This window comes from Calliphora vicina, chromosome 2 (assembly GCF_958450345.1).
Source record: "Calliphora vicina chromosome 2, idCalVici1.1, whole genome shotgun sequence".
Lineage (NCBI taxonomy): Eukaryota > Metazoa > Arthropoda > Insecta > Diptera > Calliphoridae > Calliphora > Calliphora vicina.
In genome coordinates, this window is record NC_088781.1 from 40,428,380 (window position 1) to 40,500,468 (window position 72,089).

Below are 72,089 nucleotides of genomic sequence, written 5' to 3' on the forward strand. Positions count from 1 at the left end.
GTATGTGTTTGTATATAAGCAAAACAAATACATATTTATAATTTTAAATTAGAGTGACAATCAGTTGTATGGAAAAAAAAGTTAGTTAAAATTTTGAAGACTGCCGTTTGGAATATTGTGACACTAGAACTAAAAGTTAAATTCTGAAAATTTGAGCCAAATCGGACAACGATTTCTGGACGTGAATCGAGGTCAAAGTTCAGATATATGTAAAATTTTACTATCCTCAAGTTTCATTAAAATCGGCCCAAAAATATATAACATTTCGCTATCTTTTCATTAGAAATTCCAAATATTGAAAAATTTGACATTTGACCTTCACGATTTAAAGGTTATCGTTTTCCGATTTTTGTAAAACTTTCAGACCATATTTAAAATTACAAGCACTATAATATTATGAATAGGTTTTACTTAAAATTTATAACACTAAGGAAATTGGGCTCATTCGCCAAAATATGGACAAAAAATTAGTTTTTCTTGAAAATCGCAAAATTTAAATCGCAGGTACGGAAAAACTGTAAGAGGCATTGACATAATTTTTACACATTTTTATTCCTATTTTTATCTCAATAAATCTTAATGTGATGATCAAGAAATTCTGAAATTTGTTTAACAAAATTATTAATCATTTGAAAATGGAGATTGGAAACAGCCTTTAAAAAAATTATTTTTTTTGGCCATACCTGCGAATAGGTTAACGGTATCCTACGAATACAAAAATTCATACACAAGTAAATACGGATATATTTTAAATAAAAATTATCTTTTATTTAAATTTTTCTCGAAATATCTTAATTTTTTTCCTAAATTTTTTGTTCAAGTGGCCTGAAACACGTTAATGGTCTGGCGAATTTGTAATAACTTTAACATTTTTTAACCAAATTTTGTCATTTATATCTCATTATAACGATAATTACGTACATATTTCGATTCTTTTGCATTCAATTGCAAAAGTATTTATTTAGTAGCAAAATTTTTTCAAAAACTGAAAATTTTTTTCTCTAATTTTGACAATAATAAAGTTTTTGGGTAATTTTGACCCAAAGGAGATACGGGGTTAATTTCCAAAAAAAAAATTTAATGTAATATTCATTAATATAAATAAATCTACATATTTCTGGAAAACAATACAGAAAGATAACGAGTTTCACCTATTTATTCCATATAAATAGTAAAATTTTGCATATATCTGAATTTTGATCTCGATGCGCGTCCAGAAATCGTTGCCCGATTTTGCTAAAATTTTCAGCACTTCACATTTAGGCCTAGTGTCACAATATTCCACCCGGCACTCTTTGAAATCTAAAAAAAAATCGGCTGTCACTCTAATGTATATATACAAAACTTGTCGCATTTTATGGCACCAAAGAAAAGCCTTCTGATGAAATATGTTCAACATAAATAATGTAAAAATATTAAAATATTTTGTGATTTATTTATAGTAACAGTGTCATTATGTGGGTAACATAAATTGAAACACAAACTCATACACATCCATATACAAATCGCAGCGAGGAAAAAAATGCTAGGTTTTCACTTTGTAGGCCTTCTAAAAGATGCGATTCTCATTCTAATATAACTTCTCGCTGAAGCTGTAAAGCTCTCTAAAGCTAGCTTCAGCAGACCTTTAATTAGGCTTACATTTTCTGTTCTTTTAATAGATGTTCCTATGTAGACATTCTAAAACGCATTACGTGGCATGTCTTCTTTCATGCCTTCAACGGCAAACCTTATAATATGCCTTTTTAAGTAGGCCTTCTATCAGAGCTCTATGCAAGGCCTGCGGCTCGGTGTCCTTGTTTGTAATAAGTAAGGCCTTTAGGAAGCCTCCTTACTGCATCATTTTCCCGCTGGAATATAAATTTCCTAGTTACAGACACAAACACTTATGCGTGTGCTCATGTGTGGATGTGGGCTCTCAGCCAACCTCCTCCCTCCCACCGCTATATTTAACAGATAAAGAGTAAATATTTTACAGACATATATTGTTATTGTTGTTGCTGTGCTGTTCTGTTCTGTTCTGTTGTGATGTATGCAAAAAAGGAAATTTTTATTAAAAAAATTTCAAAAATCTTTCAGACTAAAAATTATACAAATAACTTTTGCATAAATTAAAATCACAGTCAGTGTCAAAGTTAAAATTGTTGTGTTGTCTCGAGAGTAGGAAAAGCATAAATTAATCTTAATGTTGGTAACGTTTAAATTATGTGAGAGCCTGGTAGGCGGAAATGACTGAAAATAACAAAGAAAATTAAAAAAAAATATTTGTTTAGCTTTAAAAGATTAAGATAATGAAACTAACTGTATAAACAAAATTCCACCCATCGTCGACAAATTTAGCACTCACTATTGTAACTTAAAGTTTTGTGCAAATCGCAATATTATAGAAATTTTAATTTCTATTTAAATTATCATATATTTGACTGTTACTAGAGATCACATTAAAAATCTTACTGCAATCTCCCTCCCTTTCCTAATTCAATGCCATAAAAATCACTTCCAACTTTATTTGATGACAACATTATTTTCCTTTTATATTTAAGCATACTTGCTCTTGTTCGTGTATTCATTCGTCAACTTTGATTTATATTTCCTGGTAACATTTCATACAATCAATTTTAATAAAACGTCTACTAACTGACAAATATTTCGACGTTCCAGCAGAGTATTTAATTTCAAAACTAATTGATTAAACATTGAAACGAAAAATTGATTGAGCCATAAAAGTGAATCTCAAATAAAATTCTAAAATCAATACGATTTACGAGTCGGTTTGTCTATGTAAAAACAAAAGCCATTAAATACATTAATTCACATACATGCACATTAGGGTTGCTCTGAATATAAACTTTTTGAATTTTCAATGTGACGAATCTTGTAGAGCCACCATCAGTATGAAGTTTTTGCCTTCTATGGAGACTTGAATATGTTATGGTCCGAACAAAATTTGATAGAGTGATTAATTCCTTAGAACTAAATTTTTGTTAATATTATTATGTTAATATCATATTTTTCTGATATTATGTACGGAAGTTTATCTTTACTTCTTTAATTTGGAAAAAATTGCTGCTGAAGCGTATCGATTTCTCACCAAAGCTTATGGAGATGTGTTCCATCGGTTTCAACGTGCGAGATATCTGTGCGGTTCAGAAGTGGTGATTTTGACACGGAAGACATAAATCGCTCAGGCCAGCCAAAAAAGTTTGAAGACCAAGAATTGGAATGAAGAATGTTGTCAAACTCAACAAGAGCTTGCAAACTTGTTAGGAACTACTCAAGCAGAAATTTCAAAAAAGCAGCGGGATTCATCCAAAAGCAGGGAAATTGGACACCATAGGAATTGATGCCGCACAGAGAAAACAAATTCCTAATAGCAACCGAATATGTTGCCAATCGAATGATTCTGCCTTAGTGATTGAATTTTTCAGTTGTGGCTACAAAATTTTAGATAGGGTAACAAAAATGTGGTTATTTCAACCGAAATTCTTCTTTATCCACTGACTTTCTGTTGATATAACCGAAATATGCCATGTGTGCAACCGAATTATTCGATTGGCAACAAATTCGATTGCTATTATGAATCTGTTTTCTCTGTGCGAGAGACCTTGAATAACGATATTGTATGTCCGAAATGATGTTTCAACGTTATAAAAAGAAATAATTTTTGAAACGAATTATTACTGGGGATCAAAAATGGATCCATTACGTTAACTCCAAGTGAAAGTGATCGTATGTTATGCCAGGCCAACCAACTGAATGGACCCGGCCAACCAACTGTATTTGGTGGGAACAAAAGTGTCCTATCTAATATTAGCTGCTGAAATCTGGCCAGACCATTACATCGAACCTGTACCGAATGCAACTGATTCATTTGAAGTGAGCATTGGTCGATAAGAACCCAAAATATGCGGCCGGACATGAAACCGTAATATTCCATTATGACAATGGTAGGCCACATGTTGCAATACCTGTTAAAAACTATTTAGAAATAAGTGGTTATAAAGTGTAGCGCCACCCGCTTTATAGTCCAGACCTTGCCCTTTCCGACTACTATTTGTTTCAATCGATTCATAACGCTCTCTCTGGAATGGCCTTCACTTCAGAACTGAGTAATTCGCTTGATTCGTTCTTGGCCTCATAAGATGAACAGTTCTTTCGGCTCGGAATCCATATGTTACCAGAAAGATGGGAAAAGGTCATAGCTAACAATGGCCAATACTTTGAATAAATAAAAGCTAAAAATTTAAACAAATCCCGCATTTTGAAATCACATTTATATGTTTCTTTCACTCCTCGAGGGATACATAGGGCCATAACAAGGTGGTTCCAATAACCTCGTTTGTCTACTAGTTGCTTGACTTCGTTCCACTTCATTTTCAATCTCGAAAGCAGTGTTGTTAGTGGTCGCTTCCAGGAATTAGCTGGTCTCCCAACTAGTCTGCTTCCCTGCGGGTTCCAGTTTATCGATTTTTGGCAATGTCATCGTCTGATTTTCGTAAGGTGCGACCTATGAATTTCCGCTTGTTATTTCTGTTTTAATATGCTGCTGGTTTGCCTCCGCCCAAACTTGGTTTTTGGCTATTGTTACAGGCCAGAAAACCCGAAGATCTTGCGAAGGCATTTGTTGAGAAACGCTTGAAGACATTGTGTATCACGTGATGCCATGTCCAGGTCTCATATCCATACAATAGTGTAGATTTTATGTTGGAGTTAAATCGTTTGATTTTGGTTCGTTTCGAAGCATTAGATGATTTTCAAACCGGATTAAACTGTGCAAATGCACTCTGTGCTTTATTAAAGCGACTTGATATATCTGCTGCTGAGCCACCAGTTGTTTCATTTGTGCTTCCCAAGTAGCAGAAGAATTTTAAATATTCAATATCATTTTCGAAAATGAAGAAACGGCGATCTGTGTTAAGTTGATCCTGAGCGTTTTTGTTTTAGGTATATATTTTTTTTCTGCCCAACCAATTTTGCGATCTTACTGATGGTGGAACTTTTTGACTGAATCTCCGAGAATGAGTGGCTGAGTAGACATATATCATCGACATAATCTAAATCGTCCAACCGTCCTTGTAAGCCCCACATAATACCTCTCTTCTAATGGCATGTTGTCTTCTGCATTACAGCATCGAGGACACAGTTAAAAAAGAGGTGATAAAACACAGCCTTGTCTAAGTTCAAATTTTTCCTTCGATCTTGTTGCCCAGCTAATTTTCATTCACCACACGACAAGTTTCATTCTTGTACATGGATTTGAATAGCTAAGTATTCGGGGACACCTTTGCATTATGGTTGAGTTTGTCCAAATCTATGAATAAGAACAATAATCCTATGACTATTTACTTGGTCAACACAAGATTTTCCGGAGCGAAAGCTGTCTTTCTCATTTCTGAGTGATTATTTACCATGCTTAACACGGTTATACCTCACCAATTCTTTCTATTAGCCAAATCACCTTTATTGGGAAGATTTATGATGACTCCATCAGACAGATCGGCAGGCAAAGATTTATGAGCCCAAAATATTTATAATGGGTTACTGGAGTCGTACACTGGTTATTCGGTTGACTGTAAGAAGTTCTGCAGAGACATTAAAAAAACCCGGAGATTTGTTTGATTTGATAGTTCTTATCAATTCGCTAATTTCACTTATTTCAGGGAAATCAGTAGAGATTTCACCATTTGGTGTATGTGAAGCACATCGACAAATGGATTGACATTGAGCAGTATATGTTGAAGGCATAGAGGAGTAAAAGCTTTCCCATAGTGTAACTTGTTGAGATTTCGATGTTATAAGTTCTCCCGTATCGTTTTTTAAAGGCTCGATGATTTGTTGTTTATTAGCTTTTTTACAGACATATGCAGGTCCCCTACATGATGCAGCCGATGCTTGATGTTCCTTTACTATGTTGTTGAACTACATCTGCTGGATTAAGTTCCACGTAACATCACTAAACCATTATTTTCTAGTAGTAATTTTGAACTCCAGATGTTTCTCTGCTGCCTTAGTGATGATTTGCGTGACATCCGGCCATGATCGTGTTTCACTGTTACTTGAGGCGTATTCTACTAATTCGTTATTCAGTGAAAAGGTTTGCGATTTCCGGGTTTTCCAACTTTGCCACTTTGAATCTTCTCTGTGTTCTTGTTTAACCCTTTAATGTATGTTTTTTACTTTTATTTTTCTATAAAGTATCAAATATTTAGTTGATCATTTTTTTATTATATTTCCTTTAGTTTGATTTAGAATTTCTTTAAATAAAACGTATCGTACTCCATTTGATTTTGCTGAAGGAGAATCTGAATTAGTATCAAGCTTATATCCGTCTAAAATTAAGTGGAACTAGAATGTAGACAATTGGCAACAATATGTATTTAACGGTTAAGTCATACATCTAATTAATTTAATCATTTTCACGTTGAACGCAACATCCCATCTATGGAGATTTGAGAAAACAAACTGAATAAACAGATAATTCGACAGGTGTTGCTTTAACAATATGGCCGCTATCAACTGTTAAACTTTGGAAGTATCGTACTCCATTTTATTTTGCTGAAGGAGAATCTGAATTAGTACCAAGCTTATATCCGTCTAAAATTAAGTGAAACTAGAATGTAGACAATTGGCAACAATATGTATTTAACGGTTAAGTCAAACATCTAATTAATTTAATCATTTTCACGTTGAACGCAACATCCCATCTATGGAGATTTGAGAAAACAAACTGAATAAACAGATAATTCGACAGGTGTTGCTCTAACAATATGGCCGTTATCAACTGTTAAACTTTGGAAGTTTCTTTTGGAAGACCCTTTATAAGCCCACTACCGAAAATCTCTTCAACGAGTATAAATCTCTTAAAATTATTGTTATCCAAATAAAATTCAACACATTTAAGTTTTGTATCAATAAAAATCTATGATCAGTCTATGATCAGTCAAAGCTCCCATATAAGACCTACTTCGGAAAATCCGATTTGGCTCAAACTTTAGGAATCGCAAAACTTTAGTTTTTAACTCATGGAGAAAAATTCTAGAACTTAAATGCATCGAATATCTAAAATAAGCGCCACCTTAGTGCACACACTCACATACGCAAACAAAAATTTTTGATGAGGAATTTTCACTTAAAACGAAAACTGAAAAATTCTAAAGAATAAAAAAACAAAATCTCCACGTAGTGCATAGTATGTGCAACAAATCCAGCAAATCGAGTACAGCACCCTCTTTTAGTATTTAGTAGCAGTTGTAGTGTCATGAAAAGTAATAATTTTTCATTTGAAATTTACTGACATCGTCTACGTAAATAAATCTATCTAGTCTTCTTGATGTTCTGTTCTGTGCAGTTCAGTTCAGATGAGTTCGGTTCGGTTCTGTTTGATTCGTTGTAGTTTTCAGACCAAGTGATTTACAGACATAAATTGAAGCCAAAACGCCACAAAAAAAACATATCGAGAACTTTGTGTGTCTGTTTCTAGGAGTATGATGGCAATAAAATTTCAATTTTTTCGCAAAAAAGGATTTATGAGTTGTAACTAGATACACAAATATAACCACTCATTCTCAAAATACACTTATACACCCCATGTAACGGCAACGGCGGAAAAAATAATAAAAATGAACACACACAATTACACGAAATAAAAATTTTTGTTTGAAAAAGTAAAAGATGTGGCAAATATGTCACTAAATGATCAAGTGTTAGCAATTGCATGTGGTGATGCCATGAACTCATATTCATTCAACCAACCATACTTACTACAGCCATCCATCCAACCATCCATCCAAGCAACCAAACAACCATTCATACAACATGCAGCACTCTTTGCAACAGGAAATGTATCTGTGTGGATGTAGGGATATATGTATCTGCGTACGTGTAGGCATAGCAACTGTTGTGTTCAATTGTAAATATGAATGAATGAATGTATTCCACATACATTCATATGCAACAAATTGATGCAAATTTCTGAATTTACTACACAGATTTGTAATACTTTATGCAAACAGCTCCACCAAAAACAAGAATACAAAAAAAAAACAATTCGTAGCCAACTCGAAATATGGTTGGGAGAAATTGGGAACAATAAAAAAAAACGCAACTCCTCATTCACATAAAACGGAAAAGAAAAACGGCAGTGCATTTGTTTTTGAGTGCTTTGTACAATCAAAAGCACATGTTCCACGAACGAAATGTAGTTTTTTTTCAGATTTTTTGTTCTTTAATTTTTCTGAATTATAAATATACACCATTGTAATTGCATGGGCAGAGTGAGTTTTGTTTACACTCGTGATAAATTTTTAGGAAATAGTTTTGAAAAATTCCAAATCATTGGAGTACAAGGAATTGTCACTTAAACTAGTTTACAAGGTTTTTGTTCATGATTTGAAACTTATATGGGTTGGTTATTTTAGGCAGTCTAACTGCGGAAAAAGTGTGAAAAAAAGTCCAGGACGTCAAACTTTTGAAATATTTATTTAGAAAGAAAATATTAACAAGTAAGGGTGTTTTGGGCTACTATGGGGACTTAAATATATTGAATTTGATAGAGTTTCTTAAAACTTTAAATGACTTATGTCGAAATTTATGTTATATAGGGATTTTTATTTAGGACATAATAACATTGGCCCATAATCATAGTTAAACACTAAAGTCGGTTCTTTTTAAAAATAACTTTAAAATAAAAACCTGCTTTTTATTAATTTGCAACCATAGCCAAATTAAAGTATGTTTTAAATTGAACCGACTTTAACTGGGTGCCACCGCAAATGTAGAAAATGTTTTCATACAATATACAACAAAAAAACAGACAAGTGGCAACGCTGAACAGCTGACATACAAAATTAAAAAAAAAACAAAAAACGCAAACATTAAAAGTAACCGGGACATCTAAAGAAAGAAAGTTGTTTGTTGTGGAAAAATGGAAAAGATAAGATTAATATCATAATTACGACATTTTGGTACTAATTTTATTGATAACTGTTCAATAATTGCAAAATCTCTACCAATATCTTGTACCTTAAACATTTTTTTTTGTGACGAACTTTTTTACTCGGCGAAGAACAGCTGATGCTGTTGTTAAACGAGTTAAAAACAACTTCAGCTAGTTTTATATTTAGAGTCGACTTCAGCGTCAGAAGTATACTTTAACTTGTCTATTATAGACGCAAAGTCCACTCTTAAGTAAAGTCGAGTTTAATTCTCTTAAAATGTACTTTATTTTTGACTATGATTATGGGCCATAATATTTATGGCTGCTCAAACAGTAATCAGGGGGAACATTTGTATGGGGGCTAGGTGAAACCATGCATCGATATTGCCCTTTATTAAACCAAACAAACCTTGTCAACAGAGAGTATATGTGGAAAATTCTAGTCAGCTAGCTTCTTTCGTTCGGGCCCTATCGTGTTATAAACAGGCGGACAGTAGGACAAACATAGCTAGAATCTTATGAGGACCCAAAATAAAATGGTTGTATGACTTAAAAAGGGGGATTTTTTTTTAAATGTTTAGCTTTTATTTTAAAATTTATTCAAAGTATTGGCCATTATTAGCTATTAGCCTTTCTAATCTTTCTGGTAACATATGAATTCCGAGCCAAAAGAACTACTCATCTTTTGACGCCAAGAACGAATAAAGCCAATTTCGTGTACTCTATTCTGAAGTGCCAGAGAGAGTGTTCTGCATCGATTAGTAGTCAGAAGGGGCATGGTCAGTTCTTTCTAAATAGTTTTTAACAGGTATTGGTCGAGCGTTGTCATGATGGAATATTACGGTTTCATGTCTGACCGAATATTCTAGTCGTTTTTCCACCAATTCTCACTTCAAATGAATCAGTTTCGTTCGGTACAGGTTCCCTGGCTAGATTTCAGCAGATCATAATATATTACCTTAGCGGCATGAATATTTGGTTTTGGTGTCGATTCGGCTCGTTGACCAGGAGCCGAAGGAGCTTCACATACGATATCTTAAGCTTCGGGTTATCCTAGTGGATACATTTTTAGTCGCAAGTAATGATTCGGTGCAAAAATTATTTTCTTTTATAGCGTTCAAGCTGCATTTCGGATACACAATTTTCCTTCTTTTGGATAAATCTTTCTTCTCGCGAAAGTTTTGAAATTGCTGATTAAGTAACTCCCAATGATTTAACAAGCTCTTGTTGAGTTTTACAACAATATACATGGAGTAATCCCTAAATTACATATAAGTTATTAAAGACTAAAACCTCGTTCAAAAGGCACGCCATCTGTTGTGAATCCTGAATTTTGAAGTTATACAGCCAATATATTTTGGAACTCTATCAAATTTTAAGCTGATCTAACTGTTTATTCTAAGTATTTGCAGATAACATTGCCTAGAAATGCATAGACTGGAAACAGTAAGCAAGCAGAAATTAATGGTGCTTCCTCGGAAGCAAACCTGTATATTGCTACCACTTCGCATGAAAGATTACATGATTTTTATATGGGATTCGTCGCGTAGAGGCTTTGCATAAGGAATCCAAAATAAGCATATTTCACATCTTTAAAATTAACCTGATTTCATCGAATTAAATATGTGCAAACAATTTTGCGAAGCAATAAAATCGTGATTGCCTAACAAGAAGTGCTGATTTTTTCTAAGTTCTTCACCACCTATACGAATAGCTTAATGTATGCCTTCCAAAATCATTTTTGTAAGGCAATAATTTTAGGATGCCATTAATGTAGCAGTAGAAGATGCAGTAATCATATTTATTGCTTCCAAATCCGAAATATTTTTTGCTGGGTATGACCTTTTTCTATCTTTCTGGCAACATATGGATTCCGAGCCAAAAGAACTGCACATCTTTTGAGGTCATGAATGAAACAAGCCAATTTTGGATACACTGTTCTGAGTGAAGCGTATCGCAGAGAGTGCATCTCTCTGACTATAAAGCGGGTGAGGCGAAACCTTTCAACCACTTTATTCTAAATACTTTTTAACAGGTATTGCAACATGTGCAGAGCGTTTTCATGATGGATTATTACGGTTTCATATCGTAATGGATCCATTTTTTCATCGCAAGTAATGATTCGGCGCAAAAATGGTTTTCTTTTATAATGTTCAAGCAGCATTTCGGACACCGTCTTTCAAGGTCTCTCGGCTTCAAGTCGTATGCACTTCCGATCGGGATAAAATTTGATATGGTCATAGCCAAGGAGTATTCGAGTTCAACTTATTAAAATGAGCCATACAAATGATCCAGGGGCGATGCTATGGGAGCTCAAAGTAGGGTACCTTTGACATGTAAAATATTTAAACACGTGAAATTTTTTTGTTTCCTATCCGATTTCAAATATTTTTATATTTTTGGGAAGCGCTCGGCTAGGTCTTGAAAAAACATACTTGCGTGTGCTATTTGTCTCTTACAATATCCAACTTATAGGCATTTCAATATTGAAATTTTAAAATTCTGCCATACCTTGGTGCGCTTTTTTAAAAATATAGGTCGGATTTTTGGATTTTTTTCAAGATCTAGCCGAGCGCTTTCCAAAAATCTAAAAATCTTTGAAATCGGTTGGAAACAAAAAGAATGCACGTGTATAAAAATTTTACATGTTCAAGGTACCCTACTTTGAGCTCCCATAGCATCGCCCCTGGATCATTTGTATGGCTCATTTTAATAAGTTGAACTCGAATACTCCTTGGCTACGCCAATATCAAATGTTATCCCGATCGGATGAGCCATTTAGAAATTCCAGATTTATTTCCAAAATATTTTGATTCTGCCCTGGTTTTGGATGAATCATGCAGCATTTTGAAATTGCTTCTTGAGTAGCTCTCAATGATTTTGCAAGCTTTTGTTGAGTTTAACAACAATCTTTATAAAGTAATGCCTCCAATTCATGGTCGATATTTGTCAAAATTACGACTTCTAAACCTCACAAACCACCACTCTCACATTGAAATCGATGGAACACATTCACAATAAGCTTTGGTGTGCAATAGGTGTGCTTCAGGGGCACTTTTTTTAAAGAATTAAAGCAAAAGTTCCCGCATATGACGATTCGTTGGTACAAAATTTAAAATTTGCTAAGCATAAAAACTTTGTTGTTTACACTATAATGTTCAATAACTAAGTGAGAATAAATGACAGATATGTACCCTTCAAAATGATATATAAATTATTAAAAACAAAAACCGCGTTCAAAAGATACTCCATCTATTGTAAATCCCTCAGTTTTAAGTCATACATCCATTGGTTATATTGCATAATGACAACGCTCGTTCTCTTATTTCAATACTTGTTAAAAACTATTTATAATGAAGTGGTTGGGAAGTTTTGCCTCACCCGTCTTATAGTTTAGACATTGACCTGTCCGATTATTATTTGTTTCGATCGATGCAGAACGCTCTTTCTGGGTTACGCTGAAAAAATCCTGCATTTTAAATCATATACTCATACCTGTTTACCATCCTTTTCTCCCCAGTGTATAAATTTATATTGTTTTGCATACTAAATGAAAAAAAAAACATGTGTGAGTGTGGTCTTTTCAAGTAATTGTTGAAGATTAAAGTATAAAAGTTGTTTCTTTTTTATTTGTAGCGCTGGTGCTTTTATTTAACAAAATACAAAAAACACACATTTATACAATAAATTTATTTATTTTTGTATATTGAACATGTCGAGCATAAAGTTTTACACAGGCCTACTATATAGCATTATAAATTGAAAAGAATTACAAATTGAATGTATGTCATGACTTAAAAATAACAACAGAAGCAGCAGCAGCAGCAACAGCAACAACGTGTACAAGCCCACAAAATGTATTTCACAATTTTCTTCAATTAATGCTGCAGGATTTTTAAAATTGTAACACTTTTTTTTAAATAAAGATTTTCACATTTACAATCATGTTCTGTTCTGTTTGTATGCTTTGCTTTCGTTTGACGCATTAACACAGTGATACAATTTTATTGGACTCCATGGGCAAAAGGATAATTGTATTTATATGACACAGCGAATGTGAGATTTTAAAGAGATGTTGTTTTTTTATAATGTTGGACTAAAAGACATTAAGACAAGTGTGTTCTTTGCTGGTGGGATTTAAAGGGAATGGATATTATTAACAAGTTATTTAAATAAATTGCCGTAGGAAGGAAAAATATCACAACCAGAAATTAATATTGTTTCAACTGCTAAAAACAACAATTGCAATAGGTCTTGCATTACTTTCTTAACTGCTGACATCGTTAGGAAACCTTTATAACTAAATATTTATTATTTAACCATAAGTATTTCCATTTAAACCAAATTGGTCATATCTAATTGAGGTAATTTGGAATTTTCAGTATTGAATAACTGTATTTTCTATTTATAACTAATTTTCTTTGATTTCTTATTAAGAACTCATTAAATCACAATCTAAAATCTTTGCAGAAGTAATCTTATTATCATTAACTGCATATTTTAATTGATTATTGCCATCTAGTTCTTAAATGACTTTTCTAATTTCCATATAATATTGCTAAGTACACTACCAAGTACTTCTTTCAAGTACTTAGTTATTTTATGTCGTTTATCCGTACTTAATGCAAATATTTAATCTTTAGTATTAGATGCTTTTTTGTTTGTATAAATAATTTATAATGTAATGTAAATAGTACTATTTACTGTAGAAAAATATATGAATAAGAAATATAAATGGATTAAATATACAAGTAGATACTCGTATATAAAAACAAACATTAAAATTCTTACATTTACTAATTAGTTGTAACCTAGAAATGTAAATGTATATGACAATTTATATGTATGTCGGAGCTAGTATTCATATCCCAGCAGTTATAGGAGATTGTCCTCAACTAGTGATTTTATCCATCATTTAGGATGACAACTAGTTACAGAACTAGTTACGTTAGTAGTTATTTCAACGCGTGCATATTCTAAGCTTTTGGATTACAATGAGACTGTCTAATAGCTGGTCCAAAGTAGTCAATGCAGTGGTTTCACATGCCGGCTACATAGATTCAACTAGCTTACTAGCTACTACGGTATTCAAATTATTCCATTTTTCTCTTGTTCGAATAAAACGAATAATTCGAATAAGAGATTTTAACTTGTTCGAATAATACGATCACACGTTTAAAATTCTTATTTTTTTTAAAAAAGTGAAGAAAACCATTTAAGTCTTTTAATACGTTAAAGTTAACAATTCAGGTTGATAATGTTAAAACACATTTGAAAACAAAGTCCATCATTAAATTTTCATCAGAAATATTCTGATCAGATTCCCTATAAAATGAGATGTGGTGTTGGTTCTGGCGTCTTCTGTGACGAACTTGGGGTAGGCATCTCATATCGTCTTCCGAGTGAGTGTAGTGTTTTCCAGGAGGAAATTTTTGAAATCATGGTAGCTTGTAATGATCATAATACACATGATCATAATACTTGCGGCAATATAGTTATCTTTCTCGACAGTCAGGCGGCACTTCTCTCACTGAAAGCCTTCACAACTTCATCTTCACTTGTCAGGCAATGTATGAATTTTCTGTCGAGGCTAGGTCGTCTATCTGACATTACTTTTTTCATATAAATTCATATACGAATTTAAGCACCTGTGTTTTGCCATATAAATTGGAATGGATTCAACTGTGTTCTGTTTTCTATTTGCTTAAATTTTTATATGAATTTATATGAAAAGACGTACTTTTAATAACGTTTTTCTGTATAACTCCTGAACTAATCGAGTCTCCATCGAAATTTGCTTGCACGAATATAGCAGAAAGTTTAGGTGTCCTCATACCGTATTCCTTATTATACCCTACAGCACCATAGTGGGGAGGGTATTATGCGTTTGTGCAGATGTTTGTAACGCCCAAAAATATTAGTCTAACACCCACCTTAAAGTATACCGATCGACTTAGAATCACTTTCTGAGTCGATTAAGCGAAGTCCGTCCGTCCGTCCGTCTGGTCGGGTGGCTGGCTGGCTGTCCATGTAAACATTGTGCGCAGAGTACAGGTCGCAATTTTGAAGATATTTCGATCAAATTTGGTACATATTATTTTTTCGGCTCAAGGACCAAGCCTATTGAAACTGGCTGAAATCGGTAAACTATTTCACCTAGCCCCCATACAAATGTCCTCCCGAAATTGGACTTTATCGGTCATAAATGTTTAATTTATATATGTATCTCCACAAATTCCGCTCCAAATAAGATTTATATACACAAAATTCATGTCACCAAATTTTGTTACGATCGGTCCATAATTAGTCATAGCTCCCATATAGACCCGCTTCCGAAAATCACTTTAACGTGCATAAATCGCTTAAAAATGTTGGTAAACACACAAAATTCAACATAGTTAACTTTAATATAGACATAAATCACACGACCTAATTTCATGGTGATCGGTCCATAATTGGACATAGCCCCCATATAACCCCACTTCCGAAAATCACTCAAAAATATAAATTATTGAAATTTTAAAAGAAAATTTTTTTTTGCTCTTTTACTTAGTGTAGGGTATTATATGGTCGGGCTTGTCCGACCATACTTTCTTACTTGTTAATTTTTAACATCGCGATCTTTGATATTTTTTACATTGAAATATATACTCTGAAAATTTAACTATAACCTTTTGGAAGTAAACAATTTTAGTCACACCACTTTAAGGACAATATCTTTGGCTTTAAAATGGAGTCAAAAATTATACTGGTCTTTGAGTAGTTTCAATGTTATGGGTGGGCAATTATGTATATATAATTTTAGACAATTTTAACAAATTTTTCAATTTTCAAATCGTGATATTTTTGAAATGGAAATACCTTTGGAACCGTAATATGTGTGGTAAATTTCATTAAAATAGAAAAAGTCAAATCCGAAAACAGCAGTTTACTGTCCGTTTTGATATGGATCCTCCCAGCCACATGTTGGGTCTAGCAAATTCGACTTTTTGTATACATTTTACATACACTACGATGTAAACGACATTACATCTAACGAGTGGTGTGGTCTTGTCCAAATGGGGTCCCTTCGACTCTACTTGATTGTTAGCACGCAGTGAACTACCACGTTGACCAACCAACCAACCCTCCCGAACAATCTACAAAACAACTGACTAGCAAACTCTTTAGTTTCCGTTTTTGAGCTATGCTTTAAAAAACAAAATAGTTGGACATGATCCTGAATTCAAGTACAATATTTTTTTTTTGGAACTTTTTTATGTCGTTCATTACTAATTCTTTAGTAAATGAATTATTTGCTTTTTCTAAATTATTTATAACAAATTGTATTATACCCTCAAGCTCTATCAACGTTACTGAATCTTTGCTTAATCAAGTGGTCTTATGGAATTACACAAACCTGTGCAAAGTTTGATATCATTGTCAGTGAACGTGGCTAATTTGAAGTCAGACAGTGCATGTCCAATGATATTCAACATCATGTATAAGACGAACTCCATGTTTTTCTTGCAACAAAACATATGTTTACAAAATATCATTAGATTTTTAAAATATTTTGCAACAAGATCATGTCCGTCGTCTATTTCAACGTAATCATGAAAATGTCATCCTTAATATCACTTTCGACGACCGTTTCAAAATCACATTCGCCATTACTTTCAACACCACTTTAATCTAAGTTAATATTTTGATTATTAATTGCTATTGTGCTAATATTTCGCCAGCATATGTTCATGTTTTAAAATCAATTCTAAAATCATTAATTTTTTTACTAAACAAGTAAGAAAGTATGGTCGGTCAAGCCCGACCATATAATACCCTACACTAAGGAAAAGAGCAAAAACATTTTTCTTTTAAAATTTCAATAATTTATATTTTTGAGTGATTTTCGGAAGTGGGCCTTATATGGGGGCTATGACCAATAATGGACCGATTACCATGAACTTACGTCGTCTGATTTAAGTCTATATTAAACTTAACTATGTTGAATTTTGTGTGTATACCAACATTATTAAGCGATTTATGCACGTTAAAGTGATTTTCGGAAGCGGGTCTATATGGGAGCTATGACTAATTATGGACCGATCGTAACAAAATTTGGTGACATGAATTTTGTGTATATAAGACTTATTTGGAGCGGAATTTGTGGAGATACATATATAAATTAAACATTTATGACCGATAAAGTCTAATTTCGGGAGGACATTTGTATGGGGGCTAGGTTAACTAATGGACCGATTTCAGCCAGTTTCAATAGGCTTGGTCCATGAGCCGAAAAAATAATATGTACCAAATTTCATCGAAAAATCTTCAAAATTGCGACCTGTACTCTGCGCACAAAGTTTGCATGGACGGACGGACATCGTTTAATCGTTTAATGGGCGTTACAAACATCTGCAGAAACGCATTATACCCACTATGGTGATGAAGTACTTTATAATAACAAATATTTTATTCCGTACCTTTTATTTTCATTGGTTCAAGTCGTAAATTAAACACTTTGAAATACTTGTTTTTAAAATTGTAAATTCTTCCAATAATATTTATATATTTATAGAAGGAGCTATCGGACCACTCATCTACAGTGATCGAAAGACTCCCTTTATCTTTAGTTATATGTCGAATTTCTGAAACAATACAATTTTTGTAGTCATAATTACTTATTTAAATTTGGAATTATGAACAATTTTAAGCAATTTAATAAATTTAAATATATATGTACGTTAGAGTGTCCCTCAGAATTAAATTTTTGGAAATGTTGAAACGGTAGCCGCTGAAAACTTTCGTAATGACCTAAAAAGGGCAAACCGTGCCGAATTTCGATTTAGTTTTGATATGCATTTACAAGGGTGAAAAATGCATTTTTCAGTTTTTTTTTAATTTTTGCCATTAAGGAATTACTTTTTCAATTTAATTTAAAAGAATCGAAATGTGTACGTAATTTTCGTTCTAATAAGATATAAAACATAAAAATTGGTTTAAAAATGTTAAAGTTATTAAAAAATGGTCTCAGGCCACTAGAACATGAAATGTAGGAACAAAATTAACATATTTTGAGAAATATTAAAAGAAAAGTATATTTATAGTTGATATATATCAATATTTACTTGTATATGAGTTTGTATCTTCATAGGATACAGTTAACCTATTCACAGGTATAACCAAAAAAAAATATTTTTTTTAACGGAAGTTTCAAAACTCCAATTTCAAATTTTTAAAACTTTGGTTAAACAAATTTAAGAATTTTTGATCATCACATGGGGATTTATTGACAACATAATAGGGAATACAAATGTGAAAAAAGTATTAAAATACCTCCTATAGTTTATCCGTACCTGCGATTTAAATATTGAGATTTTCGAGAAAAACTAATTTGTTGGCCATATTTTGGCAAATGAGCCGAATTTCCTTAAAGTTATTAATTTTAAGTAAAATCTGTTCAGAGTATTATAGTCCAGGTAATTTAAAATATAGTCTGAAAGTTTTCCTAAAATCGGAAAACGTTAACCCTTAAATCGTGAAGGTCAAAGGTCAAATTTTTTAATATTTGGAATTTCTAATGGAAAGATAGAGAAATATTATATATTTTTGGTCCGATTTTGATGAAACTTAAGAAAAATATAACATGAAGTCTAGTATTTACTATAACAGCACAAAAATGGAAATTAACTCTTAATAGCACTTGGGGTCCAAATGACCCTGAACTTTTAAAATCACGAAAAACACAGTCATTTTGACGCCAAGTGATCTTAAGGGTTAATTTCCAATTTTGTGCTGTTATTGTAAAAGAGTGTTGGCCTTCTTAGAACAAGCTAAACATTTTTTTGGTGGTATTTTAGGTCATTACGAAAGTTTTCAGCGGGTACCATTTCAATATTTCAAAAAATTTAATTCTATAGGACACTCTAATATACATTTATTCGATTATTCTAAACAAAATTGCTCGAATTATTCGTTATTCGAAAATTGTCATTTTTAAATTGTTAGAATAATTATTGGTAAGAAATTATTCGATTAATAAAACGATCATTACTCGAATGAATACCCTAGTTATTAAAAAATCGTCTCTAGTGACTACTCTAAGTTACTTAGAGAGAATAAACTGACAATTGTATATTGTTTACATTGGATGTATAAAGAGCACTTACGTGTCAAATGACCCAAAACATAAAAACTGGAGTCAACCAAGTGATCAGACATTAGTGACAATTACTATCTATAAGGGATACATTGACTATTTACTTAACTGCTGGGATATACGAGTATGTATAAATAGTAATAGAAAAGTAAATTTTAAGAGCAATGTCAGCTGGTACGAGTAGTTTGTGTAAAAACCAATATAATTACTACAAATACATATGTATATGGGGGATTTCATGTCAAGTGAACAAACTTTTGAAATCGATGTCTTCCGTTCGGAATGAAATTTGCACCAAGGTTAGTCCTATTGGATAGTAATTCAGAACAAATTTTCAACAAGATCGGTCGAGAACTCTCAAAATTTTAAATTTTTGCCAATTTTTGTTTTTTCTCATTCATATAACTTACTACCTATTGTACTTAGCAAAATGTGTCCCAAATAGTTTTTTCAATATTTCGAACAAAAAAATAAAATAAAAAAAGTTTGACATTTTTTTTCCGAAATCAAAAACTTTTTTTTTTCAAAATGGTCTTTCTTTTGACCAAAAAAAAATAATCAAAATTTGTATATCTTGAGTTACAAAACACGTATTTTGATATATATCCCATTTGCATCCCACTAAAAAACCAAAATGCTCTTAATGGAATAGACCTAGGCTTTCTTTTGAGCAAAAAAAAAATAATAAAAAAGGGTCCATTTTGAAAAAAGTTTTGATTTGCAAAAAAAGTCAAACATTTTATGTCCTGAGTTACAAAACATTTATTTGATAGATATCCTACTCCTGTTCGCACTCAGTGAAAAAAGTTCCTAAAGGAAAAGATATAAGCTTTCGTTTAAATAAAATAAAAAAGGGCCCATTTTGAAAAAAAAGTCAAAAATTTAACAATATGTAATAAGTTACATGGATAAGAAAAAACACCTGTTTGTCCAAAATGTCGAAGTTTTACCCCCTCTAACTCAGAGAATTCTTAACCGACCTTGTTGGTGCAAATTTCATACCGATCGGATGACATCAATTTCAAAAGTTGGTTCACTTGACATGAAATCCCCCATATATGTATATTACTTATGCTATGTTTCTTATATGTATATAATATAGGAATATGTATGAATACGAAACACATTTATAGTAATTGTTAACATTAAATACTCACTTGTATAAATATTTCTATTGTACAATATTTATGACCTTGAGTCATTTGTGCAAATATCCCAAGTGAGTTTGAATTTCTATTCTGACATTGTTGTATAAAGGTGCATGTGTATTTGTTAAAATAACCAATACACACACCATGTGTTGGCAGTGACACATTTGTAATATTATGTAATTTAGAAAGTGTTCGATAAATTCTTCTTCCTTAATGTGAAATTGATATTAGTAAATTAGAAATTTTAAGAATATTAATTAAATTAGGAGTTGTTTATCGCACAGGTGGTGGGTGGGTTCTATTGTCTCGAAAGTTGCATTATAAATTTAATTTGAACTGGGTATTCATTCGAGTAATTATCGTTTGATTAATCGAATAATTTCTTACGAATAATTATTCGAACAATTTAAAAATTACCATTTTCGAATAACCAATAATTCGAAAAATTTTATGTAGAACAATCGAATAAAACATTTAGCACATATATATTTAAATTTATTAAATTACTTAAAATTTTTCACAATTCTAAATATAAATAAGTAAATCGACAAATAACTGAAAATAAAGGGAGTCTTTCGATCACTGTAGATGAGTGGTCCGATAGCTCCTTCTATAAATATATAAATATTACTGCAAGAAGTTACAATTCTAATAACAAGTCTTTCAAAATTTTTAACTTAGTACTTGAACCAATTAAAATAAAAGCTACGGAATAAAATATTTGTCATTTAGTAAAAAAAAGGCTGAATAATTTTAGAATTGATTTCGAAACAGAAATTTTAGGGTCCAAACATGGCAGGGTAGGGTGGTCGTAGTGTGAACATATGCTGGCGAAATATTAGCACAATCGCCATTAATAATCAAAATATTAACTTAGATTAAAGTGGTATTGAAAGTGATGGCGAATGTGATTTTGAAACGGTCGTCGAAAGTGATATTGAGGATGACATTTATAATGATTACGTTGAAATAGACGAAGTTCATGATCTTAAAATATATGTATATAAGTGATGTTATTAACAGCGTATGTAATTTATATTTAATAAATCTAATGATAAACACAAAATATTGCATACTTACGTTTGTTGCAAGAAAATATGGAGTTCGTCTTATACAACGTTGGACATCTTTGTCTAACATGGTAATAAAATTTTTGCGTATTTATAAATGCACTGTCTGACTTCAAATTAGCGACGTTCACTGACAATGACATCAAACTTTGGACAGATTTGAGTAATTCTTTAAGACCACTTGATTAAGCACAGATATGGCAACATTTATAGAGCTTGGGGGAGGGTACATTTGATATAAATAATTTAGAAAAAGTGAATAACTCATTTACTAATGAACTAGTTACTCATTTTAAAACCCGAATTAATGAACGACATTACTTGACATGTACTTGAATATCTCAAATTATTTAAATCATGGCTCCAAATCGGAAACTAAATTTTTTCCAGTCAATTGTTTTGTATATTGTTCGGGAATCTGATCAGAATATTTCTGATGAAAATTTAATGATGGACTTTTTAGTAGTACAAATACTTGAATTGTTAACTTTAACGTTATTATACCATCCTCTGACGCATATTTAAAGTTTCTCCAAAAACAGTTTTTTTCCTACAAAATGTTTCATTTAGAAAACTGGAAGTTATTTAAGGTTATTCACTAATGAACATTGTTCAATTGAAATGAACTAATTTATTTAACGTTTGAAATTTACTGGAGGTTGCTGATGAGTTATCGAAAATTTAAAATATATCCAACATCTCTCAAAAATATTTCTTTTACATTTTATTAATTTTCATCTAAAAATAACTAAGTAGTTTTCAATATATTAAATTCTTTGAAAACTACATTTCATTACCTTTCCATTGATATATAAAACATTATATCTAATTCTTTATTTGACTTGAAAATAATGCATGTAAATCACACGCCTTGTAAAAAAATCTCTATTATGTTATTCAAGTCAAAGACAGCTTACTATGCGCTTCTCATTTTTTCATGTACCATATCGCACTTGATCAACAAGAGGGTATTAACTCAAAATTTTGAAAATTTCACTTATTTCATGAAATCAACTAACAACATGAATATCTATCTACTGTAAAAATTTCAACGTATTCCGATTACTCTTTCATCTCGAAAACAACATTTGAGACCATTTTCGTGATAATGTAGTGACTACTTTTATACAACAAAAAGGTATTATTTTGAGTTAATACAAAAGTTGAAATAGAAATGCATCGTATATTTTCATAAAAAAGGTATTATTTTGAGTTGAGCCTTTATTCCAGTTAAAAATAATCAAATTGTTTTATTTATATTTGGTTGTATTTTGAGTTGATACTGTTTTGTTGATAAAATTAGTTTTACTTTATGATTTTAATTCGAAATGTGACTCTTTTTATAATAAAATTGTTCAAATTTTTTCAGAAAAATGGTATTAACTCAAAAAACTGATTTTTTTTGCAATAATTGGAAAAATTTAAAAGAAAAACAATGTAATTATATTTTTAAATGGAATTTATATACTATTATGTATTCAGATTTTCAAATTCTCTTAAAATGTATAAACAAACAGTTTTTATCATCTACTGAAAATTTTAATATTTTGAGTTAATACCCTCTTGTTGATCAAGTGCGATATGTACTTTGGTTTATTGTTGTTTTTTCACTTGCACGTGCACAAACTCAATGCTTAAGTAAACTTTTATTAACCATCCATTCAACTAATTTGAATGACTTTGTGCGCGTTCATAAATTAGAAACTCTTGCTTTCACAGAGTCAATGATAGAGATTTTTCAAGACAAAAATTTATTTTGCATAAAAAAAAAAAATTTTTACTAAAAATTTATTTTTAACTTAAAAATTTATTTTTTTACTAAAAAATTTATTTTTACTAAAAATTAGTTTTTTTCTAAAAATTATTTTTTACTAAAAATTTATTTTTTCCAAAAAAAGTAGATTAGTAAAAAAATTTTTTACTTAAATCTAGATTTTTTTTACTAATAATTTGATTTATTATTTTTTACTACAAATAGATTTTTTATTCACAATTGATTTTTTACTAAAAATTAATTTTTTCCAAAAAAGTAGATTGTTAAAAAAGTAGATACTTAAATCTATATTTTTTTTAATAAAAATTTTATTTGTTACTGAAAAATAGATTTTGTTACTAAAAATAGATTTTTTATTTAAAATCTATTTTTTAGTAAAAAATCTATTTTTTGTAATAAATTTTTTTAGAAAAAAAATCTATTTTTAGTAAAAAATAATTTTTTTTAGAAAAAAATCTATTTTTAATAAAAAATAATTTTTTTTAGAAAAAAATCTATTTTTAATAAAAAATAATTTTTTTTAGAAAAAAATCTATTTTTAATAAAAAATAATTTTTTTTAGAAAAAAATCTATTTTTAATAAAAAATAATTTTTTTTAGAAAAAAATCTATTTTTATTAAAAAATAAATTTTTTTAGAAAAATATCTATTTTTAGTAAAAAAAAAAATTTTTAGAAAAAAATCTATTTTTAGTAAAAAGAATCTATATTTTATTAAAAAAATCAATTTTTTGTAGAAAATCAATTTTTAGTAAATTTTTTTTTTTTGCAAAATAAATTTTTGTCATGAAAATCTCTATCATTGACTCTGTGAACGCAAGAGTTTCTAATTTATGAACGCGCACAAAGTCATTCAAATTAGTTGAATAGTTGGTTAATAAAAGTTTAAAAATTCACAAATGCTAGAAGCAAGTAAAAAGAAAACAACAATAAACCAAAGTACATATGGTACATGAAAAAATGAGAAGCGCATAGTAAGCTGTCTTTGACTTGAATAACATAATAGAGATTTTTTTACAAGGTGTGTGATTTGCATGCATTATTTTCAAGTATATTAAAGAATTAGATATAATGTTTTATATATCAATGGAAAGGTAATAACATGTAGTTTTCAAAGCATTTAATATTTTGAAAACTACTTAATTAATTTTAGATGAAAATTAATAAAATGTAAAATAAATATTTTTGAGAGATTTTGGATATATTTTAATCTTTCTATAACTCATCAGCAACCTACAGTGACTTTCAAACATTAAATGAATTAGTTCATTTTAATTGAATAATATTCATTGCTGAATAACCTTAAATAACTTCCGTTTTGGAGCTATGCTTTATACAATTTGAGATAGTTGGGCATGATCCTGAATTCAAGTACAATATCTTAAGAACTTTTTTATTTCGTTCATTAATTCGGGTTTTAAAATGAGTAACTAATTCTTTAGTAAATGAATTATATACTTTTTTAAAATTATTTATAACAAATTGTATTATACCCTCAAGCTCTATCAACGTTGCCGTATCTTTTCTTAATCAGGTAGTCATAGGGAATTACACAAATCTGTCCAAAGTTTGATGTAATTGTCAGTGAACGTGCTAATTTGAAGTCAGACAGTGCATGATTTTATAAATACGCAAAAAGTTTATTACCATATTAGACAAAGATGTCCATCGATTTTTAACTTCATGTATAAGACGAACTCCATGTTGTTCTTGCAACAAAACGTTAAAATCACATTCGCCATCACTTTCAACACCACTTTAATCTAAGTTAATATTTTGATTATTAATTGCGATTGTGCTAATATTTCGCCAGAATATGTTCACACTACGACCACAACAACCCGTCATGTTTAGACCCTAAAATTTCTGTTTCGAAATCAATTCTAAAATTTTTCAACATTTTTTTTTACTAAATAACAAATATTTTATTCCGTACCTTTTATTTACATTGGTTCAAGTCCTAAATTAAAATTTTTGAAAGACTTGTTTTTATAATTGTAACTTCTTTTATATTTATAGAAGGAGCTATCAGACCACTCATCTACAGTGATCGAAAGACTCCCGTGCTATGGTATATAAATGACCATAGAATTGCAATATCCATTCAAAATTCGTTCGTGCAAAGAGAAATCGGGAGACCAATTTTTTTTTTGGATCGGGCACTATTTGACCATATAAAGTGCATTTAAATGGGTAAAACAATCAAACAAATAATGCCAAATGGGTCCATTTAATAAGCATTTAAAAGAAAAAGTCCATTTCCATGGCAGAAATCCATGAATTATTCTCCGGATTTAGACATGTGTGATTATTTCTTGTTTTCAAATTTGGACCGAAACCTCATCAACAAAGAGATTTGCGTAAAATTTCAGCCTTTCCTTAATCTTTCCTTAACCCTCTTTGAATCTTATTAGTGGGTCTGCGACAAATATTTTCATGTGTTAACAACGGAATGACAGAATCACCATATTTTTATGGAGGATATAAAAATTGCCGGGTATGGACCAATTGATATAAGCTGGGGTCGTTTGGGCCCTATCGCGTTTTGAACAGACAAATGGACAGATTGGTGGGTATAAAGTGGTTATAATAAATAATTTTTATTCTCAAATTTGTCTGGCAGCCCTACATACAACTCATTTTATTACTGCCGTGAAGTATGCAATTTTTTTAAGCATATAATTTCTTCATATAATAAATTTTTTTGTTTTAAATTTGTCTGGCAGCCCCTTCATTTTATAACTGCAATAAGGTATGCTGCTAATTTCTTCATTCATAGGTTGAAAAGTAATGCCAACCTATGAATTATAAAATTTTTCAATGTAGAATAAAAAAAATATTTGATCAATTGTTGTCAAATACTAGAATAAATTTATATTAATTAAAATATTGAATAAAAAATAACAATCGATTAATTAATTCCTAATATTAAACAAAGATGTTAATCATTGGATATTTTATTAGAAACAAATTCCTACATAGTATCTTTTTCAATAGATTTTGGATTACACGCCAAGATCACAATTATCAAACTTTACTAAAATTTTAAATAAAATATGTGACTACTAATTACGTAGGAAAGAATGCAGTACTATCTGTAAAAAAGTATAAATAATTTTCCAACTAACGATAAAAAATTTAAATAGAAATTAATAATCTGTTTTCTTCATAGAATTTACCACTATCTAGGGAAAATATGGTGGACAATTTTAAATATACATATGTACTATGTATTGGGATTTTTAAAATCTAAAAAATTTTTTGGTTGTGCCAAAAAGTAGGCTAACATTTTGTTCGGTTTCGTCTAGAACAGTATGGACATTCGAAAAAATTATATTTTGGATATTCATTTCTTCAAAATTAATTTTTTTTTATTGCTATATAAAATAATTATTATAAAATCCTTTACAACAAAAGATTTACCAATATTTTTAGAATATTCTAAGGTAACCAAAATACATATTAAAACAAGTAAGAAAGTATGGTCGGTCAAGCCCGACCATATAATACCCTACACTAAGTAAAAGAGCAAAAACATTTTTCTTTTAAAATTTCAATAATTTATATTTTTGAGTGATTTTCGGAAGTGGGCCTTATATGGGGGCTATGACCAATTATGGACCGATCACCATTAAATTAGGTCGCGTGATTTGTGTCTATATGAAAGTTTACTATGTTGAATTTTGTGTGTATACCAACACTTTTAAGCGATTTATGCACGTTAAAGTGATTTTCGGATGCGGGTCTATATGGGAGCTATGACTAATTATGGACCGATCATAACAAAATTTGGTGACATGAATTTTGTGTATATAAAACTTATTTGGAACGGAATTTGTGTAGATACATATATAAATTAAACATTTATGATCGATAAAGTCCAATTTCGGGAGGACATTTGTATGGGGGCTATATGAAATAATGGACCGATTTCAGCCAGTTTCAATAGGGTTCGTCCTTGGGCCGAAAAAATTATATGTACCAAATTTTATCGAAATATATTCAAAATTGCGACCTGTACTTTGCGCACAAGGTTTACATGGACAGCCAGCCAGCCAACCAGACGGACGGACGGACGGACGGACGGACATCGTTTAATCGACTCAGAAAGTGATTCTAAGTCGATCGGTATACTTTAAGGTGGGTGCTAGACTAATATTTTTGGACGTTACAAACATCTGCACAAACGCATAATACCCTCCCCACTATGGTGGTGTAGGGTATAATAAACTCAATTATTAAAAAAAAAATACTGCAAACACTTAAAAACAACCACTTTCTTGCTAAGTATATATTGCTATAAATAGCTTCACTACAGCGCCATCTTGTGCCCACAAAAAAAGTAAATGAAAACAATTATTTTAGTGGATTATTTATTGGACATATTGCATTGGATTATTATTGTTTTTATACATTATTTCGATACTGATGTAAAAATATGAAATCTTGTATTTAAAAGCCGCCTACGGACTTAAAATATTTTCGATACTAATTTTTTATAAAAATATTTCGTTATAATTGAATGATAACAATTAGCAATTAGTTTTTTTAAAAACCTCAAATGATTTTTTCACTTATAAATTAAAATAGAAATCGAGACTTTAACTCTCGTTCATTTATTTGTAGGAAAATGTCTTTGATTTGTAATTTTGTGTGAAAACCAGTTTCTAACACCCAATAAGACAGCTCGGACATGGTGTAGTGACTAGGACGCTAGACTAACAAACACAAATGGTTAAAGCCGCATGGTTTCAAATCTCGGCTCATCCAAACATGTTTTTCTTGTGGATCATATTTTTTTTTTAAATATCTTTATTTTTATATAAACACATTTTTTTGCATTGGGTTTTTATGTGGGTTTCGTACTTAACATCGATTAAATTACAATAAAAAATGGTCTCTATATGAGAACGATGACCAATTATGAATTGGTCAATCTTCATGAAATTAGTTACGGCGATTTATGTTTACACGAGGATTTTAGATTTCAAATTTCAAAATGCTTGTGACATTTATGAGAGTCTTATGCGTACTTATGTAATTTTCGAAAGTGGACCTCATATGGGGTCTATGATCTAATATGGACCCATATTCACAAAAGCCAGAAGATAGATTTTTAATACATGCAAATGATATGTAACAAATATTGTTTCGATATCAATATATAATTATAAGATTCTGTACAGCGATTTTTGTATATATGAGAATTATTTATATCGTATAATATTTAAGTGGTTTCGGAAGTTTATTTTATATGAGGGCTATGGTCAAATATAAACCAATAAAAACAAAACATTGATTTGTAATTTATTTTGACATTGAACTTTATTTTTCGGAATTTTGTATACGACAGAGTTATATTCCGGTAATAAATTTGTTCTACCATTTTAAACTTTTATCATACATGTGCAAAATTGCATTGTATCTGCAAAATATTTACAGAAAACAATAAAATATTATTAAAAAATATCAAAATTTTTAGAGGTTGTCTTACACGAAATTTAAACGATGATTTTTTTTCATGTTTGCCAGACGTCTGTTTTCATGTTTGTCGATGATTGGAGGTGCGCGGGGTAGAGAAGAATGGGGGGTAAGAAAACAAACATGATTTCGGTTTTTCATGTTTCTTTTTTACATTCCTCTTTACACTCATTCCTATTCTTCTTATTATGTTTTATAATTTTTCGTTTGTTGAAGTGAAAACATCATTTATATTAAAAAACTATTTTTTTAAAGTTAAATCCAACATTTCTTAAGTTATTTCATAATACATTTTAAATTTACTTTTAAAAAACAATAAAAAATTGTCCAATTTATTTTCCACAATCAAATAAGATGTTTTCGTTTAAAAAAAAAATTACGAATAAACAACTAAAGAGAATCAACAATTAAATGTCAAAGACAAGACAAACATAATTTCATGTAAAAAATCACCGTGTAAATGTTCATGATTTTTTGGTAGTTTCTTATATTTTTCTCCATAACATTCGTTCTAATTGACCAATTAGCTCAATTTCAATATCAAACATTTCTGAACAATGAAGAATATTTGGGAAAAATTACCTTCTGGAGCCCCTATTGTACATTCAACAGACAAACGTGCATTGCCACGATTTGTATTTGGCGTTTTAACTAAAAATCAATAAAATTCAAAATGTCTGTAATATTTAACTTTACAGTAATTGGTCTAATTTTTTTTCCCTGTAGATGGATATCCCACTAAGCAACCAAATAGGTCTTAAAGGAAAAAACTAAGATTTCTTTTGAGTAAAAAAAAAAATTAAACAAAGGCCAATTTTGGAAAAAAGTTAGATTTTGCAAAAACAAACTCAAAAATTGTAGGTCTTGAGTTACAAAATATTTATTTTGATAGATATCCCACTAAGCAGCCAAAAGGGTCTTAAAGAAAATTCAAAAAAGTTTTGATTTCGGAAAAAAATTTAAACATTTTTTTTCGAAAGATTGAAAAATAGTTAACTAATCTATTTGGAACACATTTTTCTAAGAACAATAGTTAATAAGTTACATGGATGAGAAAAAACACCTGCTTGGCCAAAATGTAAAATTTTCTTGTTGAAGACTTGTGTCTGAATTACTATCCAATATAACTAACATACCAAATTATTTGATTAGCAAATAACGTCCGTACACAATTTTCAAAATATTTTATATTATATTCCATCTGATTCCTATTTAATTTTATTTTTCTAGGTCCATTTTTATAGAAAATTCAAAAGGTACCATTAAAATAAAGAAATAGTACCATAAACCCCACTTGTGGATTCCCGCTCGCTCATGAAAAGATTGCAACAGTCTAACCCTTGAATTCTCACTCACTTACTATCATGTTTCTAAGTCCACTGTTATAGAAAATTCAAAAAAGAACCATTTGAACAAAGAAAAAGTACCTATCTTCCCAACTCTTCACTCAAATACATATCAGCTAACTTTAATATCGATAAGTTTTTAGAAAACCAAATTACCTATAATATAGAATAGATTTCAGAGCAATATCAATTATGCATCCAAAACTAAACGATTTTCAATTTCAAAATACAAAAAAATAGTAGATTTTTGAGGTTTTTTGGGCCAAAAGGTGAAAAGAGCTATAGCTATTTTTTTATTACAAAAAAAACATTCTTTAAGAACATATAAAAACTTTATGTTTTTCTGTAAGGTATCTTTACGGAGAACATTTTGGTATAAAAAACATGTCCTATTTTTTATCAAAATTTCAACTTTGGAAAGATAACGGAATGCAGCTTTGGAAACCTTGATGTAGTCTCCATTTATTCCCAAAGTATTTTCACAGTCCCGAAGGAAATGTGGACCCTATGAGCAAAATTGTATAAAATAAAATTTTTGAGATTTTCGCTCTAATTTTTAGGAATTTCGGGATTCCCTTTGACCTTTTTTCAAGTTTGTTTACACTTTGTTATTTGGAATGACAATTTTAAAAAACCTTTCATTGAGTTTTGTTAATAAATAAAGATTTCATTACATATATTTATTGAGTTTCTAAAACTTAAATTTGTATCAAAATTTTAATAGGATTGCAAATATTAGGAATCTACATCTAAACGAACAAATTTTTGTTTGTTTAGATACATATATTAATTATTGGTCTTACACAAAAATTCAAATCAATATCTCAATTAAAATGAAAAATATGCCACTTTTAAACTACGTCCTCCAAAAATATTACACATTTTCGCCCAAAAAACATCAAAAATCTACTATTTTTAGGAATTTCGGGATTCCCTTTGACCTTTTTTCAAGTTTGTTTACACTTTGTTATTTGGAATGACAATTTTAAAAAACCTTTCATTGAGTTTTGTTAATAAATAAAGATTTCATTACATATATTTATTGAGTTTCTAAAACTTAAATTTGTATCAAAATTTTAATAGGATTGCAAATATTAGGAATCTACATCTAAACGAACAAATTTTTGTTTGTTTAGATACATATATTAATTATTGGTCTTACACAAAAATTCAAATCAATATCTCAATTAAAATGAAAAATATGCCACTTTTAAACTACGTCCTCCAAAAATATTACACATTTTCGCCCAAAAAACATCAAAAATCTACTATTTTTTGAATTTTGAAATTGAAATTTTTTTAGTTTTGGACCCATAATTGATATTGCTCTGAAATTATTATTATTGGTAATTTAGTTTTCTAACTACAAATTCAAGTCCATTCGCCCTATATTTTTAAAAAAGCAGACCAAAGTATGGCAAAATTTTAAAATTTCAATTTTGAAATTCCTATAACTCGGAAATTATAAAAGATAAATAGCACAAGACCTAGCCGAGCGCTTTCCAATAATATACAAAACTTTGAAATCGAATGAAAAACAAAAAAAATGGCACGTGTTTAAAAATTTTACATTTCGAATTTAACCTATTTTGACCCCATAGCACCGCCCCTGGATCATTTGAAAGGTCTATTTTAATAACTTAAACTCGAATACTCCTTGTCTATGACCAAGTATTTATATTAAAGCTGTAAACGAAATTTTCAATAAACCTAACAAATTAATGCACATGTCCAAAAAATAGTCGACTTTTCGTTGACAAAGCAGTACTTAAGCACTAGAGTACCCTGAGTATAAAACGGCAAATTTAAAAAACCGGTTTCCAGTTTAAACAAAAAAATTTTGAAAATTTTGTCTTATAAAAAAATCAGTTAAACGGTTTCGGTTTTTGTTTTCAAAAAAAACCGGTTAACTGGTTTATATTAAATTTATATTTAATATGAAAAAGGTCTTTATATAGGAAATGTGTTAAGAATTGTGTACTAAATCTTCGGAAATTTAGCATTTTTGAATTCTTAAGACTTTATCTTTATGCAATTATTTTATATCTTTTACAAAATATTGTCAAATGCTATAATTTTCTATAAAATAAATCAATATTTTTAAAAATGGTATCAAAGTTTTATATTCAAACATACATATGTATTTATGAAAAACTTTGATACCATTTTTAAAATTATTGATTTATTTTATAGCTTTAGAAAATATATTACAAAAACCGGTTTTTCAAAAAACCGAAACCGGTGGAGTTTACAAAGATAAAAAACCGGTTGACCTGTTTCGGTTTTAGATACTCTATTAAGAACATACAAACCAGTTGATGTTAATTCATATTCATTTTGCTCAGGCATGCGCAGTAATGACTAAAATTCGATTATGTAAAAGAAACGAAAACCGAAGCGCATGGGAATTTTTGTAATAAACAAAATTTTCAATACAAACTTAAAAATTAATGCGCATGTCCAAAAAAAAAAAAATATTTTTTGCTCAGACATGCGCAGTAATGACTAAAATTCTATTATTGAAAATAAACGCAAATATGTGCATCAGCTATTTATACTAAAATTTTAAACCGAAGCGTATGGGAAGTTTTTGTACTAAAGTGATGAACGAAAATGTTTGAAAAAATCTAATTCAGCGTTTTCTGTGTTTTTCATAACTATTCCATATCCTAAATGAAAGTATTATATTATGAAAAGGGTTTAATATATTATTTTGGTTCAAATGTTACCAAATCCATTATAGGTATTCGAAATAAATTGTTTTATCTTCACCTTATTTTGATTTGTGAGGACATACTAAAACCTTCTTCAAAGATTTTTAAACAACATTAAAATTTTGAGTTACATATTTTGAAAAACCTATAACCCACGCTAGGTCGTTTTCAATATTTCAACTTTATAAAAAAATATGGAAATAAATCTGTAACTTCAAAACCCTTACGCCGATTTGAATGAAATTTCACATGCGCAAAGAGGTAGTATAGTCGAATCTGCGAGTTGTTTAGTTTTCCCTAATTTATTTGACACGTAAAAAACATAAGGTAGACATGTTATACATCAATGGATAGAGGATTTTTCAAAAATGTATATAACTTTTGACAATTAAAAAATTCATGGAATACTTTTTTGAAAAATATGACAAAAAGTGCTTTTTATTGAATTTTGCATAGATACAAATTTTTCAAATTGAAATAAAATTTTTATTTATGAATATTTTTTAATGAAATTTCACAGTTATGTAGATTTTTCTATTTAAAATGCAAAAAAGAAAACAAATTTTGAAAAAAATCTTGAACAATCCCAAAAATGCGATTTTTTAGTTTTTTGGCTATAATATCCATACCAGAGGCGGGGTTATCGGAACCCTTTACAAAATAATTAAGAACTTATTGGGTCATCTAAAATAGGTTATTATATTTTGATATCGAATATGCGATTTGAGAATTTTGTCACTAAATTTGAATTTTACATAAAAAATAGGCATTTTTTGAATGGACCTGCTCCCGTCGGTATCAAAAATTATAAATGTTTTTTTCATATAAAATATTTGGCGTAAAGTTAGCTTTTCAAAAAGTACAAATTCATTATACATCCTGTTAGAAATTTTTTAGTTAACTTAAAAAGAATAAAAGTAATTTTTTCCCAAAAAAATTGCGAAAAATCGCCTTTTTTAATTTTTTTAAATTCAAATGAATATAACTTTGGACTCAGCCATGATTTTTAAACACTTCTTTCTTTATTTGATATATAGATCTATTGTTAATCCTATAAAAGAAAAATGGATAAAATCGGGCAATATTTGGAACCGCGGTCACCAAAAAACTGGAGTAGGGTGGGTAAAAATGTTGATAATTAAATTTTCAAATGCGAATATCTCCTAAGCTATAAGAGATAATTGATAGCTACGAGGAGGTTTTATATAGTGCTACACGAGGTTCTATATGTGTAATTTTTTTTAAATCGTAACACAAACGAAGAAATATTATCATTTTAAAAATTGATTCAAAACTTAAACTCGACTACACTTCCTCTTTGTGCATGTGAAATTTCATTCAAATCGGCGTAAGGGTTTAGAAGTTACAGATTTATTTCCCTCTTTTTTTATTCTCATACCACTGTGCGCCGTGTTATATTATTTTTTTTTACAAAATCCATTCATATTTATTATTTTACTACGTTAGGGATAGCGAAGCGCACCGGGTTAAGCTAGTTTACATAATTCGTTGGTCTGTCGAAACGCACATGTCTATCTTTTGTTGTACATAATAAAACACTTGTTATTGTTGTTATTTTTGTACCAAACATATGTATTTGTGTACCAAACAACAGCAACAAGTAAATCAACCAACCAAAGAGAAAATACCAAATACAATTCAATGTAGCTGAAAACAATCTTTTAAATTCTATTTATAACCCTTCCTGAAAACAGATTAATTTATTTTCAATATGTATTAAACTAAAAAAAAAATAAAGAAAAATAAAAATTTAAAAAAAAAGTTATGCCCCGAGTGAGGCTCGAACTCACGACCTTAAGATTATGAGACTTACGCGCTGCCTACTGCGCCATCGAGGCTATGGTAACATCTGTGACAATTGTTTAAATCAACTACTAGCAAATAAGTGGTCGTAATTTAGAACATTTTACATTGGTATATTTTATTTATTTTTAACTTGTGTAAAGAAATGAAATAATTTATTCAAAACAAGCTGTATTAAAAGATATTTATTTGTTAATACCAAAATAGAAAAACATGTTCTGGTTGTTGATCTCTCTTTGTATAGAAATGGTTAATGGATTAAATATTAATGATTTTGAATTGGGTTTGTGTTTTTTTGTTTCTTACAAATTTTTATAGTCATATTGTAATTGAATTATATGTAAATAATAAAGAATTTTTACAGGCTTAAAATTTTTATGGATTATTTAAACAGTTGTAAGTTCTATTAATAGAATTATTTGTAAATAATAATGAATTTTTCCAGGTTTGAATTTTGTATAGAGTATTTAAACAGCGTTTCCCAACATGTCCCTTTGGCGCAGAGGATAGCGCGTTGGACTTCTAATCCAAAGGTCGTGGGTTCGATCCCCACAAGGGATGTTGGCATACAATTTTTTTTTAATTTATAAATAATAATATTGATTCTTAATAAAAAGTGTGTGATTATAAAAATATCCTTAAATCTGAAATTAAAATTTGAGGTAAATCGATTGTTTTACTGATATATTATTGTTCTGAGAATGATTAATTTTGCCAAATAAAAAATTTAAATTTTTGGGTAAAATTGAAATCTTGGTGAAAGTTAATTTTTCGCTTCAAATTTTTGATAAATATTTACGAAGAAATTTTTTCAGAACATTTTTTTTTATAATAATATCTGAAGATGTCTGTACAATAACTAACGTTGTTTTTTTTTAAAAATATGTTTGGCTGTTTTTTCTTTTTTAGTTTCATTTAAAATACAAATATATGTAATACGTGATGACTTTTCTTTTATCTTTTACCGGAGTCATCCAGTTTTTATTGATTATTTAATTAACTAAACAGGTTTCCTATCGCCACTACAGTTATTACCATTCGAGACTTAAATACATTTTGTTTATATTGTATAATAAACAAATTTTATTTATTTATTATTCTGTATTATAAATATAAACGTGTAATATTCACTCACAACTTTATATTTATATAATGAATTTAGCAAACGTTTCCCAACTTGTCCCTTTGGCGCAGAGGATAGCGCGTTGGACTTCTAATCCAAAGGTCGTGGGTTCGATCCCCACAAGGGATGTTGACATAACTTTTTTTTGTTTTTATTTCTTTAATTGTCAATATTTTTATTTTTTTAATTGGCTATATTTTTATTTTCGAAACATCTTAACTAAAAATTTAATTTTATACAAAATATTAAGAATTATTATAATTTTTCTATTATGTATCCTTTTAAGACCTGAACTTGAACCGAATAAAATTTAATCTGTCAAATTGAAAAGAAAATGGTTCCAACTGTCATGACATGTCAATACTTGATTGAAAAACATTGAATTTAAGTAAAATTCGAAAAACTTTGTTTCTTTTTTACTTTCTTAACGCAATTTATTTCAATTGGTCCTGACCACTTTTTTCGATTTCACGATCTATCAATAAATAAAGAAAAATGTTTTAATATACAATTTGATTGAAGACATAATATTTAACTTAAAATATTTATAAAACGCATATAATATTGATTTGTTTTCTAAAATATACATATCGCTCATTTGCTGCAACAACGTCATAATTCAAAAAAAGTCGTTTCGAGAAAAACTACTTTGAATCTTTTATGGCATTTTACTATTTCTTAAATAAATTTTCAACAAATCATGCGATTTCTGAAATAAATCCTGATTGAATTAGTAGATACTAATATCTTTCTAATCTGTATTTAACCCATATTTTTACTTGTCAAATATATGAGAAAACATGAATTTTCATTTTGACATTTACAACAAAAAACACTCTAGAAAATAATAGACTTTTTTTAAAACTGATAAAACTATATGAAGGACTAAAAAACGGCGCATATTTTGTATTACTCAGTTCAAAACACCCGAATTTTGAGTTATGACGTTGTTGCAGCAAATGAGCGATATATATGTATATTTTTATGTTGTTTAAAAATGTTTGAAATTTTCCTTGGACATTTTTTGTATGTACTTCTTTTAAATAATATGTTTAATTTGGTATAAAATTTGTCTGTACATATTTTGTAAAAAAGAGGCGGGCAAAAAACGACATTAAGGTCATTATTTTCTAAATCTCGGTGCCAAGTTATAGTTTTATATGAACAGAAAAGGTGTTACATATTTTCTAAATCCCGGAGGCAACTGATAGGTTATATAGAAATCCCAAAAAATATGATATATTTTAAAAAATTGCTTTTGTTACAATACAAAAATAAAATTTTTTTAATTTTTATAAAAAAATTGTCCATTTTCGATTCAGATTTTTGTGATAATTTTTTGGAAAGGCAAATAAAGTAAATAAATGTTCTTCGTTCAGTAATAACAATTTTTATTGTTCTGGTAACCTGTTTATAAATAAACGATAAAAATTTAATGAAGCGCATTAAAGTATGCAACACTTTATTATGTTTTAATCTATAATACCCATGTTTATTGAAATTAGCGTTGCCAGAGACTTTAGTCAAAAGATCGTCCATAAAGATCATAAAAAACTGGTGGTTGTGGATCATGGATTAAAAATTCCGGAATTTTACATATTGAAAATATTTATTATTGATACGATAAGTTTTTATAAACTACACCATTTATTATTTATTTATTGATTTTAAATTTTGTTTTTAACAATGCTGACAACTTTTTAAATAATCAAAAACCCATATTTATTCTTAAATTTTCTTTATTTATCGTACTGCTAATCAAGAACGTTTTTATATTACGAAACATTTTTATAATTTGTTAAACCATAGGAAACACTTCTACACAAACAACTTTTTTTCTTTACAAATATTTTATTTGGTTTTAAGAAACATTTTAATAGAATCGAATATTTTTTTTAAATGACTTTATATTTTTTTTTGTTTACTATGAAACAAAAACAAATTTATGTAATTTGACAGACAGTTCGAAAAAATAAATATTAAAAAATATAACATTTTTATGTAAATGGGTTTAAATGTTTGTCCATTTTGTGGTCTGCATTGTCCAGACCGGGTATTGTTGAACTGAATGACGTCGATAATATTGGAGTTCATGCTTAACGTTCGGTAAGTATGATATTACAAAAGTTGGCAATACTGTTAAGCGTTCCGGTGCAATTTCAGATTTTCAGATGATTGGATGCCTATTCCGGCTATTCTTCTTGCGATAATACTTAATAAATGGTAAGTACCCTACACCACCATAGTGGGGAGGGTATAATGCGTTTGTGCAGATGTTTATAACGCCCAAAAATATTAGTCTAACACCCACCGATCGACTTAGAATCACTTTCTGAGTCGATTAAACGATGTCCGTCCGTCCGTCTTATATATACAAAATTCATGTCACCAAATTTTGTTATGATCGGTCCATAAAGTGATTTTCGGAAGCGGGTCTATATGGGAGCTATGACTAAAGCTCCCATATAGACCCGCTTCCGAAAATCACTTTAACGTGCATAAATCGCTTACTAATGTTGGTATAGCCACAAAATTCCACATAGTAAACTTTAATATAGACATAAATCATACGACCTAATTTCATGGTGATCGGTCCATAATTGGTCATAGCCCCCATATAAAGAAAAATGTTTTTGCTCTTTTACTTAGTGTAGGGTATTATATGGTCGGGTTGGCCGACCATACTTTCTTACTTGTCAATTAATAATACAAATATGCTAATAAATACAGTTCATAATGAATTTTTCTCTATCTTCTCTTAGGTGAAGAATATTCAGTGTTATTGGATTCCCGTTATATGGAAAGTGCACAAGTTTGGCTGACATCTCACGCATTCATTCCTGGATATTTTCTATTAAAAATGTCTATAAAATTATTTTATTTTAAAAACATTGTATTATTCAAAATATTGTGTATTTTATATAGAAAATATTATTTTCAGCAGTATTTTCTATAGAAAACATTATTTATAACAGTATTTTCTATAGAAAATGTTGTTTATAACAGTATTTTCTATAAAAGTTTTACTAATTTTTAATTTTATTTTTTATGAATATTTTTATTGATTTAAATGTACTCAAAACCAATTATTGTTTTTATTGTTTTATTAAAAAAATTGTTTGATATTTGGATGATATTCAAATATTATATTTTATTAATAGTAACAATATTTTAATAAGAAAAAAAATATTTTTTCTAATGTGATGTTTGATTTTGTGAATTTTGTGATAGGTCCTATTTCAGTAAAATATTTCTTTGATTTTATAAATTTTGTGTTTGAATACGAAATTTTGTTTTTTCTGTGTGTAGATATCCAAACCAAATACAGCAAAAATAAGTTCTGTATTAGACTAACTAGCACCAACAAATTCTCCGACGATCGGTCAATAATTAGTTATTGGTCTCATATAAGACCCATTTCCAACAATCACGATAACTAGCATACATTTTTTTATAATGTTGGTATTCCAATAAGCAAAAAAAAATTAAAAAGGGGTCCATTTTGAAAAGAAAGCCAACAAAGTTTTTGATTTTGCAAAAAAAGGTCAAAAATTGCATGTTTTGAGTTACAAAATATTAATTTTGATAGATATTCCACTCGCATCCAACTAAGCGACCAAATAGGTCTTCAAGGAAAATATCTAAGCTTTATTTTAAGAAAAAAAGGCCCATTTTGAAAAAAAATTCAAAAAGGTTTTTGATTTCGGATTAAAAATATAAAAATTTTAAAATTTTTTTTTCTAAATATTTTTTTTCGAAAAATTTAACCATTTGGGACACATTTTGCTATGAACAATAGGTAATAAGATACATGGATAAGAAAAAACACCTGCTTGGCCAAAATGTCAAATTTTGACCCCCTCTAACTCAGAGAGTTCTCGACCGATCTTGTTGAAAAATTGTGAGTTACTATCTAGTAGAACTAACCTTGGACATCGATTCAAAGACATCGATTTCAAAAGTTGGTTCACTTGACATGAAATGCCTCATATATACAAAAGTCATATCACCAATTTATATGGAGTATTTAGACAGCGTTTCCCAACATGTCCCTTTGGCGCAGAGGATAGCGCGTTGGACTTCTAATCCAAAGGTCGTGGGTTCGATCCCCACAAGGGATGGTGGCATAATTTTTTTTTCAAATTATAAGTAAATAATAATATTGATTCTTCATAACAACTATGTTATTAAAAAAATATCCTTAAATCTGAAATTAAAATTTGAGGTAAAACGATTGTTTTACTGATATATTATTGCATAGAATAAACACATAGAACGGATGGAGAGAGTAATATATATTGAAAAATTACTCTCTTTTCACACATACGTGATACAATAACAAAATACATGCAATACATTCTCATGAATTAGGTTTTTGACAACAGACTTAGGTTTTTGGCTCTCAGTTACCTATCTAGTTATTGTCCATAATGTAATAAGTAAGGTGAGAGCGTTTCGACAACAAACACAATATTTCTTGCTGACAAGAGCATAGGTTTTGTCAAAATTGAATTTGTCAAATAAAAAATAAACAAATTTTATTTTTGCATATTAACTAAAAAACGGCCGTTAAATTTAAATTATTTTTGAAAAATAACAACGGTTTAATAGTGCTTTATCCAAATTTCATTACATGAAATCTTTTTATTCACATTTTCATTCGTGTTTTTTGATTTAAAATTTTTTTCTGTGAAAATAAAATTTATTATTTTTTCAAAATAAATTCAGTTTGACAAAACACAAGCACTTTCAAAATAGATAAATAAAAATCAGCTGTGTTGTTGATTTCACCTTACTTAGTGCATCCTGTTATTGTCTATGTATTATTGTTATGAGAATGATTAGTAAAATAATTTTGACAAACAAAAAATTTAAAATTTTGGGTAAAATTGAAATAAATATTGAAATCATTTTTAGTGAAAGTTAATTTTTCGAGTCAAACGTTTAGAAACGTTTTTTTCGGAAATAATTCGGTGTCTGGGGAACTACTCGTGATATAGTTTTCTTGGTTATTTTTTAAAATTGCAGTAATGTTAGGTAACAATTACTGATTAAGTTTCGCAGAAAATTGTTCGATCAAAAACATTATATCAACATGAGTTGTAAATTCATGTGTTGACAAAGAATTATTCGCTGTGTGAACAAATTTATGTCAAATTATGCATGTGAGTCAGTAAAACCGCACAAAAATTTTCTATAAAAAAATAAAAATATCTTTCCTTTGAAAAGTATAAGATGCCAAAAAATCTTAAATAATAAAATAATTTTTAAGAGAATTGTCATGCCTTTAACTCACTTACCTAAATACTTTTCAATATTTATAGATTTCTTTTTATTCAGCAAAGAAAATATAAAATTCAATTAAATAAAACACATGATTCCAACTTCCTTTTGGAGAAACAAATATAAATTAATTCTGTCTTAAACTAAACTTCAATTCCACTGGGCAATTTTGGTGATCTCATCAAACCATGGCCACTACTCCTTTGAAGGCTGTTTTACAGTACAGGTACATTAAGATTTACTGTTCCCTATCTGAAACCAGAAATAAATTCATCAAGTTGTCAACACTAAAACTGTCAACATTAAGCTTTATTTCTACCATATTTTTTACAATATTTTACTCTACTCCTTGATATGCCTTAATAAAAGCCAATGAAAAGTTAAAACAAATAAATAAAGAGAAAAGAAAATTTCGTTGAAAAATATTTGTGTGTGTGGATAAAAGAAATATAAATCGTTGGTGGTTTTTACTTACCTTGATGTTCCTATAATGTGAGATGTCATAATATTGTCAAGATTGATGTGCTGCTGCTGGTGGTTGCTAAAACAAAAGAACTGAAAAGAATAATTTTTAGAGCAAGATGAGAATGATAATGTAAAACGAAGAAATAATTGTATGGAAACTGATTTACTATGACGACAGCTAACAAGGGAGTAGGTGCATCAGGTGTTCTCTATTCGCCTTCATTCAAGCCATAATAAATTGGACTGTTGTTAAGGAAATTATTTTTATTTCTCTGTTTATGGCTGCTGGTAATAGATGCAGCAAATAAAAGAACGGCTATAAAGTAGAGTAAAAAATGTTTTTAGTTTTATAGAAAATTATAGGGAAAAATGAAGATGATGGAACAGAAGTGATTTACATGATGTGTGATTGATTTTTTTAATTAAATTGTAAATCAATCATAGTTTTAAGGGGAATATAAAGATAGTTTTTCTTTGGATTTGTTATGAAATAAAGGGTGTATTTTTAAGATAGATAGATCTTTCGAAAGGGTTAACTGTCAAACGAACTGTCATACAGCACTCACTTTTAGACATAAATATAACCGCAATCAACTTTCGAAGTTCGGAATTGCAAGACCTTTATAAATTTAAACTTAATATCATAAATACCTTTAAAGGAGCATGTAATCAATGCAAGATAGTATTTTTTTTTAAATTTTGACGATTTTTCGAACAACATTGTATCACTTGTCACAGAAAAATGTAGTTCGAAAAATCGTCAAAATTCAAAAAATATTTTCATTATTTTCCTCTTTTTATACCCTACACCACCATAGTGGGGAGGGTATAATGCGTTTTTAAAGTATACCGATCGACTTAGAATCGCTTGAGTCGATTAAACGATGTCCGTCCGTCTGGCTGGCTATCCATGTAAATCTTGTGCGCAGAGTACAGATCGTAATTTTGAAGATATTTCTATCAAATTTGGTACATATTATTTCTTCGGCCCAAGGACTAAGCCTATTGAAACTGGCTGAAATCGATCCATTATTTCACCTAGCCCCCATACAAATTTCCTTCGGAAATTGGACTTTATCGGTCATAAATGTTTAATTTATATATGTATCTTCACAAATTCCGCTTCAAATAAGTTTTTTATATACAAAATTCATTTCACCAAATTTTGTTACGATCGGTCCATAATTGGTCATAGCTCCCATATAAGGCCCAGTTCCGAAAATCACTCAAAAATATAAATTACTGAAATTTTAAAAGAAAAATGTTTTTGCTGTTTTACTTAGTGTAGGGTATTATATGGTCGGGCTTGACCGACCATACTTTCTTACTTGTTTTTATTAAATTTAGAGCTGCAAACCATTGTCAAATTCAGCAGAGTTCTAAAATTTCCAACTGGGCAATAAAGGTTTTCCTAAATTTGTTGTCTTTTCAAAAACTATTTCAAATAAATTTTAATTTCATGAAATTGTTATAGCTTGGCGGCCAAAACTAAACTAAAAAAAAACTATAAAATTAAATAAATCGATAACATAAATTTAATTGTAGTACATTTATCTTTTTTTATCACACTTAAACTCGCGTACATGCACAGTTGCACTCTGCTCTCTATAAAGGCAACAAATGTTGCAGCTTCCACCCTCTAATTTTCCACCAAAACCAACCATAATTCTTCACATGGAACAACTATAAAAAAAGATACACTTTCTATACACAAAATAGTTTTAATGCAGCCGGTTTTGACTCTGACAAAAAAAGTATGGGTGAAAAAATAAATGAAAACATACAAAATTTAGCGGCAATGGCTTGGAAATAATAAATTAATATTTTTATTTTATGATACAATGAAATGAGGGAATTTAGTTGAACAGTTTTAGACACTACAACAGTATAATGGAGTGGTGGTAGCTAAATGGAGTTTATGTGGAATAATATGATTTAAAATTTTAAAATTTCAGTAAAAATATTTAAAAAATTTATTCTTTTTATACAACGGGTAAAAATATTTGTAGAAAATCTCTCCAAAAACATAATTTTCCCTATCTTAGACATAAAATTCTCATTCTGGCAGCTTTACGTATAAACAATTGATATACATTTAATGGTGCGCCTTAAAGTATGCCACATATCATTATTCTTTTATTTATAATCAATTACTTGATATCAGCGTTGCCAGAGACATTTGTAATAAGCAAAGTCACAATTATTTCATAAAGATCATCACGGACACTAATATGTGTGAGGCAAGACAAATCCTGTCAATTTGAAAATTAAAGTTTCTTTACATGTTTAATTTGTGAAAAATTTATTCAAAATAATTCAACAAAAAATAAAATTTATTAAACAAATATGGAAAACTATTTATTTTAATATTTCAATAAAAAAACTAACAAAATGCATAGTAGTGCATAGAATTAACCTCTATACTCTACTCTTCTACATGATAATATAAAAAAAGGAGAAAAAACTAAAATTTTTTTGTTTCCATTTCTGGTCGATTGTGAAAATTTGCAACAAATTATTATGACAGCTTTAAACACACAATAAATAATACACATACTAGCAAAAAACTGCTTTTTTCGTGCTCAAATTAGATGCACAAAAACTTCACTTTGTGAAATGTAACAATTTGTTTGAAGGAAAAAAAGTCAGCAATTTTTTTTGCCTGCTTAACAAGTGCCCAAAAAAAATTGGCATTTTATAAAAATATGTTTTTCTTTTAAAAGCCAATTTGCATTCAAATGTATACAATAAAGTTTTTATCGGCTGTTTTAAAGAAAAAAAAATTATATATTTGTCAGCATTTTTTGTTGATATTTGGCCAAAAAGATATAAAAATAGTTTATAAACTCCATATGTTATTGTAGTAGCTGAAGTTATTTTCATTGTGTATGGAATAAAAAAAGTTGAAAATAATATAGAAGTAATATTTAAAAGTTCTTTGATATAGTAGCAAAGAAAAAAGAAAACAATAGTTAGAATGTAATACTCGTCTAAGCCGAACCTTAAGTACTTTCTTTAATAAATCACTTCTTTAGATTTTTATGAAATACTGTTTTATGAAAATCTGTTTACGACTTACAGTTTCGCCATTTGAGTTTTTTCGTTGCAAAAATCATAATTTTTGAACCAAATGATATGATAGATAACACTAGTTTACAAATCAAACATTTTTGTTTGCTCATGGAATGAAACTTATATTTTTGAGAAGAGCTAGGGACGCTAGTTAATTGACCATTTTTTGTTTCCCACCTATACATCAAAATTTTGAGATATATTTTTTTATATTTTTATTTTTCACCTCCCTTAATACTAATGCATACTGTAGTGTACCGAATTGTGATAATTATGTATTTACATCGCTCTGGCGAAGCTACTAGATACTTTCAGAGTTGTATTTTTTTGACAAATTAAAAAAAAATTAACAGGAAAAATAAACGGTAATAAATCGCTATTAAATACCAAATTCTAAAGTAAAAACTATTTTAAAATGTCTTCTAGAAAGTGTAAAATAAACCCAGACCATTTTTGTTTTATTTGCGGAAAAATTATTCGATTTGCACAAATTGTAGCGAATATATTCCAGGTAAAATGAACATTAAAAATGCCAATTTGGTTGACCCACAAAAAATAGTTCTGTCCCCACTCCACATTAAATTAGGTTTAATGGAAAATTTCGTAAAAGCTTTAGATAAGACAAAACCAGCATTTCAATAGTTATGCAGCGTCTTCCAGAGTCTTCCTGAGGCTAAATTAAAAGAAGAGATATTTGTGGGTCCTCAAATAAGAAAATTTTTGGTGATATCAAATTTGAATGTCTATTAACCGATGCACAGTGGTATGAGGAAAAAAAAGAGGGAGATAAATCTGTAACTTCTAAATCTGTAACTGTTAAACGAAGTTTCACATGAGCAAAGAGGAAGTGTTGTCGAGTTTAAGTTTTGAACTCACCCACCACGAGCGGGACCAGGGGTCCCTAAAGTATGACACCTCGGGTATGTTCATTTTTAAAAATGATCATATTTCTTCGTTTGTGTTATCTTTTATAGCTTAGGAGATATTCGCATTTGAAAATAAAATATTCAACATTTTTACCCACCCTACTCCAGTTTTTTAATGACCGCGGTTCCAAATATTTCCCGATTTTCTCCACTTTTTTTAAATGATTAACAACAGATGTATATATCAAATAAAGAAAGAATTGTTCAAATATCACCGCAGAGTCCAAAGTTACATGCATTTGAATTTAAAAAAATAAAAAAAGGCGATTTTTCGCTATTTTTTGGGGAAAAAAGTACTTTTATTCTTTTTAAGTTATCTAAAAAATTTCTAAAAGAATGTATAATGAATTTCTATTTTTTGAAAACCTAACCTTAAATCAACTATTTTAAATGAATTTATAATTTTTGATACCGAGGGGACCAGGTCCATTCAAAAAACGCCTATTTTTTTATAAAATTCAAATTTAGGGCAAAAATTCTGAAATCGCATAGTGGATATCAAAATATAGTAACCCATTTTAGATGGCCCAATATGTTCTTAATTATCTTGTAAAGGGTTCCGATAACCCCGCCCCTGGTATGGATATTATAGCCAAAAAACGAAAATATCCCATTTTTGGAATTTTGCAATGCTTTTTTGGGAATTGCGGGATTCCTGATTATAAATTTGAAAATTTGTTTTTGTTTTTCCACTTTCAATATAAAAATCTATATAAGTGTAAAATTTCATTAAAAAATATTCATAAATACAAATTTTATTTCAATTTGAAAAATTTGTATCTATGCATCTCATTATTTGTCATATTTTTCAAAAAAATATTCCATGGATTTTTTAATTGTCAAAGTGGCAAATAAATTAAGGAAAACTTAACAACTCGCAGATAACAAAATGCATGCAACACATTTTTGGAACCATGTCTTTTTTTTGAAAATTTTACCTCTTGCAAAAAATGGGGCAATGACGGGCAGCTGGCAAAAATTGCCAGCTGCCCGTTATTTTATTTTCTATTTTCCATCAAAGTTGAGAAATATTGAAAAATTGGATGGTTGGTAAATATTGATTTAACTGGTCAAACACAAACCCAACAGTACAATTTTTTTTTATTTTTTCTTAATAAATAAATTTATCAATAGAATTAAAAATAATGACGATCCACTACCCAGTTTTCCAGATACTGTATCTGAAAGCGGACCTAAAAATGGTCTGTTTTTTGAACACCGAAAATCAGCCAACTTTAAAAGGCTATATCTTGAAATCGTTGGACAATTTCCTGGCACATGAAATTTTTGATTTTTGCAACCTCACTTGTTTTACAGGCGCCACTGTGTGACATAACCTGGTCATAACCAACTTATTTTGGCCTGAATTGGATGATATGACACCTGGTTTAAACAATAGATTTGAGGGCATGGTCATCTCACGAGGAGGTAATGCGAACTGTTCACCCAAATCATGCGATTTGCCTGCCCCTTTAGACTTATTATTTTCCTCTTAGACAATTTTTAGATAACTTAAAAAGAATAAAAGTACTGTTATCCCAAAAAAATTGCGAAAAATCGCCTTTTTTTAATTTTTTTATATTCAAATGCATATAACTTTGGACTCAGTCATGATTTTTAAACACTTCTTTCTTTATTTGATATACAGATCTATTGTTAATCCTATGAAAGAAAAATGGATAAAATCGGAGAATATTTGGAACCGCGGTCACCAAAAAACTGGTGTAGGGTGGGTAAAAATGTTGAAAATTAAATTTTCAAATGCGAATATCTCCTAAGCTATAAGAGATAATTGATAGCTACGTACGTTCTGTATGTGTAATTTTTTTTAAATCGGAACACAAACGAAGAAATAGTATCATTTTAAAAATTGAACATACCCGAGGTGTCCAACTTTGGGAACCCCTGGTCCCGCTCCTGGTGGGGTCATGAGGTCAAATTCAAAACTTAAACTCGACTGCACTTCCTCTTTGTGCATGTGAAATTTTATTCAAATTGGCGTAAGGCTTTAGAAGTTACAGATTAATTTTCCTCTTTTTTTATTCTCATACCACTGTGCGACGTAAGTTGGATCTACAATGGGTCACCAAAAAAAAAAACAATTACAAAACAAAAAAAATATTTTAAAATTTAAAAAATAAAAATTTTAAATTTTAAATAAGTATTCGAAAAAATTTTTTTCCAAAAAATTAAAAAAAACAACTTTGCAAAAAAAAAAAATTTTGTTTACCTAAAAATATTTAAAATTTGTATCTTGAAGTATAATTTGGTGAAGGGTATATAAGGTTCGGCATAGCCGAATATAGCCTTCTTACTTGTTTTAATACTAAAATATTTCGAGAGTGATCTTTATATGGAAGCTATGGTAAATTATGTACCGATCCGTAATAAATTTGGTATTGCGAGTTTAGCTTATATAAAACTTATTTGTGCTGGATTTTGTTTGGATATCTATATAAATAAGATATTTACATGACATGAGAACTTAACTATTTCCAGATAGGGCAGTTGCATGGGGTATAGGAGAATTAATGAATAGATTTTAACTAAATTCAATCGATTTTGTCATTGGGGCAATAAAAAAAGTTTGTGCCAAACTTTGTTGTAATATCTTTGAAATTGTGAGCTGTAGTTTGATTACAAAGTTTAGATGGACGGACGGACATTCAGACGGTTGAACATCGCTTAATCGACTCAGCAAATTATCTTGAGAGCAGATTGGTATACTTTAATTTGGGTGTTGGGAAAATATTTTTGTATGTTACAAACATCAGTAATAACCTAATATACCCTCCCCACTATTGTGGTGTAGGCTATAATAAAATCCTCTAAAACATACCACTTCAATGATCACATGTAATACTGAATGTGGCCATTGGTATATTGTTACTCAATGATAATACAAAAAATGCAAAAATTTAGAGCCGACATAACAAATAGTGAGCAGTACAAATAAGAGTTTAGTGATTAGCGCAATTGACTATAAATTCAAGAGGTAATGAGTTCAATCCAGGTCTCTAAAGAATGCATTTTTTATTCAGTCCAATTATGAAAAAATTTTCCGTGATTTTTTTCCCTTTTCGTTTTTTTAACATAGAATTTGAATAGTAAACATTTTTTTTCATAATTGGGCTGATTATTTTTTCCTCAAATCCCCGTATTAAATTCACCAGTCAATAAAGTTGATAGTAGTAGTTCTTAAAGGCTAATTAATTTGACGTGGCGGAACTAGTTCAATGAACTGCAGGGCAACTATTCAATAATACAAAATATAAAAAAATTATTGTACTTTTTCAATATTTTACTTAAACTTTACTCTAAATGATTTTGCATCAGTTATAAATATTACAATTTATTTTAATATTTTGTTATATTTTTGTAACAGCTTCACTACACTTTTAATTATGGCTATTTAATCAAATCTGTATATACATAATTAAATACTGAGTATTAATTAAAAATAACAAACTCAAAAGTTTTAGTCTAAACACACACTAGCTTGTTTTAATTAAATTATCGTTAAACAAAACACTATATAAATTTATTTTATTCAACATGATTTTCTACAGAGGATAGTGGGATATTTTGGATATGTTTTAAATGAAATTCAATAAATTATATAAAGAATTCCATTACACAGAAAAAAGTTTCAACATAAATATTATGATTCGAATTCATTGATTTCAATTCATAACATTTATAAATAATTTCTTAAATAGTATGATTTTTTTAATATTTTATGTATTGAAATAAAATCTAGAAGGCTTGAAAAATATAATTTCAATTTCATTTTTATTTTTATGTTGTTCAAAAATGTTTGAAATTTTTCATGGAAAATTTTTATTTTTTTTATGATTTTCAGCTACAAAATGATATAAAAACCGCGAAAATGATTAAATTGATTTAAGAGGATGAAATGCTTTTATATTTATGAATGTTTTATTATGTTTAATGATAATTTTTAAGTTTCAGATATTCTCTTTTTTATCTTAAAATATTGGCCAATATATGGCTATTATGCAAATATTCTTGCACTAATTCATTATATAATACAATTATAATGCAATTTATTAAAAAAAATTAAGTAAAAAAAGCAAAAATTTCCGTCATGTAAAATTTTATAATATTTATGAACATGTTCTTATTTTGAATGAAATAAGTTTGGGAAAAAAAAGTCAAGTTCGATTAATAAAATTTATTACAAAATTCATTCCAATTATGAATATTTTTTTTCTGTGTAGATATCACAAACAAATTGATCATGGATCTTTCGATCACCTAAAAATTTAACAAATTTAATTTGTTTTTTTGTTTCAGGAAGCATTGCTCAAATACTGTACTAAAGCGATAATGGAATTTAAATAAAATTTTACTTCACGCTAGATTACATGGTATGTCAGTATACTTAAGCAAAATTAAAATAAACTATATGAGAATTATAATAACACATTTTCTGTTAAACCAGTTTCTACGAATACTCATAAAAATAAATTATTAAAGTGACTGCACTCCTGATTACTTAAAGACATTTAAGTGACAATTGCCTTCACCATAGATTACCTGGGATGAATAAAGTAACCAATTTACTTCTCTCTACACTATAAAGATCATAAACATATGTACGTGTCAAATGATATATAAATTGCAGTAAGATAAGCGATCAGACATTAGTGACAACTACTACTTGTTTAACTGCTGGGATGTGAAATTTTAATTTTTTTCTACCCAGGTAAAAAATTTCATTGTATGCCAACCATACACCATAAAACAATATTAAATATGTATGTATTTATAAACAAGCACTCTAACAATATTATTTTAGTCATACATAATAATAATAATATTTATTTATTTAATTTGATTGAAAATGACACAAAATTATTATTATACTGTTGTGTTTGAGTACACACAAATTATTTGACAAATTTATTAAATACACGCATAGTTTTATTTAATTATATAAACAAAATCTCGGCACTCAATACAAATAATTACCATAAAGCCAACTTTATATAAACTGAGTTTTATACAGTTTTTAATTAGTTAAATTATTTACCAAAAATAATATTCAAGCTACATAAATGAATTATAAAAACAGTTGATTACAGATAAATATTTACACAAATATTTATAATAAATGATAGGCATTTTTATAAATCTATTTTTAAATAAAACAAAGTGTGTGCAAGATATCCACACACTCCACTCCATGACTCCATAAATCATTTTGAATTTGACCAATGAATTGGGTTATGTTCATCCAGAAATGGGATGATTTTTTGACGACAATTAGGATCAGTTTCCAACTTCTGTAGGGCCCATTCAGCGCACATATCGTTGTCTATGGTCGTTTGTCTTCAGCTCCTGGGTTAGTTGAATAGTGTACGGATTCAGGCTCAAGTCACCACTCAAAAGTTGTAGTCTGTGAGAGGTCTAGTTCTTGTGAAAGAATTCGACTACCTTGGATTCTCACGGATATCGGCAATGTTTTCGGATGATTGTGCGTTTCTTCGTCATAATTGTTAATTGTTTACTGAACCCTGAATAGTCCTCTCGGGATGACAATTATGTCGAATTCTTCAAAATTAAAAAAAAAATTCTAATTTTTTTACATTTATTTTAAACTAGCTGATCCGACAGACGTTTTCCTGTCCAAGCAACAACAGCATACATGTAAATCGATGCACATATTTTGAGTTTTTATATAAGTAATCGAATTTTGGTCAGAAATATGAGTGATCACAGATCGAGAACTTTTTCTTGATTAAACGCTTAGATATTGTGAGTTTTTATATAAAACATCTATTTTTGGTCAGAAATATGAGTGATCACAGATCGAGATGCGTTTCTTGGTTAAACGCTTATTGGCCACCTTATTAGCGAATTTACATATTTTGAGTTTTTATATAAAAAATCGATTTTTGTTAAGAAATATGAGTGATCTCAGATCGAGCTCCTTTTCTTAATTAAACGCTTATTGGCCAAGTTATTAGCGAATTTAGATATTTTGAGTTTTTATATAATCGATTTTTGTTCAGAAATATGAGTGATCACAGATAGAGCTCCTTTTCTTGATTAAGTCCTTATGGGCGAATTTATTAGCGATTTCAGATATTGTGTGTTTTTATATAAAAAATCGATTTTTGGCAAGAAATATGAGTGATCACAGATCGAGGTCCATTTCTTGATTAAACGCTTATTGGCCAAGTTATTAGCAAATTTAGATATTGTGAGTTTTTATATAAAAAATCGATTTTTGCTAACGCAAATAGAAACACTCATCGTTTCTCTGATGGACCTAATGTGTCGTTGGAAAATAAATGGGGGAAACCTGGAACTGGAATGCCTCGTTGAAGTTTCTTTGACGATTTATTCCAAGTATAATCTTGGCATTTCGGCACATATCATAATATCTGGTCAATGTTGTAGATGGCGGTCGATCAACCATTTTCCAGATGCCATGTCACTACCTTTGGTCACATATTTACAGCATTTAATAAGTGGGCGTATTAGTGAGTGTAATATTGGGTGTAAAAAACTTTTGTGGACTATTTCTAACATTTAAGAAAATATAGTCAAATCGGTCCAGGCGTTCTGCGATTTTAGATATATCAACAAAAAAAAATTACGAATTTAAATTAGCCAAATAGACGTTTTCCGATTTTAGATAAATCAATAAAAGTGGGCGTGGTCAATTTTTCCTTCAGTAAAAACTTAAATTGGATTACTTTGATCATTTAAACAAAAAATTAGCCAAATCGATGTATCCGTTTACCGATTTTAGATAAATCGAAAAAGTGGGCGTGGTAAATCTTTCATTCAGTAAAAACCTAAGTTGGACTATGACCAACATTTTAAAAAAAAAATTGTTTAAATCGGTCTGGCCGTTTTCAAGTGATGCAATTACCAACGAACGACAATTGATTTTTATTTATATAGATCTTTTTATATTTTTTTTTTAATTTATTAGTGAAAGAAATTTTATGACAAAAAAATATTTTTGGTGAAAAAAAAAATTCGGTTTGAAAAATAGTTTTCCCGATTTGGGCCCATTATAAATTCAACTTACTACATTAGTGACTTAGTAATCCAGATATAGATAAAAATAGGCCAAAAATCGAGGTTTTCCCGGGTTTTTCTCGATTTTATATAGCATCTGAGCCGGAAGAATTTTCGAAAAATTTAAGTATCAATCATGATTGTAATGTAATTTGGGGGCCACGAAAGTTGGTTTCAACATACACACGGACATGACTACATCGACTTGGCTATATATAACGATCCAGAATATATATGTATAATTTGTGGGGTCACAAATGAAAAATGAAAAAATGTAGAAATTATAAACGGAATGACAAACTTATATATACCCTTGCACACTAATGGTGAAGAGTATAAAAAAACTGGCGCAGAAGCCCACAGATTGCTCACCAAAGCTTATGGTGAATTTGTTTCATCGCTTTCGACGTGCGATAGGTGGTCTTTGCGGTTCAGAAGTGGTGATATTGACACGGAAGACAAAGATCACCCAGGCCAGCCAAAAAAGTTTGAAAACCAATAGTTGGAGGCATTATTCCATGAAGATTGTTGTAAAACTCAACAAGAGCTTACACAATCATTGGGAGCTACTTCATAACGATTTGCGTTTTCTCGAATTGAAACCGAGAGACCATGAAAGGAGATTTCGCTGGTCCGAAATGCTGCTTGAACGCTATAAAAGTAAATCATTTTTGCACCGAATCATTACTTGCGATGAAAAATGGATCCATTACTATAACCCGAAGCACAAGAGATCATGAAGCACGGCCAACCTATTTATTTCAATCTCTGGGATACGCTTCACATTGGAACATAGTATCCGATATTGGTTTGATTCGTCCTTGGCCTCAAAAGATGAGCAGTTCTTATGACTGGGAGACCATATGTTGCCAGAAAGATGGGAAAAAGTTATAGCTAACAATAGCCAAGACTTTGAATATATTTATATTGTACAAATGTTTCAAAATTAAAGCTAAAAAGCCTATAATTTATTGAAATACTGTTAAACATATTGTTGTTATAGGCATATTACATAAAATTAAGCTTTTTCTTTTAAATTCTCTATTTATATAAAAGTTTTTATTTATATATATTAAAAACTACATTTCCAACCATGTGCAGAAAAACATCAACCGATGCACATCTAATGGCCACTGCATGTGAAGTGTGTAGCGTTTTTTTTTATTTCTCGATAAAATATTATGGGGGAAATCTAGAGTATTGTGTGTTTTCTTTACTAGTTTATTTATAAAGAAATAAAAATCACAGTTTATTTATAGAGGAACAAAAACAAAAAAAAAAAAAACTACATGCGGAAAATTGTACGACGAGTTGTATAGCAAAAAGAAAAAAATAAACCAGGTTTTTGTGTTTACAAACTCTTCACAAACTACCTGAAAAATACACTTTACACATGTTTATTCTATGTTTTTTGTTTTTTTTTTGCACACAAATAACAAAAACAATATATATATAAATAAATATATAGAAAAATATAAAAAAAATTCAGACTGGAAAATAGAACAATGAGTATAAAATAAAACAGATTTAAACACACAATTTTCAACTGAAATACAGACACAATTCAATCTTTATACATATTTACTAGTAAATACAGGGATAAACGGAAAAGTTGTTTTAAAATAATAACATGATAAAACTAGTCTTCATTTAAAATTGAAATTTCGCAAATTATACTTTTCTCTTGATTGATGCCATTCATCTGGCCCATGATACAGAATCAAAATATTTTGTAAATAAATTTGTCAAAAATCACGCAGCAAATTATAGAGGATGTCCAGTATATTCCATAGTTAAAAGAACAGTAACACAGAAACCTAGTATTTATCCAGTGCAATCAACGAACCACGAACCTAGCAAACCACACGCTAGTGTTCTAAGAAAAAAATTAAACTTTTACTCAAAAACCCACCACAAGGAAACAAAAATAACCCTAATGTCAAAGTGGAATTCGACTGGAAGCTACAGTTGAAATCGATTAACAATTTTAACAACTCAATAAGTAATATGATGAAGGAAATGCTTTAAATGCAATCTATGTTATTGCAAGCTATCCAACACAAAAACGAACTCGAATATTTCTTAAGAAACCAACAAATTTATACAATGCTGGTTTCTGGAAATCATTTGACGTCCAGAAGTTCGAATAAATGGATATATAATATATGATATCAAAGATCCCAGGGGTAGATTGTGTGGAGGTTTGGCAATTTTGATAAAATCTCGAATCAAAAACTACTTAATGTGTGATCTTTGAGAAGATTATCTTCAAGTTACTACGATCTGTCTTGAAGATTTTCATCGCAACTTATACTCACCCCCTAAATTTTCAATTACAGAAAGTAAATATATAATCACTAGGCCCCCGTTTCCTGGCTGTTGGATATTATAATGCTAAGCACACATTCTGGCACACACAGATTACCCCTAAAGGTCACGTTTTGTTTGATACACTTTCTAAAATGGGTTTGAATGTGATTTCGAGCGGTCAACCTACTTACTGGCCTACTGACCCACAAAAATTGATTTTAGCGTGATAAAAATTATCCCTAGATAAATGATTCAAGTTGAATACTCGCTGGTATCACTCTGATTACTCACCCACTATTGTTACTTTATTGAGCTCAAGAATTAATTGGCTTAAATATAAAAAAAAACCTCAGTACACATTGCTCGGAAAACAAACCACTACCAGAATACATCGATCACTCTCTTAGCAATTTCGATAAAAATCTCAAACAAGCTGCTCAACATACTACCCAAAACCCCCGACAAATCAGGCTCTTAAATGAAAAAAGAATAGTTCGAAGAGAGTGGCAATTGCACAGATCCCTCCAAATCAAATCAAAGCTTAAAATTGTATAAAAATACTTAAAAAGCTCTTGAAATTTCGAAAAATGGAATCATTGGATAAATATCTAGAAAGCCTGGACGCAACCACGCAATCGAAACCTGTCATATGTAAGCCCCCCTTACGAAATTCAAAATTTAGTCATAAAAGTCATATAGATGCAAAGTTGACTCAAATAAAATTGAAATCAATTCAAATTAATTGGCTCATTGTCAGAAAATTTATTCTTAGTTTAGATTGTAAATTTTTATTTTGTAACTCGATCATAAAACCGATATGTTGTTATGGGACGTCATCAGCGTCAAATGTTGAAAAAATCCAAAGACGCCAAAACAAGTTTTTAGGAATGATCACAGAAACTTGCCCTTTGTCAAAACAGAGATCAAGAAATATGTACTGGACCGCAACATATAAATTTTTAACGGGTTGCGGTAGAAAATATTGGTACCGTTTTGATAAGCTTAAAATGCCTTTTCATCGTGCATGTTTAAAACATTTAAAATTCTTTTTTTTATTTTTTTTTTAAACAAACACAAACTGCGAAGCGTTTTGCTTGTCTGCAGCTACACTCAGAGTCTATGGCGGGAATCGAACCCGCAACCCTACACCACCATAGTGCGAAGGGTATTATGCGTTTGTGCAGATGTGTGTAACGCCCAAAAATATTGGTCTAACACCCACCTTAAAGTATACCGATCGACTTAGAATCACTTTCTGAGTCGATTAAACGATATCCGTCCGTCTGGCTGTCTGGTTGGCTGGCTGTCCATGTAAACCTTGTGCGCAGAGTACAGGTCGCAATTTTGAAGATATTTCTATCAAATGTGGTACATAATATTTTTTCGGCCCAAGAACCAAGCCCATTGAAACTAGCTGAAATCGGTCGATTATTTCACCTAGCCCCCATACAAATGTCCTTCCGAAATTGGACTTTATCGGTCATAAATGCTTAATTTATAAATGTATCTCCACAAATTGCTCTCCAAATAGGTTTTATATATACAAAATTCATGTCACCAAATTTTGTTACGATCGGTCCATAATTAGTCATAGCTTCCATATATCAATCTCAATATTCACATTACTTTGGTTCAACTGAGACCATGGCTTAGTTCCAAAATTTTTGGAGAAAAACTTGTTGGTCCTTGGAAGGGAGTTTAAAAATCAATAAAAATCTGTAAATAAAAATAGAGGGTGGAATACAATAATTTCTTATCTTTTTTCTAGGAATACTTAATAAAGTCACAAAAAACCAAAAACACTGAAAACATACATGGTTTAGGTGAAATCTTTTTAACAGCAGCAAATTTATTTGTTTATTTTTTAAACACAAAAAAAAATTTAATTTTATTTAAGTTTATTTTGTCAATTAGAACTTTTCAATATTTTTTAATATTAATTTTATATAAATACAAATGACTGAAAATATTAACTGTACAGAAAAACAGTTTTTTATTGTAGTTTGATTTTTCAGCAACATACTAAAAAAGTTAAAAACAAAATTTCTTTGTGAAATAACTGAATTTTTATTAATTTTTAACTTAACAGATAACTTTTCTAACAAACTACAATCAGTTACTGTAAAATATTTTTGAGTGTTGGATTGTACATAACAGGCATTGGTAAAATCACAACAAAATCACGGAAGATCAGGGAAAGAAAAGCAGCTGAAACAGCTGCGGAACGCGAATTACATCTTCAGGAAAATCGGGAAAGGTCATCTACGTCTAGAGATTCGGAAACATAAATATAACGCGAATCACAGCTTCAACAAATGCGCCGCAGTGCATTTTCATCGAGAGCAGCAAAGACACCCCAACAGCATATCGAAAGACTTGAAGCCAATCGCTCCCGAATGGCTTGAACAAGAGAAAGAATCGATTTAAAGTTGGAAGCATTTCATTACAATTTGGATGATGACTAAACGAATCACAAGGAAGTACTGATCGTAAACAACGTCGGCTTCATGCCCACCTTTAAAGTTTAAGGCCAAATGTACCACAGAATTGGATCATTGCTCCCGCTTTCCAATGATGATGCGAAGTTCCTTCTAATTTGTTTTACTCAAAACAATTGTTGGACATCGGAAATGGAAAATTTCCAATTGCTGCTGCCGCAAATGAGATTTCGTTCCCGGCGAACTTCTGCCAAATGCAAATGAATATTCAAGTCGTTGTCGACAAGGTATTCCCAAACAAATTAGGATGTGGCGTAACAATACAAGACAAATCGATAGACACAGTAATGAACGAAGAACAAGCCGTAAATTATCCAACTGAATTTTTGAATTCATTGAAGGTTCACATTGAAGGTTGGATCACCGATAATGCTTCTCCGCAACTTAAACGCGCCAAAATTATGAATCGGAACAAGATTGATCATCAACAAATGTTCACCAAATTTAATTGAGGCAACAATCAATCATTTTATATCCCCTGGCCTTAAGATGAATTCATAAATATACTATCCCATTTGCCTTAAATACATTGGCGCATATTCAGAAATCATAACTAAAGTCGGAACTAGCAAAACAGAAACTAAAAAATAGTTCATAGATAGTTGTACGTCTTATTCACAATTCATAACTAGCTAGTTACTGCTTTGACATATAGAGAAAACAAAATGTCGATAATAATTTGATTGATATATACTGCAATTAATTAAAAGGCTTATGAAGCTATTAAAAAACTATTTTTGTTCTCTAAAATGTCCATACAAAATTTATTTTTATAGTTTCTATGTAAATCAATTAATATAAGGGCATGTAAAATTAAGTTTTTCAATAGAAAGTTGTTGACAAAAAAAAAACACATCTCTAGCTGCTTTTCTTTTTGTATGGATGTATTAAAATGAAATCTATCAGCTGTTTTTTTCAATGTATTAGTTAGTTGGCATTTAGGTACAACTTTAACCATGATTAAGTGCTAACTAATTGTGCTGAAAGTAACCAATTGTGAATAACTTAAATAGGTACTTAAAAAAGTTAACACTTGGTGATCTTTTATGAATATGCACCATTAGCTTCCTTTTTTAAAGGCATTAAGATATCTGCAACAACATAGTCATATGACCACCCCATATCCGCCGTCATCTGGCTACAGATCGGGTGCGAAGTTAGGGAGAGTCTGTGCTTTAGTTTTATCCGACACTGTATATTAAAATCGAGATCGAGATGCAATATAAAACAGATGTTTTCTAAGGGCCAGCAATGCGGGCTGGTTTCAGCTAGTAGTATATATTGTTTCTATAATTTATTGACATATTTATTTAAGAACTTTACAGTTTGTCCTCGTATAAAAACAATATACTGAAGCATATTTACCAGCAAATATGTATGTCTGTATTCTATAAAAACAAACTCACACAGAATCACAACAATTCCTACAACAACTTACAAAAAAAAGAGAAAAACAACAATAACATCAAACAGAAAAGATTCTAGAAATTATTTTGTACTGTAAACTTTAAAGCACTTGTAGGTGGAATCAGAATTACTTGTACAAACAATCACACAGACACTTGTAAATAAAATATTTTGCATTAGGGTGGGCCCGGTAGTTTACGGTAAAGAAAAATTGTGGAAGTTCTAAATTTTAAAGATATTTTAATTCATTTTAATATAACATTTCTTAAAATGCCAAAAGTATAATATGCAAATTTTAATATCAAATGAAATGAAGTTTGAAAACGCATTAAATGGTGGAAAGATATTTCCAATGGCTAACTTTTGTAAGTAGTCAACATAGTAGAATTGTAACTAGTGATTTCAATAAATTCCTATTGCTTTTCCTAGTTATTTGCTAGACGAAGTTTTTTCTGGGATATGAAATCAAATTTCCTTATGGTTCTTTAGAAATAATTATGACAAAACTCAGAAAAACCATCACAAATGTCGTTTTTGAGGTAATTCAGCAAAACTATTGTCCTTTCATCCTGTCATCTGTAAAACTAAATTTTGAGAAATGGTAATTTACATGAAGCTTACATTTTAGTTAGAAACATAGTCAACAATTGTTAGGCTTCTCCTTATTTATGTTAGATACACATGTAAACAACATATATAAACACAAACTTGTTCCTGTTCCTTATTTATTGTGTGATTGTGTAGGAGCATGTTTGTGTGAGGTTTTTCTAAATAAAAAAATACATTTTATAAGTTATAGAAAGCATCATCACACTCTTACAAACAAAAACACACTTTTATATAAAAAAATAAGAGTGCTATATTCGGCTGTGCCGAATCTTATATAATTCTATGTGTTACGAATATAAGAAACGTTCTAAAACTATTTAGAAAAAAGTGGTTGGGAAGTTTTGCCTTACCCGTCTTATAGTGCAGACCTTGCCCCGTCCGACTACTATTTGTTTCGATCGATACAGAACCCTCTCTCTGAGATACACTTCACTATCGAATAGAGTATCCGAAATTGGCTTGCTTCGTTCTTGGCCTCATAAATTGATGAAAGAAAAATTTGTGTAGATATCTATATAAATCACACATTTATGACCGATAAAATCCTCTTTCGGAAATTTGTATAGGCGAGCTAGATGTAAATAATAGACTTATTTCCAACAAATTTCATTAGTCTTTCTCGTTGGGATGAAAATATTTATGCGCCAAATTTGATCGAAATGTCTTCAAAATTCCAACCAGCACTTTTCACACAAGGTTTACATGAACACGCAGACAGTCAGACGGACAGATATTTTTGTGCGTTACAAACATCAGAACAAATTATCCTGGTGTAGGGTATAAAAACACAATAGTTCTAACATTAGTTTTGTAAAAGTGCATATTTGTTTGTGGGTGAATATGTGTAAATTGTGTCTATATCCTTTTATATAAATGTGTGTGTGAGAAAGTATTTGAATGCATGTTTGTTTTGTTTAAATATAACAATTTAGTACATCCTGTACCACATTTATACCTGTTTGTTTGAATGTATTTGTTTGTTTTGGATCCTGATTTTTACTTAGTTTTCTTCACTATTTCTCTGGTTTTTTTAATACTACTTGAGCTTGTTTTCATTTATGATGGGAATTTGAAAATGTCGTTTCATTTGTTATAGTTTAAAATATCTTTGCAATTTGTGGTATATTAAAAAATATATTACATAAATATAGCAGTCATGTAGAAGATTTGTGGAATATTAAAAACGATCATAAGTGATCAAGGAATTATATATTAACAAATAAGGTATAGATGGTCAATTTCGACCATATAATACCCTACAGTTTTGGTTCAAAATTTCAGTAATTTGTTATTTGTGAGTGATTTTCGGAAGTGTCATGAAAATTAGACGCGTATTTCTACATACAACTTATTTCTGTCAATATTTTTAAGTGATTTATGATCGTTAACATGATTTTCGGAAGTGGGCCTAATATTTTAGCTATGACCAATTATGATTGCGATTTCTCAAAAATTTCAAATCAATATTTTGTACTAGTTCTAAAATAAGTAACTTTACAGTGGAATATTGCAAAACATTTTTAATAAAAGTAGAGGCATTTGATCTATTAGAGGTTTCTAGAACAATTCGCAGCGGTCCTTGTTGTCATTGAAGATTATTCACCTTTATTTCTAGAACATGCAGTTTTTTGTGAAAGCTACTGAATGGCATTTCAATTTTCCGAAATGTCCCGAAGTTTCTTGTTTGTGGCTCTACAAACTTCTTGAAATTTTTTCCTTGGCTTCCTTAACTTTATTAAGAAGTTTCTCATTGTTGGCTTTAGAAGTTTCTTGGCATTTCTCGTTTGTTTCTTGAATTTTTCTATCATGAATTATACTGTATTTAAACTGAAATTTAAAATAGTTTAATTAGCATTAAAGATAATTGAATTTAAATGACGGCCCTGCTTGTTGATGCAGGTGCAGCATTTGAGCAACAAGTTGTTCATTACTGCCAGCATAGTTAAGGCTGAAATTACAGCTATTGTCGCTCGAATTGATTATTTTAGTTCATCCAAAATTGTCGGTTGCGATTTGTATCACTTCCTGTTTACAATAGCCCCTCAAGAAAAAATCCGGTGGAGTTAGGTCAGGCGACCTGGGGGGGCAACTGAAAATTGAGTTGCTTGAAATGAGCCTATAATTCGGTCATAACCGGCTGAACTATATAGGCAGATGCACAATTATTATTAAATCTAAGAGTCAATCTATAAAAACCAGATTACTTAGATAGAAAGAAGTTATCAAATTTTCTTCTGGTAGCGGCTTTCATGAGCCACCCTGTATTTAGCAGCAAGCATTGTTTTAAATCCATGCTACTTGCTGTTGCATGGCTACAGACTTCCACTTCTTCTTTATACTCAAATTTGTAAGTTCCGATGTCAATATCAGCTTCTTGTGAATCGTAACGTTAACATATTATTTTAAAAAACTTCTCATGTTTCTGAACAAATATTGATTCGGAGCCAAAAGGACAGCTCCTCTTTTGAGGACAAGAACTAATCAAGCCAATTTCGGATATTCTGTTTTGAAGTGAATCGTATCCCAGAGAGAGCGTTGTGCAACGATCAAAACAAATAGCAGTCGGACGGGACAAGGTCTGAACTATAAGGCGGATGAGGCAAAACTTTCAAATCACTTGAATCTAAATAGTTTTTAACAGATATTGCACAGATATGGCCTAGCGTTGTCATGATCGAATATTATGGTTTCATGTCTGGTCGCATATTCTGAGCCTTTTTCGCCCTATGCTCTCTTCAAACGAATCAGTTGCATTCGGTATAGGTTCCCTGCGATGATCTGGTCATAATTCAGCAGCTCATAATATATAGGACCCTTTAGCTCCCACAAAACACAGAGAATTACTTTGGCACCATGAATATTTGACTTTGGTGTCGATTCGACAGGTTGGCCTGGCAGAATTTATAGCAGAATTTCAGACATACAAAATAGCCTTGAATGGTACACAATTTCCCAGCTTTTTGATGAATCCTGATGCTTGCAAACGTTTTAAAAATGCAGCTTGAGTAGCTCTTAATGATTTTGCAAGATCTTGTTGAGTTTGACAACAATCTTCATGGAGTAATGGCTCCAATTCTTGGTCTTCTAACTTTTTTGGCTGGCCTGGGCGATCTTTGTCTTCCGTATCAATATCACTACTTCTGAACCTAACAAACCATCTCTCACACATTGAAACCGATGGAACATATTCACCATAAGCTTTATTGAGCAATCGGTGTGCTTTAGTGGCACTCGTATTCAAAATGAAGCAAAACTTCCCGCATATGACGCTTTGTTGAAACAAAATTTGATATTTTCTAAGAAAAAAAAATTGTTGTTTACACTATAATTTTCAATAACTAAGTGAGAATGACAGATATGTACCCTTATTAAAAATGAAAACCTCGTTCACCCAATATAATTTAGCTTAATGATAGGGTATCAGATAAATCGTCTTTGACACACACTTACCTGTATTTCATACATTTCTAACTTAAAATGTTCGTACTCATTTATTTTTCTAAGAAACTAAAAATAAACTTAACACAAAAAATAGGATAAAAATAGAACAAGTTGAACAAAAGTAAAGAACAACAAGAAGAAGTAAAAGTTATAGTCATATAAACAAAACCTAAGAATTGTACTTGGAAAAGAAAAACAAATAAAAGTGCTAAAAATATACCAGATTTACCGGAAGTCATATACTTTCATTGGGTTTAAAATGCTGGCAAAAAAACTCATTTACTTTATGGTAAATTATTCCCCTATGTCTGATTTAGGTGGGAGTAATTTTTTTCTATTTTGCATTTGAGATAAAATTCATTAAGTATTGCATCATTTATTAATGAAGAAGTTTATTAAGAGCTAGTTTTTGATGAACAAAATTAAATACTTAAGCGGCTGTTGTGGGAAATTAGAGTGCTGGTTCTTAGGAAATTAAATAAAAATAGAACTTTTTGCTAAAATGTTTCCAAAAGAAAAAAAAAATGAAAACATTTTATTAAAACTTAGAGTTCTCTACATATCCTTAAAATCATTCTAAATAATCTCATCTCATCTCCACTTTACATCTTAATTACTAACTCATGTTTTTCCACATAATCTTTTCTTTTTGATGTCATATTTATGTTCTCCTTATGTTGTCCTAACTTTTAAAAAAAAATTCTTCTATTTTATTCTGGCTTTTTATTATTACATTAAAATGTATAATTTATTGTGTGTATATGTGGTTAATGTAATCCCTAACTTTAACTTTCCCTTAGTTAATTTCTTTAATGCTATTTGCTAAGCATTTAAAGCGGTTTTTTTTTGCTCTAATATTTTACATCTAACAACCATTTCCGTTTCCTTTTTGATGCCATTTTTGCTCTTTTTGGCATAATTTTTATTTTAAACAGATTTTCATAAAAACCAAGAAAATGAAAAATTCAAAAACTTTTTATATTTACTGCCATTATCTGTGTAAGGAAACTTTTTAATTAGGTTTTTTTCATAACATATTTTTGTTAAAAAAAAAATCCTATTAAAAAACCCACAAAAATCTTTTTTTAACACAAATTTCTTACAAATAGTAGCATAAGATAATTCTAGTAAAATAGAGTTTTAAAAGTAATTTTTAAGAATTTGCCCTACTGCTTGTATGAATATGGACATGATGCAGTAATAAGTGTAAACCTTTTTCTTTAATAATTTTTTTAAGTTCTCTTGTACATATTTTTCTTATGCTTAAATTAAATAAAAAAATCTTATTTATATTCGTATTGTATTGTATTGTATTTATTTTAAATTTCATTTACTTTCGGAAAATAATATTTATCTATAGAAGTATTTACATATTGCCTCAGGTGTGTTATTGTAACACAAATACAGACATTTTATGTAGTTTTAATGTTAAAAAGAGTACTATTTTGATATTTGAAATACAGTGGGACAAATATGGTTTCATACATTTATTTGAAATTGCTTAAAATGCTTGATTTGTTTCACATACCTATACAGCTCAATTTAAATAATAGAAATAATTGTTCATTTCTAAAGCATAAATGATAAGATTAGGGAAGAAAGGTTAAACCAAATACCAACGTTTTTAATAGAATAACTTTTAAATTTTGATGTAATGATCTACTCATACCCAGGAAGACTTCGACATAGTCTAATACTAATCCTACATGATGGAGTTCTGGGCTATGGGCCTGGCTGTTATCATTCATAATTGAAGAATGTCTTCAACAGTAGGCCGACATTCTTCTTTAAAACCAGGGAAAGGATAATCGTTGACTCGACTTTCTTAAAAAGCCATCATGAAACGATATTCAGCTGAAACTGCACAGAGAAAATAGATTCGTAGTAGCAACCGATTCGGTTGCACATTTTCAACAGAAAATCAATTGATAAAGAAGAATTTCGGTTAAATTTTGTAGCCACAACTGCAAATTTCGGTTGCTACCACGAATCTGTTTTCTCTGTGTGCATAAAATGCCCTTGATGCATTAAAACCTTCACAATACAATTGGTTATATCTAAAACATACATGAAAAGATTACAGCTGAAAGGTTCAATCAAATACCAGAATAATATTTTAATAAAAAAAAGCTTTAGAAGTTTGATGAAATGAATTTGGTTTTTAACATGCTCTGTTTGACTCGCATAAATTGGGCATAGGTCTACATACCGCAATTCTGGGCCAGCTGCGCTGTTGTCTTCATCCTAACTTCATGACAACTTGCCTACATGAAGGGAAAATTATAATTTTCAGATTCATGGTAGCACCGAATTTGTAGCCAATCGAATGATTTTGTAATGATACTGTGTGCAAGATAGGAGAGGGGTTTTTTCTCCACTCTTCTGAAAACTTACCAATAACTTCTAGTTCATAGAAATCGCGAGCACCTTAATAGAGTGGAAATCTACACGCAGAGAAAAAATATGGTTGGGCATGGTTACTGTAACCATTTAAATAGTGTTACAAGATTTTTAACTATATTATAGTCACAGTAACCATTTACATGATTGTGGTAACCATAATATGGTTAATTTACGATTCACATGATTGTATCAACCATATATATGGTTACAGTAAACAAATATATGTTTGTGACAACCATTCATATGATGAAGGACTTATCATATTATGGTGCTCTCGACTTAAGGCTTATCATAATCTGTGAACAAGTTAAAATAATACATATAAATATGAAAGCCTGGTTAGGTGTTAACTAAAATTAAAATTATTTTTTATGAAAACAGTCAGTATAACTATTAGTTAAAACATAACCAGGCTTCGTGTTACTGGGGGTTAAACATTTTTATTGTCGGTTAAAAGAAAAATTTATGGCATTTACTGTTTGAAAATGAAATCATGCCCATTCCGGAGGTGCAATTTTGGGCGACTCTTTCGAACATAGCTCGAGTAATGTTGGCTTCCAAAGCATCAATCGTAGCTGGCTTATTCCTGAAGACCTCATACTTTACATATCCCAGAGAATATAGTCCAAAGGTGTGATATCGCACGATCTAGGTGGCCAATTTAGCGTAGCAAAACGAGAAATTAAGTGCTCTCAACAAATTCATTGTTTCACTGACTGGTTGAAACTATTAAGGGTTAATTTTAATTTTTGTCCTATTATTATAAATACTAGACATCATGTTATACTTTTCTTGAGTTTCATCAAAATCGGACCAAAAATATATAACATTTCGCTATTTTTCCATGAGAAATTCCAAATATTGAAAAATTTGACCTTTGACCTTCTCGATTTAAGGGTTGACGTTTTCCGATTTTAGTAAAACTTTCAGACTATATTACATGGACTATAATAGAATATGAATAGCTTTTACTTAAAAATCATAACAGTAAGGAAATTCGGCTCATTCGCCAAAATATGGCCAAAAAATTAGTTTTTCTCGAAAATCGCTAAATTTAAATCGCAGGTACGGAAAAACTATAGGAGGTATTGAAATAATTTTTTCATATTTTTATTCCCTATTATGTTGACAATAAAGCCCCAAGTGATGATCAACAAATTCTGAAATTTGTTTAACAAAATTTTTAAAAATTTGAAATTGAAGTTTTGAAACTGCCGTTAAAAAAATATTTTTTTTTGGTCATACCTGCGAATAGGTTAACGGTATCCAAAAACTCATATACAAGTAAATATGTATATATTTTAAGTAAAAATTAGCTCTTATTTTAATATTTCTCAAAATATGTTAATTTTGTTCCTACGTTTCTTATTCTAGTGGCCTGAGACACGTTAATGGCCTGGCGATTTTTCAATAACTTTAAAATTTTTTAACCAATTTTAGTGTTTTATATCGATTCTTTTAAATTAATTTGCAAAAGTAATTATTTAATGGCAAAATTTTTACAAAAACTGAAAAAATTGCATTTTTTCCCCTTGTAAATGCACCACAAAACTAAATCGGAAGTCGGCACGGGTTAAAATTATGATAGAAAGACAAAATTTCATATTTAACTATAGTTTTATATATATAAAAAAATTAGAGGGTATGCGTTCCGAAATTCCAAAAGACCCCATTATCTGGATTACTTACAGAGATTACGTGCTTGACTCATTGTTGCCGTCAACATGACTATTGAGAATAACTTGTGTGAATTCATATGCATTCCACTGTATTCTATTGTGAGCATTTGCAGTTGTACCGGTAAATAAATACACATACTCAATACAATTTTGAAATACTTTAAGCAATACACAAGTAAGTACCACACAATACAACATCAATGTAAATAAAAAATGCCCAAGACATACTCAGACATATGGGCAAATAATACATATGTATGTATACGAGTATATTGAGTATATATACACTCAGATGTTTCCATGTATGTACATTACAAACAAATAATCATAGAATAAATTAAAAAATAGAATTTATTTACTACATACTATTAAAATATAAATAAATTCTCAGGTATAAAGACCAATTTTTGGTAATATTAAGAAAAAAATATATTTATAAATGCTAAAATTGTTAATGTGAAAACATCAGCTGAAACTTGTGAAAAAAGTTAAAAAATTTTGAGAGTAATTTATTTGTTTTCCTAAGATCTTGTAGTATTAGCTTTGTTTCAAAAAGCAGTTCCAGGAGACTGTTCCGAAATAGTGATTTTACCTATCATTTAGGGTAACAACTAAGGAGTTATATAATTAGTTGCGTGACTAGTTATTTTAATACCTTAATGTCCTAACTAGGGGGTCCTTTGAGCCTTTTGGATTACTGTCCAATAGCTGGTCCAACATACCGGTTACATAGAGTCAGTTATCTTACTAGCTACCTAACTTGTACTTGATCAGCTACATAACTAGTTATTTTAACAAAAGATATCTCATAAACAGTTCAATAATCTATTGCTTATAAGCAAACCTTCCTCCGACAACTCTCGAATAGACTACTTCTGGTGGGTAAAATAACTAATTTCTACAATGCACAGTGGGACAGAATCAAAATTTGTTGAAAAAAAATCTGTCATATCTAATCGGCTGGTCCGATTGGCGTAGCCAAAGAGCATTCGAGTTTAAGTTATTAAAATGGACCCTGCAAATGCTCCAGGGGCGCGCTATAGAGGTTTAAAGAAGGGTACCTTTGACATGTAAAATTTTTAAACACGTGCCATTTTTTGTTTCCCATCCGATTTCAAAGATTTTTATATATTTATAAAGCTTGCGTGTGCTATTTACCTCTTATAATTTCCGAGTTATAGACATTTAAAAATTTAAATTTTAAAATTTTGCTAAAATATAGGGCGGACTCGAAGTTTTTTTGTTAGCTAGACAGCTAAATTACCAGTAATATTCAAATGATTTCAGAGCAATATCAATTATGGATCCAAAAATAAACGATTTTCAATTTAAAAATTCAAAATATAATAGATTTTTGGCGAAAAGTTGTGTTAACTCTTTATACCCTACACCACCATAGTGGGGAGGGTATTATGCGTTTGTGCAGATGTTTGTAACGCCCAAAAATATTAGTCTAACACCCACCTTAAAGTATACCGAACGACTTAGAATCACTTTCGTCGATTAAACAATGTCCGTCCGTCCGTCTTGCTGGCTGTCCATGTAAACCTTGTGCGCAAAGTACAGGTCGCAATTTTGAACATATTTCGACAAAATTTGATACATACAATTATTTTGGCCAAAGGACGAAACTTATTGAAAATTACTGAAATCGGTTCATTATTTCACCTAGCACCCATTCAAATATCCTCCCGAAATTGGACTTTATTCATGATAAATATTTAATTCATATAGGTATCTACGCAAGTTTTGCTCCAAATAAGTTTTATTTATACGGAAATCATATCACCAAATTTTATGACGATAGGTCCATAATTAGTCATAGCTCTCATATAAGGCCCGCTTCCGAAAATCACTTCAATGAGCATAAATCTCTTAAAAATGTTGGTATATACACAAAATGCAAAACAAATAACTTTAATGTAGACATAAATAACATGACCTAATTTTATGATGATTAGTCGATAAATAGTCATATCTCCCGGCCCTCTTCCGAAAATCACTTTAACGAGAAAAATTTCTTAAAAATGTTGGTATACACATACAACTCAAAACAAATAACTTTCATATAGACATAAATAACATGACCTAATTTCATGGCGATCTGTCCATAATTAGTCATAGCTCCCTTATAATGCACTCTTCCGAAAATCATTCACGAAAAGAAATTATTAAAATTTTAAAAGTAAAACGATTTTGCTCATTTACTTAGTGTAGGGTATTTATTATATTGTCGGGTTTGACCGACCATACTTTCGTACTTGTTTTTTATTAAAACAAAACTTTTTTTACGAACGTATAACAATTTTATGTTTTTCTATAAGGTATCTTTACGGAAAACATTTTTATATATAACACGTCCTATTTTTCGAATATTTGGCTCTACGCCCTTCGGAATTTGACCTACTTTTTTCTAAAATCGCAAAGCTGGGATCAGAAAATGGAAAGTAGGTTTAGAAACTTTAATGTGTTACCTATTTATCACCAAAGTATTTTCCCAGCCCCACAGGAAATGTGACTCTAGTGGCAAAATTGTATAAAATATAATTTTTGGGATTTTCGCTCCAATTTTTAGGAATTTCGGGATTCCTTTTGACAAGATATTTTGCAGTTTTCTTATTTAGAGTAACCAATTTAAAAAACGTTGAAAACTTTATTGAGTTTTGTTAATAAATGAAGATATTTATTGAGTTCCTAAAAACTAAAATTTGTATCAAAATTTTAATAGGATTGCAAATATTAAGAACAATTTGATCCACATTTATTTCGAACCATTTTTTTGTTTAGATAAGTTAATTTTTAGTCTTATAAAAAAATTTCAAGTCTATAACTCAATTAGATTAAAAAATATGCCACTTTAAAACTCCCAGCCGTTTAGAAATGCCAGACTTATTTTCAAAAAAATTTTGAAATAACCAATTTACTCCTCTCTGCTCTCTGATCCAAAACATATAAATTGGAGTCAGCCATATAATCAGACATTAGTGCAATTACTATCTATAAGGAAATGTTTAACTGCTGGGAATGTAGCAATTAAGCTGCTTTTAAATAAAATACTTTAACTTTACTTACTTTCCATGAAGCTTGAAATTTATTTACCATATATCTGGGAATGCAGCTTTAAAAGCTTTATCATGCATAACGTTTAAATAATTCCTAAATAGAACACCTAGATTGATTTCAAATCTGTTTATATTATTTTTCAATATTAGACATACAAATAATGTCGATTTAAAATTAAAATGTGTTCACACAATAGAAATTAAATTTGTTTTAAAAATAAATACGAAACTAACCAAATTTTATATCAATTCTAAACTCACACTGCAATTGTTCCAATAATGTTTGTATAGTAATTTAAGTCTATTGATTACAAATTCAAACATGTTGGAATTTATAATTGTTAAACAAAGTGGGGTGGGTGCTAGTGTCTGTGTACAGGTATTTATTTATGCTTAAATTTACCACATAGCCAAAATATTTATGCACACATAGATACTTTCGCTCATACATATGTACATAGTGAGTTTCACACACTATTCCTGTGTTTTAATGCTTGATTAAAGGTTTCTACATTCACCATTTTCATTCATTCATGCGATGCGGTTTTAGTTTCCATTTAAATTCGTAAAACCTTAAATGGCAAAATAAATACAAAACACACATTTACATTTCATCATCTACATCAACGTCATTATCATTATCATTGCTATGTATTTCGCCAAACATTATTTAAATGCATACACTTCTACATACGTTATTCACAAATTTATTCCCTCCAAATTAATGTTGTGCAATAAAAATTTAAGAGCGTCCATTTAAAGCATTTTTCTTCTGCTGAATTTAATGATGTGGAAATTTACACAGAATTTCATTAAATTTTGTGAGTAATGAATGAATGAAATAAAAGAAAGCCATATTTTGTGGCTCCTAAGAGGTTATTGTAATGAATTTGAAACATTTGATTTTTGTTTGCCCTAAAACAACTCTATTCCCCAATGCTTTAGAGAAACAATACTATATACTGTACAATATTTTTATTGAGAAATCATTGATTTTTCTGGAGTGACCATTGTTTTGCTGGCAACCATAAGGAAGCAAAATAGAAACAAATGAACAGAAAGCCAGGCATGCCATAAAAATCAAAAAACATTTTTGCCATTTAGAGAAATAAATAAATTATTTAACTTGTGGCCAATGGAATATAAGTACTTACTTACATACCCTCACATATTTATTAATTTTTCTATGAAGAACCATAAAGTAGAAATAAAGTGAGTTATGGATAACTTTAAAGGGCCTTTATCCTATAAAAGGATACATTTTTGAAAGGAATTGTCATCCGAATAGGTCCAATCAGAAAGGATATTTGGAAATTCTGAGTTCAGCAACTATTTCACAGATAACCCTATTCATCTGACAACATATCGTGATCGCTTTGGCTCAGCAGACTAAGGTTAGGTATTCACGCAGCCCTTCCAAAACCATTCATTTCGTACAGCTCACTTGGGTCTATTGATTGTTACCTTTATGGTACATGAGGAAAAAATAGAAGTTAAAGAAAAGAGAAAGATATGTAAGAGAGGGAAATATATAGGTTAAGTAAGAGTGGCGGCATGGTGTAGTGGCCAAAGTGCTTCCCTAAAAAACCAAGCACACCAGGTTCGATACACAGAGAGCGTTGTTTCTAGGCAACGACAGATATCAGCCCCATTATCTTAGACCAGCTATAGCAGACCAATCGTCTACTTAGCTGAAACAACAACCGATTAACGAAACTTATACAAAGCAGAAATAACAATAGACTGGATATTAGGGTAACATCGTACATGTATCCTTGAACCTTTGAGCAGACCAATCATCTACTTAGCTGGAACAACAACCGTTTAACGAAACTGACACAAAATAACAATAGACTGGTTCTAACGGTTTATAACTAAGACAGTGCAATACGCGAATTGCAAACAAATCGTATAAGATGGAGATGCTTTGTGGAAGCCAAATACATGGAGAAAAAAGTGAGCGTGAAGTTGACAAGAGAAAAATATAGGTAGAAATTGGAGGAGAAAGAGGAGATAAGAATTTGAGAATTCAAGAAATTCAAATAACGCAGACCATCATGGGACAGTTACTGGGTCGCTATGAGGTGCAATTTGCATGTTTGGTCTTATAAATACATATATTCACCTTAGTTCCTTCCAAGATAACCCGGAGAGTGCAGGAGTTGTCCTCATTCCGACAACTCCTGCAGAAGTCGTATCTTGAACCTCAAGATATTGGTCTTTCGTTTAAGGTCAGACGAAATTGGAGTTTTATAGAGTCCCCATTCCATCAAATGCTAGCTATCCCTCAAGCTACCTATATATCTCAGTCTTACTATAT

At 29.9% G+C, this 72,089-nt stretch overlaps 4 non-coding genes across 4 annotated transcripts; 3 read left to right on the forward strand and 1 right to left on the reverse strand.

Annotated features, from left to right (window-relative positions):
• Window positions 1-34,394: 34,394 nt before the first annotated feature.
• On the reverse strand, window positions 34,395-34,467 carry TRNAM-CAU (transfer RNA methionine (anticodon CAU)). The gene has a single exon. It is a non-coding gene; the product is annotated as a tRNA-Met (tRNA).
• A 453-nt stretch (window positions 34,468-34,920) lies between these two features.
• TRNAR-UCU (transfer RNA arginine (anticodon UCU)) lies at window positions 34,921-34,993 on the forward strand. Its single transcript has one exon. It is a non-coding gene; the product is annotated as a tRNA-Arg (tRNA).
• Window positions 34,994-35,611: 618 nt separating this feature from the next.
• TRNAR-UCU (transfer RNA arginine (anticodon UCU)) lies at window positions 35,612-35,684 on the forward strand. Its single transcript has one exon. It is a non-coding gene; the product is annotated as a tRNA-Arg (tRNA).
• Window positions 35,685-39,603: 3,919 nt separating this feature from the next.
• Window positions 39,604-39,676, forward strand: TRNAR-UCU (transfer RNA arginine (anticodon UCU)). The gene has a single exon. It is a non-coding gene; the product is annotated as a tRNA-Arg (tRNA).
• Window positions 39,677-72,089: the final 32,413 nt, after the last annotated feature.